The 72,089-nt window shown below is 38.1% G+C and overlaps 1 long non-coding RNA gene across 1 annotated transcript; it reads left to right on the top strand.

Annotated features, from left to right (window-relative positions):
• The first annotated feature begins 43,247 nt into the window (after positions 1–43,247).
• On the top strand, positions 43,248–48,331 carry LOC107978865. The gene is made up of 3 exons (XR_003486512.2): positions 43,248–44,309; positions 46,260–46,334; positions 47,559–48,331. It is a non-coding gene; the product is annotated as an uncharacterized LOC107978865 (long non-coding RNA).
• The last annotated feature ends 23,758 nt before the right edge of the window (positions 48,332–72,089 follow it).

Here is a 72,089-nt window from a genome sequence, read left to right as displayed (position 1 = left end):
GTGATCAAGGAGATTATTGAGCAGTGGGAGAAACAAGCACTCATAGTGAGGAAAAAGAAGGGTCTCTAAATCTGGAGTTTTTGTTAAAAAACAGATTTATTTCTTATTTTTATTTATTTTGGTAAGTGTGTGTGTGCTATGTGTGTACAGATACCTATAGAGGATGGGAAAGGGTGTGAGATCCTCTGGAGCTGGAGCTCCAGAAAGTTGTGCACTTCCTAATATGGGTGCTGAGACTCAAACTCTTGTCCTTTAGAAGAACAGCAATGGCTCTTAACCACTGAGTCATCTCTCCAGCCCCTAGACTCATTTTCAAGAGTTAAAAACAAGGAGATTTTAGACATCTGACGCCTCCTCCAGCAACTGACACATGGCATTTACTAAGTATACACATGTTGAAGGGAGAATGAAAGAGATGGTTGGAAAGTGAGTTACAACTCATAAGTTATTTCCTTCAATCAAATAAACATCCCATGAGAAAAAATTAGAAATCCATAAAAAGCAAGATAATGAAATCACATTTAATAGAAGGTCCAGATATGTGATGAGCCAGGACAAAGCTGGGAACACAAGAGTTCCTTGAATATTTTTCCAAAATTATGTGGCAGAGAGTGGGATCTGTTGAAATTCTGAGCAGGTGCACGGTATCCCTATAGCCTTGCTGTGGGAGGACTCCTGTGCCAACAGCATCTGTGATCACACAGTGGGGTTCTGCAAACCAAAGAACACATGGCAAGGGTTTCAGGCTTGCCCTTCAATAGAGTAAGGGAACCAGTGGTGCAGCTTGCTTTAGCTGCCTGTTAAACTCAGGGTAAAAAAAATCACTCATGGAATATATACCACCCATGTGTTAAATTTCTTTCATCGTCATATTTGAAAACAGACAACACGGGCAGCTTAAAAAGTTGCAATAAGAGACAAATAAATAGAATGAAGATTTGTTTTCTAAATTAAAAATGAATCAGAAGCAAAATTAGAACTGAATTTCATACCTCCCCAGAGGGCATTTAACTCCTACACAAACTCTGATGTTTCATAACCCTCCCTTGCTTCCAGTACTCCTTCTTGCTCCAAAACATAGGGCCCCTGCATTCCCTTCTGATTTTTCCCTTCCCTTTTGGAGAATATATCAAATCATCTGAAATCCTCAAGAGCAACAACCTCATTGAGTTTTTTTTTTTTCAGTAGAGGCATCACTGTCTGTCATTGGTAGTAAAGTGAATGGATTACAAATTGATTATAGATTCATCTAAAAACCTCATACTGTGGACAAATCCCATTAGTCCCAGATTCTTCAACACGAGCTTGCTTTCTGATCAAACTTTCTATGTCTAGTGGCTTCCAGCAGGGACTTTAGCTAGCAGTCAGATCTCTACTTCTCTGATTTTTATGGAGTTGACCACATCGGGGGGACATCTCCAGGAAAACCAGAGTACAGTACAAGAAGCTCGGTGGCTTAAATTAACAGAAATTTATTTTAACAAAGCTGTAGAGGTCAAATCCAAGATGTTGGCGAGGTAAAACTTCTGGTGGAGGCTTTAGTGAAGATCCTGTTGCAAGCCTCTTTCACTTGTGCTTTCAGCAGCCTCTGCTCCCAGTCACACTTCCTCTCCTGTCCTCTCCTCTCCTCTCCTCTCCTGTCCTCTCCTCTCCTCTCCTTCTCCTCTCCTCTCCTCTCCTCTCCTCTCCTCTCCTCTCCTCTCCTCTCCTCTCTCTCTCTCCTCTCCTCTCTCCTCTCCTCTCCTCTCTCCTCTCCTTCTCCTCTCCTCTCCTCCCCTCTCCTCTCCTCCCCTTCTCCTCTCCTCTCCTTCTCCTCTCCTTCTCCTCTCCTCTCCTCCCCTCTCCTCTCCTCCCCTTCTCCTCTCCTCTCCTTCTCCTCTCCTTCTCCTCTCCTCTCCTCCCCTCTCCTCTCCTCCCCTTCTCCTCTCCTCTCCTTCTCCTCTCCTTCTCCTCTCCTCTCCTCCCCTCTCCTCTCCTCCCCTTCTCCTCTCCTCTCCTTCTCCTCTCCTTCTCCTCTCCTCTCCTCCCCTCTCCTCTCCTCTCCCTCCTCTCCTCTCCTCTCCTTCTCCTCTCCTCTCCTCCTCTCCTCTCCTCCCCTCTCCTCTCCTCTCCTTCTCCTCTCCTCTCCTCTCCTCTCCTCCCCTCTCCTCTCCTCCTCTCCTCTCCTCTCCTTCTCCTCTCCTTCTCCTCTCCTCTCCTCCCCTCTCCTCTCCTCCCTTCTCCCTCTCCTCCCCTCTCCTTCTCCTCTCCTCTCCTCCCCTCTCCTTCTCCTCTCCTCTCCTCCCCTCTCCTCTCCTCTCCTCCTCTCCCTTTCCCTCTCCTTCCCTTTCCCTCCTTTCTACTCCCCTTCATTTTCCTTCCCTCCCCTCCTCTTCCTTCCCCTCTCTTCTCTCTTCTCCTCCCCTCTCCCTCCCCTTCCCTTCCCTTTCTTCCCCTCCCCTTCCCCTTCCCTCTCGTCTCCTCTTCTGTTTCTCATAAGCACAAATGCCTTTGGGTTGAGGATGATCTCATCCCAAGATCCTTAATGTAATTACATCTTCAAAGACTCCTTTTGTAAACAAGGTAACATGCACAGGTTCCAGGTTTTTATGTGAACCATATGAATGGACCATGTTCAGTTTTATGTGATGAGCATCTTGGGTTTCTAATCAACTTATCCTTAACCTTCTCAACAGCAAGAAGGAATTACTGAGTCTCAGACCATCTCACCCAGTCTAATTGCAGCCCATCCTCAGACCTCCAAATGCAAGGAAGCAATGGTTTGACTTTGTCAAGGAATAAAGAAATTAATAAAAAAAACCCTTGTAAACAGATGTATTAGAGAAAAATTATCCACTCAATTTTCTCTCTTTTAGAATGTCTGACATTCAAGAGTTGTAAGGTGTCCTTGCAGTGTCAACACATAGAAGGATGACACAGGATGGTTATGAGTTTGAATCCAGCCTTACTATGTGGAGATTTTGTCTCAAAAAAAGACAGAAAGATACATTTCTTTAGAAGATAATGGTATCCCCCCTCTCTTTCAACACACACACACACACACACACACACACACACACACACACACACACACACACACGCACCAGACAGTTATATAGAGAGGTGTGACCATGAATAAGTAATAGATTCAAAATGTTCATTCATTTTATATATTTTAATTGATTCTAATAAATATTAAATCCAGGTCCTTCTCCTTTCTGTGCTCTTCCTGTATACTTTGTTGTTCTTAATGTGTTGTATACACATTTTAGAATTAGGATTAGAGCTGAGGGTTGAGTATATGGCTAATGTTATGGCTATAATTAGATATTGCTTAGAACTAAAAGAATTATAATGAGGGTTACAGATAGTGTTGGGATCAAGAGTAGAGATGAGAGAACAGCAGAACCACATGGAATTAGGGCTCTGCTTAAGATTAACTATTGGCTTAAAGTTGGAATCCAAGTTAACTTTCAGCACAGCCCTCTTAGATGTGGGTGAAATTTAAACCTTGACTCATTGTGTAGCTTTGGATTTTACTATTAATGTTGTCTGAAACAGTTTCCTTCTGTGCAGAATTATGTTTACCTCTAGTGCATTATTGTGGAGAAAGCAGGAAGAAGGAATCTCACTTAACTACAAATTGAAGTGCAAAACTATAGTTAGTGCTCAGTTCCATGACAGGTGTAAATCAGAGCTCTATCTTTCCAGGGTAAAGCTACATTGACATGTTCTTATTAATGTTGTACTGTCATTTTTCAGATTTTCTTATTCATAACCAATCCTAATCCATTCCAAAGTCATGTTATATGAGTTGATGTCAGATATTTATGGAGGGATATTTTAATAATGCTTTTGTCAAAAGATTTTTTTCTTATTGATTCAACAGACCCACCTGCAACTGTAATGAACATTTGAAGGTAAAATAGAATCTGTGGGTACAAGTTTGACTGAGATGATTGTTTTTGAAAAGTTTAGTAGAAAAGCATATCAGTGAGTATTCTTTCATTCTAGAAGCTTTAAAGGACACAGAGGTTTTATCCGTGACTTAACAATTAACATGAAATTATAGAGGAAATGGAAAAAGACACTTTGTTGCAAGAAAATCAGAACATAGGCTATCAGGTAGAAATGGCTATTTTATGTTCATGGGTAATTAAACAAATACTGGCTATGATAAACAAAATAGTATGTGTTACAATTTCAGAGCACAAGGGTGAGGGGAATTGATTAGTGTATGGAAGCCACAAGTGAGGAGGCTGTGAAATGCAGATCAAGTTTGACAAGGTGGCAAGCAAAATACCTATCGACAGATAACTTCCCAGTAGAGAATGAACACAGTCAACATCATAAATAAACAGCAGTTTAATTGATCTGAGAAAGAAATAGAGACTTGAGTTTCAAGAAACCGATGGAGGTACCTCCAGAAAAATGTGTGTGTCAAAGGATGAATTTAGCCTAACCTGGTTGATGGGGAAAACTCTATCAAACACTTGAAATAAAAATACTCTGACTGACAGGAGTACTATAGAGCAGATGGTCTATGGGCACATAGTAGAGTTGGATGAGCAACTTCCAATTTTCTGTAGTACAGTAGGATAACTGTGGTTGACACCAACTGTTTGAGTGACTGGTGGAAATGACTTAAATATTCCAAAGACAAATAATTATTAATTTCCAACTAATTTGACAACCATGCATCACATGAATACATGTGATACATAATATTCACCACACTGTGGTAGTTAGTTCTAGTTGTCAACTTGACACAACCTAGAATTACCTACAAAGAATCTCAGTGAACCTGCCTAAATCAGGTTGGGCTGTAAGTATGTCTGTATGGGATTATCTTGATTACTTTAGTTGATATGAGGACATAAATTGAAAGTGAATAGCAATCTTCCCTGGCTTTGATTCCTGAATTGTTTAATGGTGGTGGAAGGGCTGAGCTTGACTATGCATGAATGCATCCATTTCTGTCAGCTCTCGACTGGGTTTGATGGGACTAGCTGTTTGAAGTTCCTGCCTTGACTTCCCTGCAGTAACAGACTATAAGCCATTACTGTAAACCAAATAAACCCTTTTTCTCTTAAGTAGCTAGCTCTTACATATAAATTAACCCATTTCTATTAGTCTGTGTATCACACATGGCCCTGGCTTACTAGTAATTCTCTGGCTTCTTACCCCTTAGGGGCTGCTGGCATCTCTCTACACTTTGCCTTCTTTCTCTATGTATTGAGTTTGACTTTCCCCCTAGCTATATTCTGCCCTGCCATAAGCCAAAGCAGCTTTAGCCATCAACCAATAAAAGCAACACATATTTACAGTGTACAGAAGGACATTCCACATCACTTTATATATGCAGTGGACAGCAACAAGCTTGCCTATGCCTCTGTTATTGCACCACGGTTGTCATAGACTCTCCAAAAATCTCAGCATCCATTTGCCCGTGTGATATATACTTCGTGTCACGTGAACAGGCCATGTACCCTCCAGTGAAGAGCAGACAATCAGCTGAAACAAAGAGTAGTTATGGGGAGTGACCACACCTTTATTCTGAATTAATTTGGAAGATATGTGAGCTTCTTTCCTCATGCCCTAATGCTGAACCTCCTCCGATCCTGCCCTCCTGGTCCAGTGGACCACCACTATTGAACACACTTCCCCTCACTCTCAAATATCTTAGTTCAGGAAAACACTCAAGTGGAAACAATCTTGTAAAGTTCACACCCACTTGTCCCTGGGGAGAAGGAAAGGGCCCAAGGATCCCTCTGGCTCTTTATGACAGTTAAGTATTTTCTTTTCTTTCTCACAGATTTGTCCTGGGGGCTGTTCTTTTTTCTGACTCTCTTGACACACTCATTTCAAAGAGAGCATGGCTCTGGTCAGAACTGCTTTGACTTGCTGCAAGCACATTGCTACATCTCTTTTAGAGCCTGCCAAATATGGGGCAATGAGCATGCCTAAGTGGCATCCCTTGTTCTTCCAACATGTAGCATTGCTTTGTATGGCAACCTGCTCAGCAGACAGTAGCTGTGATGGGAAGTCCAGATCAGCATGTCTCATATTAAGCACAGGCTCCAAATCACAGGAAGGAACATTTAACTGCACGACTATAGGAAATGGGATACAGGCACACAACCTGTATAAGCTACATAAAGCCCTCCTCATATTTCCACTAAAGACTTATGTTGCAAGTCATTATGTCATTATTTAATGTAACTAAGATAAACAACATTGATTCTGCTATAGAAATGATAATTTAGTAGGAAAGAAACCTCATAATGCTGTTGTTCACTGCACAATTGAAAAAATAATATTGATTTAGTATATTTAGCACCATTCAATGTTATATATATTTGTTTACCATATAAGATAGATAGATATGTAGATAGATAGATATGTAGATAGATAGATAGATAGATAGATACATACATACATACATACATACATACATAGATACATAGATACATAGATAGATACATAGATACATAGATAGGTAGATAGGAATCCATTTAATGCTGCTTGTCAAGCTATTAACACTACCCTACTGGGCAGTGGTAGTGCACACCTTTAGTCTCATAATTAGGAGGCAAAAGCAAGCAGATCTCTGACTTCAAGGCTATCTTGGTCCACATAAAGAATTCCAGGACTACAGAGAGACTGTCTTGATAAACAAACAAGAAAAGAAAAAAGCACCAAAAATGGAAAGAAAAAAAGACTACCCATAACTTTAACTTTAGAGTTTAAAACAACATAATCAGTGCATCAATACGGAACAGAATCCAACCTTGAATTGGAAAAATAATTTCAAGAAGAAATCAAGTACTTTGGAAAATAAATAAAATTATCACACTAAAAATAATTCATGATAAAAAAGAAGATGTGATGAAAGATAATTCTAAAGATATATGTCATTTTCATTTGTGTAGTCTTCAGTACATTGAAACAGCATCACCTTGTTCCTTCCAGCAAACTCAGCAGGATTCCACACTGAGACATTTCTTATCACACACAGTCAGGCCCAAGGTCGTACCCCATAGCCATTCTTCTCTGTTTCTAAAGTATTTTTCCCAACTGGGTGTAGTCTGCTGTAGGCTGTTCTTCATTATTCTCTATCTCAAAAGGTCACTGCATAATATGGAAACTCCTGAACTTAAAGAGACACTCAGCCTAGCTATCCAGCTCTGCCCATATTAAACATCCCAAAATATCACTTATTCTTCCAACATCCAGGGCTGATATTAAGCCCAGGGGAGTCAGAATGTCCTTTAAAAAGACTAACATGCTGTAACGTAAGTCACTCAAAATCTGCCAACCCTTGTAAGATTTTTGCAGAACAAAAAAGTGAAATGAATGTTTGTTCTATAATATCATTGTCTGCAGTGAGATAAATCTTTCTACCCAAGCCTAACCCTTCTGAGAGTTTCCTGGTATTTAACAAAACAGAATAGTGGGCCAAAGAGCTGGGCTCTGCTTCCTCGAAAGTGAGGATCATTTTGAGAGTAAGAAGTTGCTCAACTCCTGAGATAACATGGCTACACAGAACAAGCTGAGAAAGTTAGAAAACACCATTAATTACAAATTAATATGACATTAATTCATTTTTAAAAACAAAGGTTTGCTGCTTTGTAGAAAATTAACAGATTTATGTGCTGGCTAGTTTTGGGCAACTTGATACAAACTGGAGTCACTAGAGAAGATGGAATCTCAACTTAGAACATGCCTTCATCAAATGGCCTACACAAGAGCATTCTCCTGATTCATGATGGGAGGAAGCAGTGTCAACTGTGGAATGGTGGTCCTGGGTACTATAAGAAAGCAGGATGAGCAAGCCATAGGGAGAAAGCCAGTAAGAAGCTCCCCTCCATGGCCTCAGCTTTATTCTGGTCTTCAGGTTCCTGACTTTTAGTTCCTGCATTAACTTCCCTCAGTGATGGAGTATGACCCGAAAGTGTAATATGAAATAAATTGTTTCCTTCTAGAGTTGTTTTGGGTCAGTGTTTTATCACAGTGACAGAAACCCTAACTGGGACACCTAGTATCCATGCTACTGCACAAGATTGAGAGATTGCAGTTCAGAGACCACAACTTGAGACTCCAAAGTTAGATAAAGAACATGAAGGAAGACCTGAAAATTTGGCAGAGTGGTAGATTCCTTGCTTACATTAGTCCTTGCTCTGGATTAGACACCATGACTACGGGAAAAAAAAGAGGTGAATGAAGTAACATGAATCAAGTCCTTCTAAAGCTTTGTCTGATTCTTGCATAAATTTCCTTATGATAACAATAACAATGTGAGTTTTATTAAGATGGCTCTACTAACAGTATTATCCAAACAAAATACATGGGTTTAAAAACTTCTGTCTAATTACAGAAGTTATCTTAAAATCTGTTACCCACTAGACTATTCAAAGTTTGATAGGTTTTGACCATGGTTTTATTTTTATACATGTGTGTACACACACACACACACACACACACACACACACACACAATAATTCTCCTCTTTCAACAAGACTTTTGATTTGAATACAGAAAGAACGTAATAGCTTCCATCAGTAGCAGGGAACAAAATTCACAAATAGCAGGCAATTTGCAGTGTAAAAAAACACTTGGTCTAGCATCTACCCCTACATAAGAACATGAGTCTGTGAAAAGTCAGGCATCTTGTCTGTCTTCCACATGCAGTTGAGTGTCCAACACACATCAAACCTTAATAACTGCTGAACTGTGTGCTCCGTGAAAATAAGTTCATTTGTGATCATGCCTATCATAGCAGATAATGGAATATATTAAACATATGAGATACAAATGGATTATTGGGTGACCAAATAAACCAACAGGTTTCAATTTATCTTTTAAATTTTATTTATTTGTGTGATTGTTCATGTATGTGTGTGTGCACTCATATGTTTATATGGGCACCTGAGTCTGTAAAGGCCAGACACTGATAGTAGGTGTCTGTCTCATTTGCACTCAATCTCACTTTTTTAAAAAACAAATATGATAATTTTATTATACATATTATCTGTAACTTTTTTACTTTTCTTTTATTAAAAGTATATTTTCTTCACACAATATATACTGATTACTGTTCTCTTCCCAAGTCCTCCCTACTTCCCTTCCCATCTGAATCCACACTCTTTTCTCATTTGAATGAAAAAAGCAGCATTTAAAGTATAATAATAAAGTAGTATAAAACAAAATTAAACAAACCATAGCAGGACAACAAAAATGAACAAACAGAAGAAAAAGAGCCAAAGAAAAAGCACATGAGACACATTCAGGTGCCAAAACACACACATTTGAACACATAAAAAAGAGACATTGGAAACCATCCTATACATAAAAAGGATCTGTAGAGTGAGGGGGAAGAAAGTGGTAGAACTGATATCTGAGAAATATCCTGGCACCTTTTGTGTGATGAATTGGAGATGGGGTGACTCACTACAGAAAGGGCGAGACGTAGTCATGCTTTTAGCATAGGTGAAATAGGTACAGAATGCCACTCTCCAAGTGATTCTCATCTCCTTTAGATATTCCATAAAATGATTTGTATGCCCTCTTAGCATTCTTTCTATCCTTTCTCCACCATACTTTACAGCTAGATTTATCGCCCTACATGCCATCATTTCTCTATAGCTTGCATAACCAGAAACATTGACCTGGTCCTCATTTGCTAATTCGTCATGTTAAAATCTTATCTCTAACGTCAATGATGACGACTTCCTAACATGGCACAATAGAATGTGCACTTGTGTTAGAAGATCCCACAGCTCACCACCTCTAACCACTGAATCTACTTTTCTCATCAAAGTGGTAAGCTAGGTGAATATCTGTAGAGCCTACCTCAATTACAATTTTGCATTCTCTGCATCATCTCTGGTGATGCTATATGTGCTCCTAAACCAGTGCATCTCCAAAATTAATGTACGTGTCACCTCACAATCCAATGATTAGCTAAACAGAAGTGGAATGAGCTGCAGAGTCTACATTCCCAAAGCTCTAACAAAGTGTTGATGCTTCTGTATCAACATGCTTTCAGAAGAAATTCCTTGAACTGTAGCCATGTGGTTAAGGAACATGTTGGTAAAACAGTATCTGTTTTTTTCTAACTCTGATGATTCTATTAATCAACTAGGCATGCCCTCTTGTTCATATTGCCCTACCTGATATGGTCTTATCTTTTCTGGAACCCTGCTCATTATAGCGGAAACACTGGAATGTTAATCTGTTCTCGGGCCACAGGTAGTCTGCATAGTTCTGTCACCTCTTACAAAATCAGGGACACCTAGTATTATAGCTACTTTCTGGGTGGTGTATATGTTGCCTTCCTTTGGTTTTAAGTCTCTTTATAAAACAGATGGCAGTGACTACTTTTAACTACAGAAAAAAAAGGAAGAACATTCCAGGAGAGGGAGGGAGGGGTACAGACATCCTAGTAAGTGTTACAGAAACCAAACTGAGTACATCTGACCTCCACACATTTCCTTTTATTACACCTGGCAAGAATTATAACAATGCATGGCTATATCATCAGAATATAACACCTGACACATTGCTAGATTTCCATCTTTGTTTACATTTGGCAATGTACACACAGCATGCTTAACATTAAGGTTTTGGAAGAATGCCCAGATAAAATATTCTCTCTTCATGCAGAGTTTAGGCAGTTAGAGGATATCCAAAGAAGGAGAGAGAGTGGTCTGTTTGGGAAAATAAGCATTTTCATTTAGCCTGCAGAACTGAAAATTTATCTTATTAATTCTCATGGACCCAGAACAGTTTTATTTCTTGACACTTAAGTCCAGTAGCGTACATTTTCAAATGCCCCTTTAAATAACTGGGCCCTGATCTCTTTTGATCTGGCACATTTTATAAAGACAAGACATCATGTCATTTATTTTTAACATGATTCCAGTCATATCTAAGACACTAAAATATTAATTGTATTGCTCAAGTCAACCTATGTTTTTCAAACCATGGAAAATATATTGTATTTGGTTCTTATCTTTACTCTATAAGCTGTATCTTTAGTAATGCACTTGATTTCTTAGGATTATAGAGGCAGTCCATTGCATGGCTTATATAATAACACACATCAGTGTGTCTAACTTCAATCACCAAAGGTCAAAAATTTCATGCTGCATCTCACTCATTCACCAAGATCACTGTGGTTGTGAAATTCCTTGTAGCTTAGGTTCTTCCAACTCCCAGGCTAGTCTATGTTTTACCATTATATGCATCGCCCCATATTCCAATTATTTTCTTCTGACTTACAGAATCAGAAATATTCATCTCCGTTCAGCTTCTTAATGCACAATGCTAAAACTTCAAAGCTGACATTGACAGCGACAAACTTAGAAAGCCTACAGGTTTTACTCAGCTTGTACAGAGACTAATATAAAGTATGTAAGATTCATTTGTAAGCAAACTTGTGATCTTTAATGTCCACCTATACCTTTACTAAGTTCTTAAATCAACATATCATCTACTCCTGTGACAAAGAGATCTCCCAAGTTGGAGAGCTGTTACTCCAACATCTCCCATGCATTGATGGCTATGCCAGCTCTAATGCACTACGTGTTTTTGTACATGTTGCTCTTTAGCTTAAGATTTTGCTTATGGATCTGAGATAGTGCTACTATGGACACCTTTGAGTGAAGTAAATTTGCTCTTTGGTGGAACTTAATGTCTCCTTGTCTGTGTATCCCACACTGAATAAACACAGGGTTTGAGAGAGTAAAGGCTCTGGGAGCCTGCCTAGGACTGCCTGTAAAGGAAAACAACTGTGCTGCATACTCCTTTGCACTTTCCCCAAATCATGTTCTTTTAAATACATTAATTTCATTCTGACACTGAGGTCAACAGTGTAGGAGACCCTTTGTCCAATCACCTCATGTGTACCTGAATCCCTATGCTTTGCTCAATTTAAACACAGCAGAGCAGAAAGAATGCTAATTTTCCATGTGCTAAACTTGAGGCTTTCCTACTATCTCAAACTTTAGGATACAAACAGGATAGGAAGAAACTAATGACATGCAAGTAATGACACAAAATAGCAATATTTCTGAAATAACTAAATGCTGGGGGAAGAAATATAGTTATCTTAGCTTATGAAATAATTGCAGAAATTAATTCAGGTAGTCATTTGAATGAGAACTGTTCTCCAATAGGCTCACATATTTGAACACTTGGTCTCTCATTGGTCCTGTTTTGCAGGTTTAGGGAGGTATGGCTTTGCTGGAGGAAGTAGATCATTTGAGGTGGGATTTGAGAGCACAATAGGCTCACCCTATTTCCATCTTGCTTTCTGCTTCCTGTATATTGGCTGAAGATGTGGTCTCTCAACTTCCTGCCCTGGTCTCCAACCACCATCTCTCCCACAACATTAGGGACTCTTCTTCTAAACCATAAACCCAATTAAAAAAAAAAAAAACTTTTCCTCTCATAAGCTGCCTTTTTCACAGTATTTTATCACAACAACAGAAAGGTAATTAGTATAGACTAAGCATTTACTGAGAACATACTTAAGACAAAGAAATCAACAGGATCATGGAATCCTTCATTGTCTTGAAACTTCAGTATTCAGTGTCTCAAAAACTTTAACATCATGTATAAAACAGTATCTGAGAACTAACAGTTAATAAAACACATTCAGATTGTATTGTTTCAAGTAAATTATTCTTAACTGTTTCCTGAAGTTTTGATCACTCTGCTACCTCAATAAAACAATGAAAAATACATGGGAAGTAGTATATCAAAGAATTTAGGAGAGTAAACTTATACAAACGTTTCCTAAAAATATATTGAAACATTCTTAGTCTAGTATTTCTAACTCATGCAACGAGGCTAGTATTAGTTTATAACAAGTTGATGAACACAAACTCTTATGTTTGAATGATAATATATCTAATATATGATATATATTCTCTTTTTACTTTTTCTTGCTTTGTAAAAACACTCACAGAAGTGGAGTTGGTGAAGGAAAGGACTTATTCAGCTTACAGGTTACAGTATATCATTACGGGGACAAAGGCAAGAATTTAAGACCAGAACCGGAAGATATGAAGGCAGGAACCAAAGCAGAGGTTGTGGAGAATACCACTCCCTACCTTGTTTTCTCTGGCTTGCCTAGCTCTCTCCTTCTCCTTCTCCTTCTCCTTCTCCTTCTCCTTCTCCTTCTCCTTCTCCTTCTCCTTCTCCTTCTCCTTCTCCTTCTTCTCCTTCTTCTTCCTTTTCCTCTTCCTCCTCCTCCTTCTTTCTTCTTCCTCCTTCTTCTTCCCCATTTTATTGAAAATAGATTTTCTCATACAATATATCCTGATTATAGTTTCTCCTCTGTCTACTTCTCTCAGTTCTTTTCCACCTCTATTACCCACTGGATCTAGATCCACTCCTTTCTGTCTCTCATTAGAAAAGAACAGGATTCTAAGAGATGGCAAATGAACATGACAAAATAAAATACCATGAAATAGAGCAAAAGCCATCATATTAGAATTTCACAAGGCAATCCAAAAGAAGGATTTTTTTCAACTGCAACTGGGCTACATCTCTTGGCCTCTCTCCAAGTTCACTCCAACTTTGATGGCCACCATCAAGCCTCAACTGCTCTCCATACCTTCGAAACCATTATCATGTCAGTAATTCTTACACATTACCAAGTTCGTTGCAAACTTGATGTGAAGCCTTGGCTCCTGATCACCACAGCTTCAGTGTGCTGATTCTGAGGAAATACTTCCCAGATTACACTTCAATGATGTTGGTCACATATTAATTACAGCTGGTTTTTCTTCAGGTCTGTATAATGATCTTTGGTTGTCTTAGTAAAGCACAGAAGCCTTCATTTTCAGATTCACACAAATACTCACAATAGAGTCTTTGCTCCCCTTTTGAAACTTCGTAAGACCTCCATTGTCTTATTTACTTCAACATTCTTGTCTTCCAAACTCCAACCTAAAGGCAAGAACTAAAGCAAAGACCACAGAGGAGCACTGCTTACTGGCTTGCATTGTCTGGTTTTCTCAGCTACATCTCTTATACAAACCAGGACTACCTGGCTCTGTCCAAAGTAATCTGGACCTTCTTACCTGAACTAGCAATTGGTCAAGTGGTCCATAGCAACGTCCACAAGTCAACCAGATGCCTTCATTTATGTTGCTTCTTCCCAGGTAGGTAAGGCTGACAACTGAAGCCAACCATCATGATACTATGCATCTATATTTAGTCTTTCCTATACCCTTGACTTCCTTCCATGAGCTTCTGGGAGTCAGCATTTTCTATTCTAGAAGAGAAAACTGGAGGAAGAAGGGCAGACGGCATGGGGACTCATCAACTCATCACTCCACTGCATAGTCAGAACTTAGATAAGGAGCACTGAGGACCAGCCAGAATCCTCTTTGTTTCTTCTCTACATGAATGCAGAAGCAAGGTCTACTCTAATCTCAAGGAGAATTAAACCTTGAATTGTGCTGAGGAATGAATGCATCTACCACACCATGGGTTATAAATAGTAGTTTCCCCCAAGGACACTTTTCAAAAGGGAAGAGGGGATGGAGAAGGGGAGGAGGGAGGAAGGAAGATCAAGCAGGTTTTGAGGAGTAGCAGGGGTGTCTTGAGAAAACATCAGTGAAACAGCTTAAATTGTAGTTATTGATGATCCTGGCAGTTTGCTCAAAGTTGTGCTGTCCAAGACCAGCTGACCTCGTTGTTAGCTACAAGAAAAACACTATAATAACAACAAAATGGTTAAAGCAAGATCTACTGCTACCAGATTTTCTAAAATGCCCCCTCTCTACCCTTTCCCTTTTGATCTTTCCCGCCATTATTCATTGATAATCATCTGCTAACTATGGTTCCTTGCAAGATGTTAGAAGGCAGAGAATTCATTTTCTGAGTTCTGGGCCCATGAGTTCTTCAGAGGTTAAGGATATTGTAAACACTACACACCTGGCAACAGAGGAAAATATATTTGAACCCTGGGCAGTCTTACATGTCACAGGATATCCTCCCCGGGGTATGATATATATGTGCCTGTAGTACCAGTATACCAGCAGTGAGAATACAAGAGGAAGGAGTCCTGTGTGAGAAAAAAAAGTAGCAACCAGTATCCTCTGTAACACCCCCTAACCTCCCCTTGGTCTCTCTCTCTCTCTCTCTCTCTCTCTCTCTCTCTCTCTCTCTCGCCACACACACAGAATCTCTCTCACATGGTCTGTCTCTCTCTCTCCCTTTCTCCCACCCCGTCACACACACACACACACACACACACACACACACACACACACACACACACAGTTCTCTCACTCACATGCAAAATCCTGGCTCCATCACTTCATTTCAAGAATTCCTTTGACATTTACCATAACAAGATCCTGCAAAGATACAGTTATATGAAAAATAAATTGTGATGATTCCCAGTGTGGGTAGAAGTGACACTAGCAGCAAAAAAGAATATCTACAGCTGAAATGAAGCAAAGCAAGTCACAAATGACTTCAACAAAGAGAAGTTCCAACAAGTTATTCTAGAGAAAAGGATATAGTGCTCATTTTGTCTGCCCTTCCACAAATGCCCCCTTCTCCTCCCTAGCCAGTTCCCAAAGCCTTTATCCGTATCATGAGTCCCATCCAGCATCTTGTGCTGCCTGCAACTTGAAGCGTCTAGTGAACTTTGCAGTCATCTACCCCTGTGCACCTTCTCTAACTGCAGTAGTAGTACCTCAAATGATAGCTTTATTCTCCAATTCTTAAAACATGGCATATGCTTGATAAATATTTATAGACAATAGAAATCCGAGGCCTGTGCTCAGTGGTCTTCTAGCTAATTGAGTAACTCATCCCATATTTCCTTAAATATAAGCAAAGACAAGTCGGCAGGAACCAACCAGAACTATGTGGCCAAATCTATTTGATGGCAAAAGTTGTTCTTTCCAAACGGAAAATAGTCTTGAATTTCTGCTACTTATCTTTTCCATTCTCCATATGTGCCAATTATTTCTTCCATTCACATACATATTCTCAGTGACCTCCAAATGGATGTCAGGAAACATTCCACAGAAGAAAAAATTGCCAAGACCCTTCCAGGTGCTGCAGGAGAAAAAAAAAGAGCTATGTTAAAACACAAAGACTAGCACAGGGCTGCCTTCATATTTATTCACTGGGTTGCAAACAGACTAAAACTCTTACCAGGTAATGCCTAACACCAGGGTTAAATCCAAAGACTTTGTTGCACTGATCCTGGACATTTGCAGTTATACATGTGCAGTGAGGAACATACCCCCAGGTCCTTGTGTAGATCAACCTCTGAGACATTCTTCAGCCAAAATAGTAGCTCTTGTAAATAAATTTTAAAATGATCTTAGTGAATCCTGGTGGGGCTCTGCAGACCTAAAACCTAGAAGTCAGGCTTCAGTTGACCACAAAATAGAGAAAATGAACAAATTCCCTGAGATAGTAGCAACTGGAAATAGAATTCAGCTCCTGAAGATCTACCAGACCACAACATGATTTATTTGGCTCCCTTAAGGCCTTGGACTTAATGGTTGATCAGTCCATAGTCTGGAGCTCTTCTGCTGGCTGGATACCTCTGGCATTTGATTTTGTTCCTGTGTCTATTGATATTCTCTCTAAGTGATAAGTCTCCTTTATCAATAGTGTTTAGATTTCCTGTGCCCACTAACTCACTGGTAGTTCCCTATGCCTAAGTCCTTCTGAATATCAGGAATATTTACTGTCATATTCAAGAGTATCAAAAATAATTGCATTCATATTTTAATGCCAATTAATGACATTCACATCTGTGTCTCTTGGTATCTGCAGGGAGTCCTACAACCATTTTCCCATAGACACCAAGGCCTGACAACCATTTCCCCCATTGGCATAGACACCATGATGATTCTCTCTCTCTTTCTCTTTCTCTCTCTCTCTCTCTCTCTCTCTCTCTCTTTCTCTCTCATTCTCTCTCTCTCTCTCTCTCTCTCTCTCTCTCTCTCTCTCTCTCTGCCTCCCTCTCCCCCTCTTTGTGTGTGTGTTGTGCATATGTATATGTGTGTAGATAATCACTTTAATTTGAGCATAAACTTTAGCATTACCATTTTCAATATGGATGCTTAGACCACCTTTTTTTTTTTTGTCACAGTAGTCGGGTTTTTTTTTTTTCCATGATCTATACTAAACTAGAAAAAAGACGGCAACTTATTTGTGTAGAAGAGATGAAGTGTGGAAGGGTCAACTGTGTGTGAAGAAGTCACACCTGTTTGTGCTGGCATCACAGCACCCTGGAAATTTTCCCAACTACTTTTTGGACACATTCTAATGCAAAGCATTCTCCTGGTTTTCACATACTTAGCTAACCACCTGTGTATGCAATTGCCTTGGTTTTAACTTTGAGTTTCATCCCTGAACCAGACCTGGCACCTGCAAAAGAAAATACCAGGGGCTAAAATAGTGCAAACAGGGCTCAAAATGGTGTAATATCCTCCCACTGTGGTTCATAAGTGATGCTGTTTCAGGGTATACATTTCATCTCACGAGACTCCAGACAACAGAAGAGCTAGACAAAGGAAAACATGTGATGGAGTAGTATTTATATTGCGATCCTTCCAGCATTTCAGGAGGGAATGGTTTGCAGATGTATACCCTCCAATGACATTTACACATCTATTGTTTTCTTAACCTCTTTCCCCATCTTATTACAAGATTCTTTTCATGAAAAAGATTACAAACTGCCAGCGCTTTTCAGTGATAAAGAACACATGTCCTTCTGATTACAAGAAAGGACATGATGGGCTAGATGATAGGCCAAGTGTTAATGTCAAATTGGCTTCAGAAAAGGGAATATTTTTATGATTGCTTAAGCATTGGTATTTTTATAGCATAAATTCTCCTCTGTCTAAAACACAGCACTTAACCCGGTCTTCAGCTATCAAGCCGCTAATTTACACAGTCCTCTGACAGGAAACCATCTCCAGCAAGGAAGGCACAGTAGGGGAATTAGCAAAAGCCCAGCTGGACATGAAGCTGAAGAAGGAAATTTCTCTTTAATAAGCTGTTAAAAGAGAAATATTATAAAGACCATAATCTCCAGCAGGGCCTTTGCTTTGTTTTGTTTTTGTTTTCTTGTTTGTTTTGATTTGTTTTACAATTTTTTAAACAGATTGTCAGTGTCTTAATTTATCAACATTCCTTAAGCCTTGTTATGAGTTTGAGAGTTTTTAAAGTACTGTGGAATACAAATTCTGTGGGAAAGGAATCTGTATTTGATACATGCTCCCAATGAGTAGCCCCTCCCAATAAAGCATAGCACTTTAGCAGGTGCTAATTTTATAATTTCTTTTACTTTTTGCGTTTATAATTGTATCATTTCACCCTTCCCTTTCCTTCTTCCATATCCTTTTTTGATGTTGATATTTTCATTTTAAGGACTCTTCCTTAAGATGATCATTCTCCAGTAACCAATATTCCATAAATAAAGAGGTAATACAGTGTGATTATAAGTAACACCATGCAGGCATGTTCTCTCTGCTTCCTTAACCCCTCTAATCCCATGTTCTCTCTGCTTCCTCATTTTTTCTTCAAGTCACAGTTTTCCAGTGAAGCTTTTCTGAGGTTATAAGTGTGCCCCACCCCTACTGAAGCCGATTCCTCCTCTCACTTGATCTTCTTCTGACAGGCTGCTGTATGCTAGTTGTTTCTGGGGTGTCTTTCTTCAGCTGTTAGAAAGTAAGCTCCCTGAGAACCCCATTTCTGTGTCCCCGGAACTCAGAAGAACGCAAAGTGGACTTGTAATGAAGGATGCTCTTGTGTGGAGGACACTAGGTAGGAGGAGATAGATTGCTTGGCAAATGCATAAAATAAAACACCACAGTGAGGGCACATCTACAACTGAGCATAATACATGATCTAAGTGGTCAGTGGCTATCAAACAACACAAAGGTAGAAAATAAGCCAATGAAACAAACAAAAAAAAAAAACTAAACTAAACCAAATAGCACATGAAATAAAGTGATGGGCTGGGCATCTCACCAGTACAGTAGCAACACTTTTTGGGGGCCACTAAGATGTGATTTTAAAGCCAGTTTTATTTTCAGAGAAAGTCTGTTGAAGATAAAAAGAGCAAAACAGAAGTTTTTAAAGTCTGTAATGTTAAAATAGTGTTCTGATATTCTTAAAAACATTAACTGTGTCTCTCTAAAATGTCTATTTGTTTAAAATAACAAGGTTAAATGAGATTATTCATAGCTGCATCCTTTATATTCCAGCTCCCTGAATTCCTAGCATCAGATTGGGTTCTATCTCTACAAATATGAGCTACCCTAACATATAAGAAATTATTAATGGGAAGCATTTCAGTGGTGATAGTAATTACTTAATTGCACATAACAATTTCTTTAAAAACAGTAGGTAATATCAAATCTATTTAAATATCAACAGTGAAATGACTAAATATGCTATAGACTATTTATAAATTGCCATAGAATGTATCCATTAGAATATGAGAAATTAATGTTCATGCATGTAGTTATATATGTATTTTTTCTATTCACATATATATATATATATATATATATATATATATATATATTTCAAACCCACAGAAGACAATGGTCTAAAAGATCAGTAATTTATTGACAAGGGAAAGTATAGAAGAAAGAATATTAAGGTGTTACTTTTTTAAAAAGGAAGATTAAGATGAACACATACACATAAGTATGCATTTTCTTTTAGGGAATTCTCTGTGATTTGAAAAGGTGGTGCCTGCTAGAAAATAATGAGATAATTATCAGCCCCACTTCCACTACTTTCCCATCCAGAAAGATATTTCCCACCGTTTCTGCAGTTAGATTCCTATTGTGTGGCATGTTCTGGCCAAGAATGCTGTAACAGAAGCTAATTATGTCAGTTTCAGGTTTCAACGACTAAGAACTCAGCCTTCCTTCCCCATCCATCCAGAGAAATTTGTGTAGCTGAATGTCACAAGCCAGCCCTGGACTCTAAGGAAAGCCAGGAAAGAGCAGGAACACAGAGAAAGCCTGAACCACTGAGATAGCACAGGGACAAATGACCTCAAGGAACATACATGTTCAATATGGCGCTGTTGAGACAAAGAAACAGTGCATACTACACGAATGATGGCAACATATACAGTTGTTACTGCAAAAATCACTAAGGACTACACAAGGAATCCTTGTACATTTTATAGCATGCTGCATCAGCTAGTAAAACAAGGAAATTATGAGGGACATATGATGCACAAACCAAACCATGTGCCTTTGGCTATGAAAGCCACCAGGAGAAACTTTATTTTCTAAGCAGCATTTTGTTTAATTGTACTACAATTATAAAAAGAAAATAGGCCATAATGTGTATGCTGCAGTACAGTACACATTTCAATGTTATATATAAGACTTTACATATTTATTTTAATTTAAATATGTTTCTATTTTAAAAAGTAAAGCAGCAGCTAAATGCATCTACATGTATGCTCCAGTGGTCAGATGTGTGCATTCCCAGGTGTAAACATAAATTTCTTTACTTGATCTAAGCAGTGTGTCATTCTTCAAGTGATAATTTTAAATGGTTGATTAATGTTTGGTAATCCTATTTAACATTAATGAGATATACCAAGAATTATTTCAATTGCCATTTGATATTCTCCCCATCAAATAAAAGACCAGGCAGATAACAAACCATGTGGAAGTGTGAAAGATCACCACAGGGATGACAGTTCATGTCCTTCAGAGTCCTTAAAGAGTCCTTTTGTATGCTCTACAGAAAGCTAATCACGGAAACATGGATGCTCTAATCTCAGAGTGGACAGAAAGCCAACATAACTATAATTAGCACTTTTCAGAAATGGATTCTGTGGCTGAAAAACCTCGGCTTTAAGCCTATTCTAATATAGGAGTTTGAAAGGCAAATCATACAGTCCCATTTATTTTTCTTTGACAAATTCTGAATTCACAGATTATACAGATAATTTAGTATTCTTAGCTAAAGCATCTCCATTTATGATTTTGCCTTGGAAGTCTACTCTGTGGTTAAACCACGCTCTGTATACTTCCAATGCCAGACACATGATCTGGGCTAACTGAGGCAAAGGGCAGCCACAGGAAACATCATCCAGGCTGCAAGAAGCTGTGCCAGGAGGCTGTGAATGGCCATTTTGCAGGTCGAGAAGAAAACTGGGAGCAGGATCAGCTAACACAGCATTTAGTAAGTAGAAAAATCAGGTATGTGATGCTCATGATGAGCCAATGTAGACCTCAAAAGAGACTTATTCATAAGGACCAGTGACGATAAGTGCCTTGGTAAAGTCTTCTGTAGGAAAAAGAAAATAAGAATTAGGCAAGGATTAATTCAACTTTGGGAAAATCACACTTTTACTATGATAAATAGCTTTTGGTTTGCAAAGCTTTGTTCTGCCTCTTTTGCACGCCCCCATAGCACTAGCATGAGCCTGTAGCTCCAGCATAGTATAAATGATACGGCATTTATATTCTTCATGTATCTGAGCTGCAGATTTGCAAAGAGATCTAGTGAATGTTCTTGAGGAAATATTTGAAATTCTTTCCTAAGACAAAAAGAAAGTTATCAGCATTTCTCTAAATCCATACTAACATTTGGAAAATAGAAACACAAGAAATTATGGCCCAGTTAGCAAGTTAATCTTAGTTAACCTAGATTTGTCCAGAAAAAAAAAAAAAACATGAAAGAAGAAATCAGAACAGCATCTAGTAGTTTCATTCTTAAAGTATGTGGATTTCAAATTGTCCTACAGATGGAAATATGACTGGAGATGAGTGGCTTCCAAACATAAGACAGATGTGCAAATGAGATGCACTGCAACACACAGGTAAGTCCTCCAGCTGTGAAGGTATCAGGTATCCCTTCTACTTAAAGAGACAGACCCATTTTTTAGAGCAAAGCAATACGGATGAAGAAGCTTCACAGAGAGCTTTAGAAGTCAGCAAGCATGGAGGTTTCCTGGCGCTTGTCTCTAAACACAGAGTTGAACTCGCCTGATGCTTGCTAAATGATTAACAAGGAGGTTTAATTCCATGCTGAGAACACACTCAGGGAGGCTGAGTGCGGCGTCCACCCTTGACCAGCAAGAAAGACGCCACACCGAGGAATCTTCTTCAAACACAGTTTAATCGGGAACCTCTTTGCTTTGTACAATGTATAATGGAGGCGGCGGCGGCGGCGGCGGCCCCGGGCCGAGGGAGACGGGGCCTGATATAGTCTACATCTACCAATCACCTAACCCTACGTGGCGCGCCAGGATAGGTTGTCTCCAAGCAGAATTAAGAGGATACATGACCTTTGCCTAATTTGGAGTTGTTTACCACAGAGAGCGCTCGCTGTCAGGCTGGCAGAGGGCGGAAACCGGCGCCATCTTTTTCTGCAGCTCCCTACAGTTCCCCCTTTTTGTTTTAATATTATAGGAGTAGCAGTATCTATCTGTTGTCAGATTTCAGTCATCTCTGTCTTAGGTTCAACCCCAGTGTCCCTATCTTACCCGTCAAAGAGTCACTGTGTCGCCCTCACAGGCTCATGTCTTAGGTTGAAGGGAACACATGTATGCTTATTCGCTCAGCATGAGGGTAGGTGCCCGTCATTGAGCATGACTGATTCAGATACGCATCACTCACTCAGCAAGGGCGAGACAGACATCTATTTGTCTGTCAGCATGGATAACCATGCTTGAGGGGACTGTCCTGCTTCCACAGCAGCAAAGGCCTGTACCAACATAGCAGCTTGGGATTTTTGCGACTTCCTGATCCTGCATAGGCACCACAAGCAAACAAAAATGGCTAACAGCATCATGGAAAACATAACCCCTACTCCAGCCCATTCCTTAACTAAACTAAAGGCTTGTGCAATCATGGTATTACTTCTCTGCTGTGTGACCCTCATCCTTCAGATACACCATAACGCTATGAAACTAACTAGGATAAGCATTCCTCCCAGGGCACCCATTCCTGCCCACTCTTTCAGATGATTCATGGCTTGAGTGATCCACGCAGACAGTCCTTCCGCAACCGAGATGTCGACCCTGGTGGAATTCACATGCACCATGGAGAGTCTCAGCTCCTGCATCAGCTTGTCAAAATCCCCAGACCAGTTGCCTAGAAGATACTATGAAGGTTTAGACATGTTTGCTGCTAAGGAATAATTCTGATAGGAAACAGCTGTTACACACAAACCAGGCATTCTCCATTCACATCCCAACTGTGCCAGTTGCCGTAAAGTATCCAATTGTTCCTGCAATAGATCAATGTGTTGATTCAAAACCATAATGCCACCTTTCAATTGAGCATTAAGGGTAGATTGGATATCCAATGCAATCTCCATATGCTAAATGCAGCAATTTCAACTCCTTACTAGTTAAGAGAATGCCATCCATATAGTGAACACATCTCACAGCAGGGTATTTCTCTCTAATAGGAGCAATAGCATGACACACAAAAAGCTGACACATAGTGGGGCTATTGACCATATCCTGGGGTAAAACCACCCACTCATATAATGGTATGGAGAATAGAAGGTAAAGTAAAAGCAAACCTAACACTATCCTGCACACATCACAAATCAGGTTCTTCATGATTGGGTAGGGCTGACAGCAATGGTAAACCACGCTGCACAGGCCCCATGACTTGCATCTATTTATTTCCTTCAGCTGTTCTAACGTCTCCTGCCCCTCTTCTACAGCCTTGCGGCATCTTTGATCCTCTAGACAGCTGCAAACCATTTTCCAAATAGGCCTCGTCCCTGGCTTCAGCATTCCCTGTGCCCAGGCAAAATCTAGATCTTTTCCAAGCTTATCCCAACTAGCCACAGTGAGATTGCCCAAGGCTGCGATGTTAAAAAGCAGCCAAATCACCACTATAATAGCGGGGTCCATTAACTTACTCTCACTCTGCAAATTAAAGCAGAAGCGAGGTTTTTTACTTTCGGTTCGCTTTTGTCGCGAACAGTGTTGCTCCTTTCCGGAGACTTTACCGCCTCTTTCCCGAGGACCTTGGTGCTCCTTTACCAGAGACCTATCTCCGAATTCACCGCGGACTTTACAGTTCCACTTACCTTGGGAACTTACCCCCGACTGTGAGAAGTTCCGATTCCCTGTACGGGCCACCACTTGCGGCGTCCACCCTTGACCAGCAAGAAAGACGCCACACCGAGGAATCTTCTTCAAACACAGTTTAATCGGGAACCTCTTTGCTTTGTACAATGTATAATGGAGGCGGCGGCGGCGGCGGCGGGCCGAGGGAGACGGGGCCTGATATAGTCTACATCTACCAATCACCTAACCCTACGTGGCGCGCCAGGATAGGTTGTCTCCAAGCAGAATTAAGAGGATACATGACCTTTGCCTAATTTGGAGTTGTTTACCACAGAGAGCGCTCGCTGTCGGGCTGGCAGAGGGCGGAAACCGGCGCCATCTTTTGGGTGCGGTTTTCTGCAGCTCCCTACAGCTGAGCACATAAGTCTTAGGCAAGGGGAGTACAGCAGTCTTGCTGGGGGCAGGGAGTGTTGACCTACAGTGAGGCTACATCAGTGTACAGGTGAGGGATGTCACTATGACTCCACACATTTTAAAAGCGAGTATGGAATAAGAAAACAAAAAGAAAGCTGTTTTAGGGACAAGATGGCTACTGTACTTCTGACCAGATTTAAGAAAAAAAGATTAATTTATATGTGTTTATTTGTATGTGTGTGTGTGTGTGTGTACTGGAACACACGTGGAGGGAAGGGATGTGCACATTAGCAGAGGTCATCATATCCCCTAAGTAACAAATGAGTCATTTGATGTGGATGCCAGGATTTGAGCTCCAGCTCTCAGGAACAACAGTGAGTGCTCTTGACCACTGAGTCATTCTGTAGCCCCTTGCTTTAAAATAATTCAATGACAGACTAAGGGAATTGTTTGCTTAAAGCAAGGTCAGATCACTGTGGCCCATCTCCTAAATGTAATCCCTTTCCTGTTGGTATAAATCAAGTTTCACTGGAGCACAGCTGCATCAGGTGGTGTGTACATAGACAGTGGCAGATTTCAGACTATGTCAGTCTTTTCTAAAAACAATTTTGAAATTAAAATGTAATTACATTAACCATCACTTTCCTATTCCAGCACACTCCCTAAGTGCATTTTAAATGTTTGTCCTTATACCCACAGATAAGTGTGATACTCAGCCCTTATCAGGGAAACTTCACTTTGCCACAGAAAGAAAGCATTACAGAAAACAGCAGACAATCAAAATGCAGTCAGGGAACTTAGTCCTAAGGGATACATCAAAAACAACACAACTCCATCACCTAACACTCCCAGAACATGCCAGAAGCAGGGTTAGGAAGATTGTAAGATAGGGGAGTTTGCTGTGAGATTGTGGCTCTTAAAAATGTCCAAAAAGTCTCAACAGCATGACTTAAGCATGAGCAATGTATGTGTTAAAGTGCACAGAGAAAAGCCTATGGGGCCTCAACCCTACAACAACAAAGAGTGATAAGAACTGAAGAAAAAGAACACACCATTTGATTATTAAATATCAAATAGTGAGTCCTGAAAACATATATTCAACCAACGTAACACTGTACAAACTCAGCAGGTTTTACTCATTTATGCAGAGAGATATGTGTATATACTCACATGTATATAAGAACAATTAATGAAGAAGAGGCTATGAATTTACAAGACAGCAATTATTTCACCTTTTCCTTTATTCCCTCTAACCCATCCCATGTACCACCCCATACCTACATCCCCACTCTCAAATTCATGGCCTCTTTTTCTTTAATTGTTGTTCTAAATATTCCTTAATAATTAAGTTTTAACTGAGATTGTGCAGCCAAAATCTTTTATTACCTGGAGATTGGATAAAAGATTCCTAAAAATGAAAAACCAGTAACAATCCATTCAAATGTTTATAAGTGGATAAATACGGGTCTAATGTTCTCTTCCAGTGAGGGAACACTCCTCCACTGCTGGTGGGAGTACAGCCACTTTGGAAATCAGTATTTCCCGGTGCCTCGGGAAAATGGGAATCAGTCTACCACAAGATGAGCAATTCCACTCTTAGGCATATACCCAAAAGAAGCACATCCATACAACAAGGACATCTGTTCAATAATGTTCATAGCAGCATTATTTGTAATAGCCAGAACCTGGAAGCAACCTTGATGCCCCTCAACTGAAGAATGGATAAAAAAAAAATGTGGTACATTTACACAATGGAGTACTACTCAGCAGAAAACAAAACAAAACAAAACAAAAAAAATGGAATCTTAAAATTTTCAGGCAAATGGATGGAACTAGAAGAAACCATCCTGAGTGAGGCAATCCAGTCACAAAAAGACAAACATGGTATGTACTCACTCATATATGGATTTTAGACATAGACAAAGGATTACCAGCCTACAATCCACACCACCAGAGAAGCTAGGAAACAAGGAGGACCCTAAGAGAGACATACATGCCCCAGCGGGGAAGGGGAAGTGGACAAGATTTCCTGAGATAATTGGGAGCATGGTGGGAGGGGAGAGGGAGTTAGGAGAAAGAGAAGGGCAGAAGAGGAGGGGAGAGGAGGACATAAGGAAGCAGGAAGATCGAGTCAGGGGAAGAATAGAGGAGAGCAAGAAAAGAGATACCATAATAGAGGGAGACATTATAGGTTTAAAGAGAAATCTGGCACTAGAGAAATGTTCAGAGATCCACAAGGATGACCCCAACTAACAATCAAAGCAATAGTGGAGAGACTATCTTAAATGTCCTTCCCCAATAATGAGATTGATGACTGCCTTATATGCCATCCTAGAGTCTTCATCCAGTAGCTGATGGAAGCAGAAGCAGACACCCACGACCAAAAATGAAACTGAACGCCTGGAATCCAGTTGCAGAGAGGGAGGAGTGATGAGCACAGGGGTCAAGACCAGGCTGAGGAAACCCACAGAAACTGCTGACCTGAACAAGGGGGAGCTCATGGACCCCGGACTGATACCTGGGAAACCAGCATAGGACTAATTTAGCCCCCCTAAATGTGGGTGCCAGTTAGGAGGCCTGGGAAATGGACTTTGGGAGCCCATTTCACATAGAAGGTTAGTCTCTCAGCCTAGACACATGGGAGAGGGTCTAGGCCCTTCTCCAAATGATATGAAAGACTTTGAAGATCTTCCATGGAAGGCCTCACCCTCCCAGGGAAGCAGAAAGGGGATGGAACAGGGAGTCAGTGGGGGGGAGCAAGGGAGGAGGGAAGGGAGAGGGAACTGGGATTGACATGTAAAACAAGTTTGTTTCTAATTTAAATAAAAATAAAACAATAAGTGGATAAATAAAATGCATGATGGTTCATACGGGAAGAAACAGTGAATAAATGCTATTAATATTATCTCCAAGTTTACGGTTCCAATTGTTTGGAGTGACACTATTTGAGGGAAGCATTGTCAGCAGAGAACCAATCTGAGCTCTCTAGGACATGATGGCAAATACACCAATAACAAGCAAAAAATATCTCAAAATGACCATCGAGCTACAACCCAGCTAGATGGAGACAAAAGAGAAGCAACTCGTAGATGAACATTTAAGAGTTACTGAAAGGAGATTTGGTTGAACTGTATTAGTGTGAATTATTATAGTGAATACAAATGACCTGACACTTCCTTAAATCACGGTCTTAAAGGTACATACACAACAGCTTTACACAATATAAATACTAATAAATAAGATGTAAATACATTAAAAGCATTAAAAAACTTACTGAACAAAGACTAATCATAAGGTTCTAGGGCAGTATGTGTATCCAAAATCTATAAGGGGCATACTTGTTATGTCATGCAACAGCAATGACTTCAAGCATATACTCATAGAATGTAACAACACATTCTCCTGTAGGTAAATTGGGAGAGTCATCTTTAACATAACACAAAATGTATTTTAGGATAGCGAATATTATTAGAGATTAAATAGGATATCTATAATCATTAATGTTTAGTGTATCCAGAGCACATAAAACAACTGACATATTTATTATAAGGCTTCAAAATACAAAAGGCAGAAATTGACATCATAAAAGAAAAATAAAACTAATCATCAAATATTAATGACTTTCAGAAACAAGTGTACAAAGAATTGGGATGACTCATTTTTATGAGTTTTACAAGCAGTGTAACCCACCTGATACTTACAAAAACACTCCACCTGAGACAAAACATGCATCTTCTTCCAAATTCCTAGGACATTCGGTAGACAGCCCATGGTCTGGGTTGTAAAGACAATTTCAAAAATATCACAATAATAAAGGTAATATTTTGGCATAAGTAAGGAGTACCTGTAAAACAAATGTAATCAGTAAGAAATTATTAAAATAAGTTTATAGAATAAACATTCTACTTGATTTTTCCAAGTTAGGGATAAAGTTCTTCATAATTAACTATATACCAACCACTACCTCCAACCATTTAATGCTTATCAATTTGGTTGGGAATAATCAACTTTAAGAGTGCTGGATAGCATAAATTGATATTTAAATATTCTTTTTATATTAATCAAATAATAGACACATAATGTCAGTTTTTTCTGAAACACAAAACAAGATCATTGTCAGTTAGATGTGATACAGCCCATGGATTTTCACAAAGGCAGAGCAAGCTATTGCCACCAGCTGCAATTCAATTACTTTTACACTGTACAGACATTGTTCCAATACAGTTCAATATTGTCTATCATATTATCCTAACAGGAATTATATTTATTGTCAAATGAAAACTATCAACATGTTACTTACATCTATGCTTTTTCTCTCTCCTACCTTCTTTATAGACATATGCATATAATTATATAATTTCATGACAGTAAAATATTTAGTGGATTAGAAATTTTTTTTCCAATGAACTCTGTCTCAAATCTAAAGTAATTTAACAGACCTCAATTCAGCGATACAGAGTTTAGGAAAACAGACTGCTATTCAAAAGAGCAACGTATAGATACATATGGGAACAATTGTACACAGATAAATTTCATCAGAATAGAAACACTTTTTGAAAATATTTAGAGTAATATTAGGATTCCAGAATTTAAGACAATGTGGTATTAACGAAAGAAAGATCCAGACCAAAAATTAAACACATCATGAGAGCATCACAGGTAACTTCGAATTAATGAAGCGTCTTGTGAACTTCCCGCCTATGGGAATCAGACCAGAGCCATTTTAACCCCCAGAATGTATGCCAACGTTCATAAACATAATCATTTATAGGAAATATTCTAGTGGCATAAAATCGGGGAAATTTGAACATTTCCTATCTTTCCATATTTTCTTTTACATAGAAATCTCATAAAAGATATAACCTAACTTACTACTATATCTGGCACTCCCTCACTCTTGGAAGGTGGAGATGGTTCACCCTTTGGAAAACTGTGGTTCAACACAGATGTTCAGGTATGTTATCTGTCACCACAGGCTCCAGTAGAAAATGAAGACTGCCTGAATCAGTCCAGTCAGTTCTATTATATTTCTGGCCTTACTTTTCTTGTGATTTAAATTCAAGAATGCCATACATATAGTGTAAAAAGTAAATGATACTTTCTGTGTAAAATGTTTAAAACAGATCAGATTGGTAAAGACTCTTTTTAATTTGTTAACTTCTTTTAAAATATCATTCAAATGTATTTTTTATATTTCTCATTTAAAATGTGCAGAATTGTCTTTTACATTTTCTTCTTTTCCTTCTTTTTCATCAGTTAGCCCTATCCCACTAGTCAGCTCCCAAATAACCACACAGAGACTTAATATTAATTATAAATGCTCAGCCCATAGTTTAGGTTTGTTACTAACTAGCGCTTACAACTTTAATTAACCCATACTTCTATTTAAGTTCTACCACGTAGCTTGGTATCTTATCTCAGTATTCTGTGTTTTTCTCCTCCTTCCTCTTAATCTTGTTTGCATCTCCTGAGACTCTGCCTTTCTTCTTCCCAGTATCCTCTAAGTCTGACTCTCTCAACCAATCTCTTCTTGGCAAACTATAGGCCAGTCAGCTCTTTATTAACCAATGGGAGTAATATATATTTACAGTGTACGAAAGTTTTTCCACAGCATTTTTCTAGAGAGGAGACTATTTGAAATTGGCCTTTGAAACAGGAGCATTTCAAATCACATGTGGTGGAACCTATCTGTAGTCACAATGATGATCCTTAGTTGCAGGTTAGTTTGAGCTTTCCTTGAATTTCTGGGCCAGAAAGACCATGTCTCAAGAAATTGAGGAATGGGGCAGACTAAGAAGGGGAAGAAGAAGAAAAAGTAGAGGTAAGGAAAGGGAGGGAGAAAGGAAAGAAAAGGAGGAAATAAAAATAGGAGTTTATTATTATATTTATATATTTTATTTTATGGCACAAAATATATGAGGGGCATAAAAATGAATGTTTTATTTCTAAAGATGTATGAAATCATGAAGAGCTTCTCTGCCACCCTAACCATGAAACAGATATTGGAAATTTAACTGACAGGTTGAATCATGGTCTCCAAGATTATGTAACCACTGAAATGAAGCATTTCTACCCAAGTGCTTTATACATTGAGTGGGTTACAAAAAGTCACAGGACTCTTAAGCCACTGTGGAGGGGAAGTATATACAAACCACACTCAGAGTGAAAGCAAGAAAAGATCCTGGATACTTTCTGGGGAGCATGCCAACATTCCATACATGGAAATGAATCAATGTCACTTGGGTCACAAGAAGTGTGTAGTATAAAGGAAAAGAGTTCTTCTTCTATAACTTTATCTCCTGTATTGTAAAGTCAACATAATAGGACATTCTCTCCTTCTTTCCAAATTGTGGTCCAGGGAGGGAAAATAATTGTCTTAGTGTTCTGCCACTTGTTCATGGAGAATGTGGGATTTGAAACCAAGTTTGCTACAATTCACTATGTGTTATTAAAACACAATAGAACTTTGGGTTCTTACCTGAGAACCCTTACAGTCTACCAGCCCAATAGATGCCACAGAACCCATTCTTCTGTGAGCGCGCGCGCGCAAGTGCGCGCGCGCGCGCACACACACACACACACACACACACACACACACACACACACACACACACACACAAATTGTCCAAAGTTGATTCCAGGTATGGTGTTTTCTTTTACTGGCTTACAAAACTTTACCTCGAAGCCTGACATTCAGCTAGGACTAAAGCTCCCTCCATGAATACATTTACCAAATGAACATTTAAGACAATTTGGAAATGTCTTTTGAGATAGAAACAAAAAAATGTCTTTGAGTAAGATCAAGTATAAAGCCATATTACTGTGAGCTAAATTGTGTCGTGATAGTTTAGGTGGATGGATGAAAAGGAGCACAAACAACCCCCACACAATGCTTAGGGAGTAGAGAGGAGAAAACAGAAATAGCAAATCACTGCTCTTATGTACTAACCTCATCATATACCACCAAGAGAGGCTATCAGGTAGATTTTTTTATTTCAAAAAGTTACTAGAACTTTGTCAGATTAAAAAACACTATCAAAACCCCACTACTTTTAAATAATTTTCATGGCCATTTTGTTAGAAGAATAATAACAGTTTGTTACTTTAAACAAAAAAATTTTAAAGTCATACTGCTAAAATAAATTTTATATAAAGTAAATTTTTTATTGTAATACTCAGTCGTCCCCTTTTCCTTTCTATATGACTTTAATTTTTAGAGCAAACAACCTTACTTTGTATTTCACCACCCACAAAAAATACAATGAAGACCTTCTAAAGACCAAGTATTAGGAAATAAAAGAAATTGACAGCAAATATCAAGTATTTTCCTTAGTCAGCACTGTACTGGCTGCAATATATATATATATATATAATATATATATATATATGTGTGTGTGTGTGTGACAGTGTTATTGCAATATATATATATATATATATTAGAATAATATATATTAGAATTATATATATATATATATATATATAAATATATATATATATATATATATTGGAAAAAAATTAAAAAATGGAAAACAAAATAAAAATAAGAAATTCCATAACATCAATTCTATATCTTGTAGAGAAGGAGAATTTAAAGCAATCTGGCTTCAGAGACAGTTCTTAAACCTGAAAAAATCCTTTGCAAGACTGTCTGTGACCTACTATATACCCTGAAATTGACATTAGGGAACTATTGATGCTGAGTGCTCACTGCACGTATGAAACCATGACAGGTTACGACATTGCCATCACTATTAATGGGTCCTCTGAATGCATTATACATCCACAGCCTTGGGCTACAGCTTAGGTAGACAAAGATGGAGACCAAAGGCCACTGAAAAGTGCTTCTAAATTTTCATGGGGTTCCTGGTAATCAATGGGAGGGATTTTTTTCTTTCTCAGGAAACAAATAGAAGAAATGAATCCATTTCCTACATTAACTTAAATAAATGAATTGTTCTTTCAGATTTTATTTATACTGCTTTTATTCTTGTCATCTAAAAAATTACAATGAGACAAAAAGAATGTGAAGTTGGGTGTTCGGTGGGTAGGAAGTGGAAGGAAGATCCAAAGGAAATGAGTGGGGGAAAGAACATGATCAAACTATAGTGTATGATATTTTGGGAAAATAATAGCAATAAAAATTACAATGAATTTGAGTGGAAATGTTCTTCAATCATGTTCTTTAAAGTTAGTATGTGGCATGTATTCATTAATTCATGAGAAACAGTGGCCATGGTCTACACCCAGCACAGGGCTTCTATTTAACCTGAGTGGACACACAGTGACATCGTCCTCGGTTTGCTTTATCATTCACAATTAAATCATGTTTGGCAGCAGCTGTTATCAAGTAGGTGTGATTCCACATTCTGTTCCATTGGGTCATAGGCTTTCATCTGCATGGGGAATGATGCCTTCCTAAGAGGTAAACAACAGAGAGCACAAAATCAGGAGTTATTCTGAAGGAATTATTCAGAAAACCAAGATGGGAAGATTTGTGGATAAACCCATACTGTCATTTTATACATATGGCCTCCATGAATCAAATCTTGCATGATTCAATGGTTATATACCAAATCAATTAGAACCAGGATTACAGTGCAATTACTACTCAACAAAGTAAAAAGAAGGATGTATACTCTCGAACTTGTATATTGTCTCTAATAAATTTAAGGCAACCTTCATGTCTTAATATGCTGCAATTACTTAGAGCCCACCTTTCCTTGAACATTATATCTGTATTAACACAATTATATATGATATGGGGGTTTTTAGATATTTTACAAGCTCTAAGATTAAAGTGAAAAACAAATGAGTTCTTCTTTTAGATTTCACTCATACTGATTTTTTTTGCCATCTAAAAATTTGCAATGAGGTAGAAATAACATAAAGTTAGGTGGATAGGAGAGGGAGGGGGATCTGGGGGATGTTTGGAGAGGATAAAGAAAGAATGTAACAAAAAAATACATTGTTTAAAAAATTATAAAACAATAGTAATAAAATTGCAATGAATTAAATTAAATTATTTGACAAATATATTTAATAATGTAAGTTTTGAAAGTATCTCTATTTAAGTCAGGAAATTACAACTACATGGTATTGTCCTGGAGTCCAAGTTTATGTCAGAAATAATATAAAGATTGAAAACGTAAAAGTAAACTTTAAATTTTAAATAAAATAACAAACATTAAACTAGAAACATCCATTCAAGAACAGAGGCTCAAAAAACCTTCTTCCAAATAGAAAGAAACCCATTAAAACTTCCATCAGCTATTCTCATTTAGTCCCTCAAAATCACAACCAAGCACACATCTTGTAGCTCATGATGTTCATCAGTAGACATAAAGAAGTGTCCAGAGCAATCCCATTCTGCAAAGGAATTACCAATTTCACCCCAAAGACTTGGAATGCAGACTACTCTGCATTTAATAATACATCAACTAGTAGCTAGTGAATGTTTCCTCATTAAAAAAGAGAACAAAGTGTTGAGCCAAACCTGAGCATTTTGCCAGAAGAAAAGCACTATTGGAAACTTTTTCAAAAAAGAAAGTTGAAAGTAAAACATAGGACAATCTCTTGATTGATTGTCTTGATAACAGAAACAGGAACTGGAGCAGCGGCTCAGCGCTTAAACTTTCTACACAATCATTAGTTCAGATCCCAGCACCCAAGTCACAAGCCAGCCATCTCTCAGACTCCTGTAACTCCAGCTCTCAGGGATGCAATGCCCACCTCTGGCTTCTGTATGCAAAGGTACAGAGCTCTGTACAAAAACACATGCACATACACTCACACAGACAGGTACATCCAAATAAATAAACAAATAAATAAATCCCTTTGAGGGGAAGGGAATCTCCTAACCAGAAAGTCAGCATCGTGGTAGCAGTATCAAAAGAGGATGGTTATTCATACACCCCAGGAATAGACATCTGTTTGTAGTTGCTGTAGCCATGTCTGGCTATCCGTTACCTTCACAAAAGACACAAGTACCAAACACAGTACTTGAATGTAGAAAGTAGCTGCAGGCATATTAAATGCTGACTCTTTCCTAAAGGTCAGCCAGTCTTTTTAATATAATAGTTTGCTTGCAGATAGCTTAACTTCCACAGTAAAAGAAAAAGATAATACTTGGGTTTGTCTGTATCCTAACCTCCCGACCATTAAGGTTTCACTGAAATTATCTTCAAGTCATTTAGAAAACATAGTTTGGGGAAGTTGGAATCTGGCATTCTACTGTTGCATTAACCAAACTCTCAAGCACTCAGTGCTGCTAAACTGCAAAGTCTGCCTCACACTTTCAGAAACATGTGGTGCTTGTGTCTTGTCTCATCCTCTTGTGTGCAGTCTTCAGTTGGAATGAACCTAAAAAGTAGAGGGTACTTTTTTAATGGAATCCTGGGCCTGCATTGGGGTTACTGAGAATGAAACTCTCAAGGACCAGAGTTCCTATGTGTAGCTTCTGAAACATTTTGGTTTTTGCAGTCAGACTTGGAGAAAGGTTCAGAGTTCCAGGAATGAGACTGATAGAAAGCAAACTGAGTCTCCATAGTCTTCATAAACATAGCTAGAAACAAACTGAATTTTATAACTCTGTGGGTCTGGTAAAAAGGCCTCATTGTTGCTATTCTTTATTGATTTGAAACATAACCCCATAGAAATTCAATAAAATGAGGCAGGTAGGCCACCTCCAGATAAGAATATAGAAGAATGAATGTCTTATTTTAAAACAAACTCACTAAGACACATGGAAAAATCAAGATAATAAAGCATAAAAATGTTTAAGGGAGGCTATATTGATTAAGGAGCTATTCTGGGTGATAACCCTGTGATGGACTTCAGTATGTATCTGAGTCACACAATGGAGGTAGCACAGACAATGTTTCCAAAATTTGTAGAGAACCATCATTCAGCAGAATCAAGCATGGCTCCCCCAAAAAAGCCCTTCTAGTTTTTATAATGACAACAGATAATTTAAGGGAAATTTTGAATGTTTCCCAAACTTAAAGGAATAGGTCATATGGAAGTTCAGTATGGACAGGTGAAATGTGACTCTATCTTGAAGATTTTTTTTTAACATCCACATAGCTTCATCTTCAGGAGCAGCAGTCTGCACAACAACTCAACTCCCATCTTTAATATGGTTAGGTCCTCAATGACTGGCTACTTATATTCAAACAGGGCTCTCTTGCTTCCTTCCTTCTGGCAACTGGTCCTCCCCTGTTCTCCTCACCTCTTTTCTTTCCCCTTCAATCAAGCTACACCCTGCTTTGCAGACCTTTGAGGTTTTGGCTTACTTTGTGTTCTTAGCCTCAAATTCCACTGGAACCTCTCAGCCTAAAGCAGCTATTACTGTTTCTGTAGGATGTGGTTAGTCCGGCAGTCTTCAGTTACCACTTGTAGACCTCCAGACCTTGCTGTGGCAAGGGGGGAGGACCCTGGCCATTCTCTGCCTGGGATGGATGACTAAAGCAAAGCACATGACCCAAATTAGCAAAGGAAGGAACAGGGACAGATGGAAAGAATTTCCTTCAAACAAATAAAAGTTTTTTTGGACTCCCCTTTTATGATTCAACTCTTCTGTTTCTCAACTAAAAGCTGGAGTCATAGAAAAGGGGAAAGCGCCTGATGAGTGAACAACAGAAAAAGAAATAATTCCTGAGAGTTCTCACCTATGAATGAAGAAAATAGACAATTAATGTGAAATCAACAGGCCTTCATGTAAGTTTATCATGAATGCTATTCAGTCATCAGTCCTGAGCTTTCTGTCTCACTCGGTTTCAATTTTGGTTAGCACAAAAGCAATCATGACCACAAGGCTTTTATTTTATGTGCAAACAGAAGGCCCTGGTGAGTGGCCATTTGTCTTCTGATTAACAGCCACACAGAAATGTAACAATACACTTTGAGGGAAGGAGCTTTCCACTCAATTATACACCGAGGAAAAACTAGATCAGAAAGCTGCTACTGACCACCACAGTGAACTTGGAGAGGGTGAAGGCTGGCATTTCCAGATTCCTTTAAACTCAGGGACATTTGACAGGTCTCATTGTTGGAAATAACTGTAAGTTCAGTTTTCAATTAAAGAGAAATCATTTCCAAATGACTGTGCTTGTGAAAGAGCTACTCAATGCTCACTCTATGTTCAGTTCTCAGAAACTGCACCCCGAACAAGAAAAGGCACATCCATTCTCTTTTCTTACTATTGTTTAAATATAGGGCTCCACTGGGTATCTTAAGTTGGTTTTGAACTCATGGTAACCCTCCTGCCTCAGCGTCTCTAGTGGAATGCACATGCAACAACACCTGGCTTTAATTATCATTTTTTTTCCAACCAAATTTCCGGGCCTATAAGCACAAAATTTTTCTGGCCAATTTCTAAAGCCTTTCTGTCGCTGGGGTTAAGTGACATAAAAGGAAGCCACCTTCAGCCCCTTAGGTTGACTTTGCTCTCCTTGTTAGTCTCCATTTTATTTTCTCTTGTAATTTACAATGTTTACTAAATGTGTCTTTTTCTTGACATGATGATTCCCAATCCCTTCTACTTCACCCTATGCCAGGATCACAAAGCAAGTATACATTTTTTTCCATCATATGTGAATTTATCTTGGAAAAGGTACATGGGACAAAAAGGGATAGTGATAGGTAATTGGATGATAAAAGGGATGAACAGGAGGAAGATAAGAAAGGTTAATGATGAGTGAATAAGATAAAGGATATTGCCTACAGTGCACAGTGAAACTCCTGTATAATTAACACACATTCACAAGCGTCCAGATGATGAACAATAAGAAAAACAAATGGCTGTGTCCTTTTAGTATGGCTTTCTTTTAAAAGAGTCATCTGTAGAAATTAACCCAAGAATGAATGGGATTTTATGCTTACTGATCCTTACAAGGTAGAATATCAGAAAGCTGTGTCTTGTGTCGTGGTATGTGTCCTAGTTGTGTTTCCTTCACTGAGACAAGATATCCTGACAAAAACAGCTTAGGGGACAAAGGTTTCATTTTATCTTTTAGTTAATCATATCAGAATTCCCAGCAGCAGGAGCTTGTGGGAGCTTCTCTTGTCCAGAAGAGAGTGCACACATGCCTGATGACTCTCAGCTTGTTCTCTCTATTCTTACATGTTCTATGACCCAAACAGAGGGAGTGGTGTCAGTGACTTTTAAATTTGGTCTTCCTACATAATTAACTTAATGAAGACAATTCCCACAGATTCATCCAAAGGTCCACCTAATCGAGAAAATTCCTAATAAGGACTCCTTTCTGCCGGTGATTGTAGATTGTGTCCCACTAAGAATTAAAACCAGATGGACTTGAGTTTTATGCAGGGTGATAGATATGGATCTATTTGCACCATTTGTTAAAGATACTTTCTTTTTCCATTGTATACTTTTGGCTTCTTCATTGAAAATCAGTTGTGCCTAGGTATGTGGATTTATATGTGGGTTTTTTTATTCAATTCCATCGATCCATCTGTCTGTTTTTATGCCATTTCCATGCCGTTTTTATTACTATAACTCTGCAGTAGAGCTTAAAATCAGGAATGGTGATACTTCTGTAATTTCTTTTATTGTACAGGATTATTTTAGCTACCTTGATTCCTAACAATAGTAGATACATAGCCTGAACTGGCCATCTCCTGTGACCGTGTTGGTGCCTAGCCCAATTGTCACCAGAAAGTCTTCGTCCAGCAACTGATAGAAACAGATGCAGACCCACATCCAAACATTAGGTGCAGTTTCACAGAATCCTTCAGAAGAGGGAAAGAAAAGATTATAGGAGCCAGAGGGGTCAAGGACACAAGAAAACTCACAGAATCTACTAACCTCGCTCATAGGAGCTCACAGAGACTGAACTGACAAAAAGGGAGCCTACATGAGACTGACTTAGGCATTTTGTATATATGTTACAGTTGTGTAGCTAGGTTATTTTGTGGGACTCCTAACAGTGAGAACAGCAGCTGTCTCTGACTTTTGTTGGCTTTGGGAGGCTACTCCCCATACTGGGTTGCCTTGCCCTGCCTTTGTACATGAAGAGGTGCTTAGTCTTACCAAAACTTGATATGCCATGTTTTGTTGAAACTCATGGGAGAACTATCCTTTCCTAAACAGAAAGGGAAGAGGAGTAGATAAGAGGTCGGAACATAAGGGGGTTGGGAGGAGGCACTGAGAGGAGAGGAGGGAGAGGAAGCTGTGGCAGGACCATTAAATAAATAAATAAATAAATAAATACATTTACTTTTTAAAAAAGCCAGGACAGCAAGCAGCTGAAAGAATCAAAAGCTCAAGATCTCCTTGAGCATCAGAGTAACAACAACCAAATCCACCAGCAATCATAAATGTCACAGAAAACACCATCCACATAGATGTTTTCACAGTACATGACTTTAGGCAAGTTTATCACAGCAAAGGAAATCTTTGCTTGGCTTCACTGTACTGCTCTGTGAGGACAAATCAGATTCATCAGTTCCGAGTGACCTACACAAACACTGCCCCATCTACTCATAACCCACTGTCTTCCTATAAATTTCCACAATGCATACCATGGCCTGTGGACTAACAGCAGGCATACTCAGTGGTGCCTCACTCTAAACTCATATATTCAGCAAGTTCTCCAGAAGATTCTGAAACCAAGAAGCACATTAAGGTCCTGAAAGCTCTAACCTTGAACTTCCAGTGAAGCATGAAGAGTTTCCCACCCTCTGATTAAACTCAGCCTGCTCACCTGCTCCAAGACAAGCTGCAAGCTGAAGCAGACAACATTACATAAGTCATGGACTCTTGTTAATAGTCACTTTGGAAATTCCCAAACTGCCATGAGGGTTAGTGTAGATGCTGTGGTTACCAGAAAAGCAGAGGGACCAAACCACCTCAGAAAGATTCCAAAAACACATTCTGTGTCACAGTTTCAAAACAAAGCCAGTAATATTTTAATTCCTTACCACAAGGACATGTCTAACATTGCTTGTCATAACGCCAATTACTTAGAGAAAAGAATCTGGATTTCCTGATTTTATCAGCTCATTGATGTTGAAAACATAAACTGAAATATGTACTGGGTAGGGTAACAAATGAGAACATTCTAAACAGATGTCGCTCTGCCTCCATCATTAATGATAACCCAAGACCATTGGATGGGTTTTAATGTCAGGTTTTCCAGCATGTTCACTTGATGATATCACCACATGCTCTGAAGAGCCTTTTAAATTGCCATAGCATTCATTAAAAAACAAACAAGTCTACAAAGATCCTTCTCCACTGAGTTTGAAGATTTTTAAGCTCTGCTTCAGGTTCATAAGGACCTTTTCTTTGTCTTGTCTTGGGATCAGAAGTGTCAATCCTATTCTCTGGGAAAATATCCCTTTTGTATTAAGAAGTTAATGCTTATGGCAAAGACTGATATAATGACAACTCTGGACAGAAATCACAGAGTCTAAATCAATGGTGGCAGGGAGAGCTAACAATAACTGAGGTTTCCCACAAGTGGCACCAGATGTCAGGGGTACAGCACCATTGCCTTCCCCACAGCTCCCTTGTTTGTCATTGGTCCCTGGGGCTGACTCATAGACAGGGTAAATACTTGAGCTGCTCCCTCCCATTCAGGAAGGGGGGCAGTTCTCTAACCACAGTTGGGAAGAGAACCCCTTTTCATCTTTCAATCTCCTTTTGTGGAACATGATTTGGGCTCCCATTATTAGAGAATTCACCATGAATTTTTCTTTTAAAATTAAGAAATGTTTTAGCAACCAGTGGTTTGAGTTTCTGAATCCAAGCTCCAAAACAACCAGGTTGTTGTCTGCTGCTTTAGTTTCACCCTATTAAATTTGGCACTGGAAGATTTTATTTGACCTAAAGTGACCAAGGACACTTAATGCAAAGTGTCCATATCCTGAGAATTCATGAATCCCAGGTAAATAGGGATTAGCGGTCATCCTAAATAGATCTCAATCAAATCAATAAGTACTATCTGTGTCCTTAAGTTCCACTAGCAAACCCATATACTTCCTCCTAATATCACAATGTCCATACACTTTTTCTTCTGTTCCTTGTCCTTTTCTTTATTTCACTCTCAATTTTGCTTGCTAAAATGTGTCTTTGATAAACAGTGTGATTTGGGTAAAGGGAGAGAAAGCATAAAAGCATCTAAGGATTTTTAGGCTAAATTATACTGAGTATATTAATATAGCCAGGAATAAAGTAGGACAATGCCTAGACTCCTATGATTGGCCATTAAATGTAGTCTTTCTGACTGCAGTGGCATATTTTGTATTAGGTGAAATATATTTTAAAAGTTAATAGGCCAAGAGTTGGAAGGAGAAAGCCTAAGCATAACATTTAAATATTCAAGCCTAATGTTTGTTTACAGTCTTAGTTATCTACAGAGAAGAGACAAATGTCCCAGAATAAGTGTTCATATACAAGTCAGAAGTGGAGACACCAAACTGCAAATGAGGGGACTGAAAATTTGCTAATGGCCATCAAGTTAGTAAGTGGCTGAATCGGGATTCAGAAATCTCTCTTAAAGAGTCACAGCTTCTGTTCAGAAGAGAGCAGATACACACAGTCCTGCCTTTGCATGCAAAGTACTCAGATATTGCTTAACAGATGAATCTGTTGCTCAGAGTGAACACTGATGGGGAATGTACTGTGTATGTTTATCTTATTGATTGTTAAATAAAATACTGTTTGGCCAATGAAACGGCAAGTTAGGCAGGACTAGGAGTCAAAGAGAATTCTGGGAAATGTAGTAGAGAAGTGCTGATCCAGGCAGGAAGTGACACAGCAAGGAGACTCATATTTAAGAGAAGGAGAAATAGGAAGGCCCCCTTTTCCTCTGGCTCCTCCAGCAGCACAATGTGATCCACGGGCAAGGAGGGTCGCCAATAAGGCGTCTGATAAGATAAGTCTTATAAAATATATAGATTTATGATAGTTAAGACTGAGTTAGCAGATGGGAATCCTAGTCATTGGCCAAGCAGCTTTGAACCTAATACAAGTTTCTGTGTATTCATTTGGGCCTAACTCGGGCGGGCAGCTGGTGTGTCAGTGGGGCTCGGTTGCTTTGGTGGGAAAGATTTATCGGAACAGAACACTGCAGGTGCAGGGAAACTTAGCATGCAGACAAGAAGGCAAAGTAAAATCTGGGTGTAGTGAGCAGGTAGACTGTGAAACAGGGGCACACTCAGAAGTACAGACACTTCTGTGACATGGCTGGTGATTCTGGGAATTGAATAGAAAGAATCGTAGTAACTTAAAGAAAACTTTACACCTTAAATACTGCTGGAATTACTTGGAAGTGTTGTTTCAACCATCATATAGCAGTAATAATAAAGATAATAAAACAAATACTGATATTTTATTATCTGTCAGTTAATGTGCCCTGTGTTTTAAATGTTTTGTTTAATTTACTGTTCTCAGGAGATACCAAATAAAGTTTCAATACAGCCCTGCCTTGAAACAGAAGATTGAAGAACAGATGAATTAATAATAAAGAAATAATGACTAGCTTGTCCATAGCTGACTCCTACAACCCAGCCTATCAGAAAGGAAACTTACTTTTGCAGTAGTCTGTGTGAACACTAAGAAGGCCAATGCTTAATTTAAGCCCATTCATGCTGGGTAATAACATAGATTGACCTCCAGCTCTTCTGCCTTCATACCCACCAGAGCTAGTTGTCCACTGTGTCTCTGGAACCCAAAGGGAAGGATGCTCTGGGAGTTGGTATCTGTCAGGCTGAATGTTAATAAGAAAGAAAGCATACAGAAAAAAAATTGCCTGTCAATCAGGAGGAAACAAGCTGGGCCCAGGCCTAAAAAAAAATAGTGTGTATGAAGATGAAGACAGTAGAGACAAAATTCATGGAACCAGGAGGAGAGGAAAATCATGGAGGCTGGTATTTTAATTAAGACAGACAGCAGGGGACCAGTCATGTAAGTTTCAATGTAATGACAAGGAACTCAAATTTCAACCTAAGACACCAAGTGGTAAAGCAAAGTTCCAAAGCAATTATTTTTAATGTTTAAATTAGCTCAGAAGGTAAGAGGTTTCCATAAGACATTTATGCCTATTTCATTTGGGTTCATTCTCCCTTCCTGACATGGGCTTCCCTGTGGTAACCCTTTGCCCTCTCATGCTACTTACAGGTACTTATCCTGACTAGAACCCAAATCAATTTTTGAAATTTAGTTATTCCCCTAATGTTTTCTAAAAGACATTCTCAGATGGGTTTACTTGCTTGCTATTATTACTTCTGGAGATGATCCTGCTGTGTGCAGCTCAAATTTTCTTTTGGCACATGCAGGTAGGTAAGAACAATCTAGCATGTTGAATGATTTTTTTCCTATAATTGATCAAATCATTCTTATTTAGCATCATCTTCCATTTTAATTATGTGGCATGCCCTGTCTTATAAGCCTTTTAACATTCTGTCATCTGCGGAATATGACAAGGAGGCTCTTCTATTCGACGGTGATACATCATGAGTTCCTGTGTATTCATGTATAAGTGTCTGTTTGGATGGAGATGGGGAGAATGTTGTAAAAATCTATGGGGCCTCTGGTAGTGGATCAGTATTTATCCCTAGTATATGAATGAAGTTTGAGAGCCCATTCCACATAGAGGGATACTCTCTCAGCCTAGACACACCGGGGAGGGCCTAGGCCCTGCTCCAAATGTGACAGACTTTGAAGATCCCCCATGGAAGGCCTCAACCTCACTGGGGAGCAGAAAGAGGTTGGGATGGGGGTCAGTGGGAGGCAGGAGAGGAGGGGAGGGAGAGGGAACTGGGATTGACATGTAAACAAGCTTGTTTTAAATAAAATAATCACCAAAAATGTCTCTGGCTGTCTTTGAACCACTATGGCAACTAGGTCATGAATCTGCTTTCCACCACTTGCCTGCTTAGTGTCACAGTGATACTCATTGCTCCTGCCTCCATAGTTTGCTGTCTCTGTCCTTAGAGTGGGTAGCCCAGCCTATTTAGTGAGGTTCACTTAGACTGTGTATCTGTGTCTGTGCCTCTGTCTCTCATGCATCTATCCATGATGTCTGTATAATTCCAGTGAGTCACTTAGCCCTAAAACTCACAGCTACTGCGTTTCCTGAGTCTACACTGAGAATTCAGACCCTTCTAGAAGCAACAATGATTGCATCAATGGAACAAGCAGAAATTCTAGATGGCTGCATATAGCACATGGCTGCATCCCCATCGCATTACATCATATTACATGCACACACTACATTGCCAATTAATCAATGTGTTTCTTTGTGTTGAGGTATTCTGACAGGCAGTCCTCTCAAAACGTCAAACAGGAAGTGAAGTAATTACATCTGTTTTCTATCTTTTAACTGTCCTAAAATAAATAAATAAATGTAAGGAATTTTAGCCTAGAAATTTAGAAGCAGGGTTCTAACCTCCCCACTCCACTGCCTCCCTTCCCTTCATCTTCCCATAGTCCACCAGGCAGAAAAGTTAAGTCTTCTCAAACAACCCTGCTGGCTGTACTTCCCCAATCTCATGCTCAACAACCTCCTTGCAGCTCTGAACCGCAATACTTACCTGGTTTAGGAGGGCAATCCAAGGCCTCAGAAGAAGACACAGTTCTGGGTTCCTCGGAAATGCAAATAACAGAATGAAGATCCATTAGTTAACTTCCTAAAATTAATATCCAGGCATTTTTCTTGAAAACCATATCTTTCTATATGCTTTTCAGAACAGGTATAGATTGGATTTCTTCCATTCTGAGGCAGCACTGAAAGCCTTAAACAACCTTGCAACTTTCCTTGGATGTTGCCTCATCCATGAGCTGGGAGTTTGATGCTGTGATTGGGTGGAGATATAACTGAAGCAGGTAAATTGTTCTTTTTCTTAAAATACATATCTTGCCAAACCTACAGGCCATCTATGGACAGACTTTCCTTTTCCCCTCTCCTCCTCTTTCCTTTTCCTTTTTTTTTCTCCTTTCACTTCCCTTCCTTTCTTTTCCATTTAAACCTCTAGCTAGCTGCCTATTACACAGAAAACCTGGTTGCGGGGGCCTTCAATTAATATGCATTGCACATTATAATGCAGAAAAATTGTTAGAATTGTGTGCTTTCAAATATTACTCCTTCTCAGTGATTTGGAGTCCCTGTATACATCCTTCAGTCCAAATATTACTCAGATTTCTGCAAAGTTACATGCTTTCTCACCAATTATCTGAAAGTCCCTGAGAATGGTACTTACATCAAAGCCTAGCCTAATGACATAGGACACCTGGCCACAGCAAATACAAGCATCTCTCAGCTCTTTGCTCCATTTGGCAAAAAGCTATTTCCATTTCAGTCACAGCATAACAAAGGACTAATTGATGAGAGTATTTTTTTTCCATCTCTCAAAAAATAAATTGAGCCAACCCCACAAGCTCATCTAGAGGAATTAATTAGGGAATAGGAAATCTCCAAAGCCATCCTTAAATTGAGATTGAACAAAGCCCAGGGAACAGATGGCTTTTCATCTGAATTCTTTAAAAACCTTTAGCGCTCTGCTAATTCCCCTACAGGAATGAGAACAAACTGGTAAATGAATTTGAGCAAACCATGTCACCAGGTGTTCAGATCCCCTAAGGTTTCTTTTGCTCTAGGAAAAAAGAAAATAGAAAAAAAAAAAACCAACAGGTATCCTCCTTACCGATATTATTATGATTTCATTTGTGCACGTGAGTCCTTCCCCAGGGGCTCATTTGGAGTCTCTGTGCATTTCTGACTACCTAGCTAGGGAAGGACTCCCTTAATTGATGCAGTTGATCATGAACAACTGCTACGAGCTAAGGATTGTGTCAGCACACACCAAACAGCTGAGAATGAGGTCATTGTTCATGCAAAATGGGAAAATGGGCAACAATTTCATTATTTTGTCCCAGGTATCTATAGAATTCAGGAGTAAAGTTTGGGAATAGACTATGCTACTCCAATAGCTGAGTAGATGGTTTTCCCATGTAGACTTAACATGCAAAAACATAGTAAGGTAGAGGCCATGTTCCTCCTGTGGTGATACATTGTTTATGATCTAACAAATAAAGCTTGCCTGGAGATCAGAGTGTAAAGCTAGCCACACTCATCAGCCATAAAGGCCAGGCAGTGGTGGCACACACCTTTAATCCCAGCAGCCACAATCATTAGCCATAGAGCTCAGGGGTGGTGATGCATGCCTTTAATCCCAGCACTAGAGAGGAATATAAATTGGGAGGAGACAGGAGTCAGTCAGTCTGCAGTCACACTGAGGTTAGAATTGCCCCTTTTGGTCTGAGACTTGGTAGAGGTAAGAACTCTCTAGTGGTTGGCTGCTTTGCTCTTCTGATCTTCAGCTTGATCCCCAATATCTGTATCTGGGTTTTTATTATTCATGCTACACCCTCCCACATGTACAGTTATCAAGAATGTATGCTTCAGGTCTCTCAAGCATGACCAGTCTGAATGTATGCGCTCCCTGTGCCTATGATACTAAAATAAAATTTGGTAGAACTTTTAAAAAGCATTCTTTTTTGTTCCCTAACCCCCTTTTGGCAGGAATAATGTATTTTTTGAATACTAATGGCTCAAAATATATGTACATTGTGTGATAGACAATGTACCTTCCTAGGGATAATTAACATGTATCTTCCTAGGGATAGGTCTGGTTCTGCAGGCTAACCCCAGTGAATCAAGTATTTGAGGCCAGTCCCAGCCAACTAGTAACTCCTGTTTCAAAAACTAAAACAGAATAATTAAGTTAGTTTTAAAACTGTGTCCAACCTAACAAAATTGTCAATTTTTTTTGGTAGGAACCTGTGTCCATTGCCTGCACTTTGAAAAATACAACAGACCTGCTGATCTTCTCCAGTCTAAAGGAAGTTTTGGTAGTTTTAGTGTTCTTTCTCTCTCTCTCTCTCTCTCTCTCTCTCTCTCTCTCTCTCTCTCTCTCTCTCTCTGTGTGTGTGTGTGTGTGTGTGTGTGTGTGTGTGTGTGTGTGTGTGTGTGTGTGTGTGTGTGTGTGCAGGCACACATATCCCATAGCACATTTGTAGAAGTCAGAGAACTGCTTTCAGGAGTCAGTACTATTCTTCACTTTGTGGAGACAGGGTCTCCTTGTTTCTGCTGTGTTGTATTCTCCTGGGTAGCTGTTGGTCCATGGGCCTCTGGGCAATTCACCTGTCACCACCTCCCATTTTGTTATGGGAGTACTGGGGTTACAGATGCATAGCACCCAACCTTTGGTTTTCATCTGGGTTCTGGGGAAGTAACTCAAGTGATCCTATTTCTCTAGCAGTTTTATGGACTGAGCCATCTCATCAGCCTGGTCTTTGTATTCATTCTTTGGTTAGCATTTCTCCTCTTTTGCCCTACCAGTGTTCCAGCTCTCAATAAATACCACTCTACTATTCTATTGTCTATTTCTGTGAGACAAACTTTTATATAATTAACATGTGACTAAGATCATTGTCATTTGGCTTTATATATAACATAATGAATGTCATCTACACTCTTCCAGGCATTTCATTTGTGCATGAGCACTTTATATATATATATATATATATATATATATATATATATATATATATATATATATCCCCTTATCCATTTAACTGTCAATGGACACTTAACTGTCTGTCAATGGACATTAATCCATACCTTAGCCTCATATATAGTGCAGAAATAAATTTGGGAGTGCAGCTTTACCACCTTAAATGGTTCCATTTTCTTTGGATATACACCCAAAGTGTTATTTCTATCTCATATGAAATTTCTAGTGCTAACTGTTGGAGAAAACCTCATATCTGGAGATATTGCCTACTATACATCTTTCTCAAACTCTTGATAACACTACATTTTGTCTTTTGGGTCATGACTGACTATTAGGTCTGAGGTTATTTCTCACTGTGCCTTTAACTGACATTTTACTAGTGCTGAGAACCTTTTCACATACCTTGCAGATTTCTTACAAAGGATACACTTTTGTCTTCATTCTGGGTGTATTAGTCTTTTAAGATTCTGACATCCATCCACCTCTTCCTGCATACTCCATGAAAAGCAACAGCAGTGACATCAGAAAACATTGTGCTTTTTGTCTCCACCTTTATTAGATTCTTCCCAGCCATCCACACTTACATATGCATGCTGCACCTTACTTTGGAGAATATGAAAAGCTTAAACAACATCCATCAGGTCCTACTGAATATGCTCTGCAATAGAGAGTGAGTATTCCAATTTCACACATTACAATGTTGGAAATGACTGAGAAAGAAAAATCATTAAGGCCAGAATCTAAGCAACAAATGCCACAAGCTGCATCAAAGGCGTCAGGAAGAAGAGTCAGTTTATTCCCACTGTACACCGTGGATACAAAGACAAGACATAGGATCACCTGCAAACCTGATTTAAAAACTTCCTAATTCAGTTTCCTCTGGATATGTAGGCTCTAACATGATAAATAAAAGACCCAGAGACTGGTATTGGGGTTCAAGCTTCAAGCTGAAGACCAGAAAAGCAAATCAGCCGGCCACTAGCTCTTACCTCAAGCTCAGGCTGAAAGGCGATGCTGGTTCCACCAAACCTCAGACTGAAATCCCAGACTGCTATGATCTCCTCAATGTGGCTGGAGGATCTATGCCTTACTATCTTCAGTGTATCTGGAGAATGAATGCCAGCTCTGAGACCCTGCTCCTGCCTTAGACACCTTTCCACGAATACTGGGATTAAAGGCCTGTGATCCCAAGTGCTGAGATCATCTTTGTGTGAGCTGTTTCTCTTTAGGACTGCATCAATTTCATATAGCTTAGTGTGGTCTTAAACTAACGGAGATCCATCTACCTTTTCATCCTGAGTCCTGGGATTAAAGTTCTGTACCACTACCTGATCTCTATAGCTTGAGGCTTTGTTTTCTGAATTTTTCAGGCAAGCTTTAATAAATCATAAATAATATATAACCACAGTAGGAGAAAAGTACACTCCATTATGACATGCATCCATTTAATTCTAAAATATAAACAAATTCATTATAAAATGTCTATAAAACACAGCACCACAATAAACATAAAAAGGTTTACCTTTCATCTTCATTCCTTAGCATTTAATAGAGTCTAGGAAACGAGGGATAATGGTTAATTATGGAAAACAGTACTTGAAAGGAGCCTGCCCATGATTCATTTCAAGACATCTGAGAGAGAAAGATGAGCCAACTTTTTTAGCATGAAGTTAAATGTCACCTTGAATGATTTTGATATTCCCTTTAAACCTAGAATTTTAGTTTGCTTCATGGTTTCTTTTCCTATTTCTATACATATGTTGTATACATGTTTATATGTGTTTGTGTGGGTATGTGGGTGTTGGGCAGGCCAGAAGTTGACAACCAATGTCTTCCGCTATTACTTTCCCACCTTATTCTTTGAGATAGTATATTTCCTTGATCCTGAAGCTCATGGATTTAGCTAGATTGGCTATTCAGGGATCTCCAGGGATCTACCTCTCTCTATCACCTGTGTTTGGAATAGAGACAGCTGCCATCAAACCTAACATTCACATGGTTACTGGGGATCTCAGCTCCTTGCACTTGCACAGACAACACTGAACATTGTACCCAATGAGCCTTCTTCACAGCCCCTTGCTTAGGCTTGACTTTTTCAGATGAAAATAATGTGGCAAAGAAAGATGACTTTGTGAAATTTTACCCATACACAAAAATGTTTCAGATACAGTTCTGCATTTGGATAGCAAAAAGCATTTTTTTCATATGCTTTTTGAGTCAGACACACTGAAGAGTCACATGTCAGAATTCAAGAAGAGGCTCTGTTTATTGACATCTGCTGTACGGTGTTTTACAAAGGAAATATTTCCACTGCACTGACCAGAGCATTGGTGAATTATGTGTTGAGTATTGAACATTGCCACATAAATCTGTAAAATGAACCACCAAGCTTTGCACTATGAAATGAGTACCTGTTCCATGGATTCCCAGCATAAAATTCGCAAGGAGAATTCTTATCAGCAAGAAAGCAGATTTTGCTGTGTGCCTACTTTTATGAACTTTCTGCTAACCTTGCAGCCCAGATCCCTCATTCCCCACACACTTGTCTCATTTTTGAGCAGGGCACCATTCCTAGGTAATTGTCATGTCCCCTCCCCACCTAAAAACCAGAAAACACTCACTGATTTGTCTCAGAATGACAAAAGATTGCTTTCCAAGGAGGCATTACCATAATAAGAATTGCTACAAGTTCTTTAAAGTATTTGGAGTTAGGTGAAGGTTCTTTTCTAAACTTTTTTTTGTATACAAGTTGAGGCAAATTTATATATCTTTCTATCTGGCAACTAAAGCCAATGTCAGTATAGGAGGGGAACCTGGTCACTTTAAGCCCCGATTCAGCTTCAGGGACAATCCATGCCAGGATTAGACACTTGAATTATTTCTTTAATAGTTTTACTCTGACTTCAAGAAAACTTGTACATATAGAGAAATAAGAACTGACAATAACATCTGAATTTCTCTGTCAAATATGAATGTTTTATACATAGATTAAGAATTTCCATTTGGGAATTTGTATAATGATTAACCTACAACCACCCTTGATGTCTTTATCTTGTCAAATATAAATTAGGTCTTTCCAATAATTTGATATCCTACCATGCCTTTGACTGTTTAATGAAGGAGTATTTATATTAACTTGTCCTGTCCTGAACCAACACTGTATTCTGACTTCTTTTCCTTTTTTTCAAAAGCAACATATAATATGTTAGGTACTATCAAGACATAATTGAAGAAAATGTGTTTTATGGTACTCATTCCCATTTTTTCTCCACCATCTTCCACCTCTTTTCCTTTTTTGGAAACCCATGCCTCTCCCATGTTTCACTTGTCCTTTTGCCTACTGTAATTCTTCCCCATCACCTAATATTACCTTCTTTTAGTCTCCTTTCTAGATTTTTAGAGTTTACCCGTACTTATACCTGTTTACATCTACAGAGGTACACATTAAAAGCTAATGATGGCCCATGGGGTGAGGGGGTATGTCTTATTTTGGTTTTATTTTTCTCTTTGCTTAATCTGTCTAGATCAATCTATTTCCATAGAAACTATATGACTTCATTTTTCTGCTCAAATGAACAATATTCTATTGTGTCTATGTACCACATTTCATTATATACTCATCTGGTGACTTCTTGGATGATTACATTTCTTTGCTATTATCAACATAGCAGCCATAGCATGGATATATAATCATCTCTATATTCAAATATGTCTGAGTCAGTTTTCCTTTGAAATGTCATCAATCATATTTTTTTAAAAAATTCTTGAAACTTTTACTACATTGGTGAGACATTTAGCAAACAAATTATTTCCAAACACTGGCATCAGTTAAGGTACAGCACCATGGACAATGATTTATTTTTAAGGGTACTGTCATTTAATTCTAATTAAATACAAATGGAGTTACAGATGTATGTGATACTTAGGATGATGCCAGCTACCTACTTAACAATTCATCTCCAGGATTACTATCTAATCATACAGTCTTGCTATACAGTTATCTAAACATTCTGTAAGGCTTTTAAAGGTCCTCATCAGTAGCCTGAGGGGGATCTACCTTCTCTTCTTCACAACCTCCTCTGTGCTGTGTGTTGTAAAAGTGATCATGGCATGGAGAAATTCATAATGCTAAGAGAACAAAGAAGCTATATGGCCCCACTCTGAAAATAAATAAGGTTTTTTTGTCTGTCATTTTTAAGTGTTCTGTTACATATTTTGTGGTAAGGTCATTAAATTAAAAAGCAATAATAGTTCTAGACATTTGTGGATACTGTGTGGCTGCATCCAAGACCAATAACCACATTTGAAAAATTCTCGAGACTTTTACTGTCACTGATTTTGGCGAGACATTTAGCAAACAAATTGTTTCAAAATGCTGACGTCAATAAAGTATGGTGCCCTGGGAGATGAGGCTACTCCAGAAGTGGACCCTGAGTGTTGCTCATGCTGTACTTGGAGCTGATAAACCCTTTTCTGTTCTTAGTAACAAATGCTGAATTAGAAATGATTTAAAAGTCAGGATTGTCAACATGATTCTAGAACTTAATAGTTCTAATTCATTGAAGACATTAAGAAAATATAAAATATTTTTTATTTCAAGAAATATAAAATATTCCTGTATAATTTTTTCAACTTATTTAAAGTAGCTATTGAAAGAAAATTAAGTCTGAAGACCCATACCATTTCTAGGATATATTTAATTTTTTTCACATTTCTTGTCAATCCTAAAGTCCACATTTTGAAGGTGTATGTTCAGACTTCTATTTTAAAAATAAAGAAACTAAATATAAAACAAAGATTTTATATGTAAGGATAGTGTTTCCATACTAACCTACTAACTGAATCATCTGAAGGGTTTAAAGAATACTGAAGGCTCTGTAACAACCTTAATTTTCTTTGTGAGTTCTATAGCCTAAGCTGGGCTTCAGAATTCTTAAGAGATATTTAGGCATTTAGTTTGGAGGCTCTTGTTACAAACAAAACCATATTCCCTTATTTGGGAATTTTTAAAGTTATTAATGTTCTGTATTTCATTAAATATAGCATTGGGTATTAATCCTAATGTCCTGAAAACTGAGCATATATAATCTCTATTCTCAGGGTCACACCTTCATAAGAAATACATTCTTATCTTTTTAGTTAAGTAATCACATTCAATTCATGCTTAAGAGTTTTCTTGTTAAATGTAATGATGAAAATATCTAAATTTAAGGAGTACTCCTATCACAAATGATTAAATTCACAAGTACTTTTACATGAGTGATTAATACCTTAAGAGAATCCATGCAGCCTGTTAGAGGTGAGAGCACAAAGACAGTGCATAATTGAAAGACTCATGGCCAGAAAAGTAGCAAAGACAAAAATCTAACCCAACTCTACTGAAACTTTGAATATATAATCTTGGTCACCATAATTCACAACATGTTTTCAATATAGGTAAATCATAAAAATGAAATATTTTCATCTAATTCTCAAAATACCTCCTTAAATTAATTGACAAAGCTAATTTGACTTAAATTCCTTGGTTGAAACCTCAGGTTTTCTTTTCATTGTCTTTTCTAACATGGTGCCTTATCCTACATTTTTCAAAATTTCTTATTATAACTTCATTTGACAGCAAAGGAAAAATAAATAGAATCCACTTCATTGAGTCTACTGCTTTTTGTAGTCCCTGTCATTTGTGGCTGAGGAAATTTTTTAAGTGATGCACAGAAGGTAGATTTGAATATAGATGAAGTTCGACCACTTCAAGACACAAATCTTCCTGACCAAATTTGGGAACTAGACACACAGATAGCCAGAGTGGATGAATAGAAAGCTAGTTTTCTGTGAGTTTCATCACAGCACAGATCTGATATGTAATCCCCTGTGCATGAAAAAAAATGATTGACAAAATACACCAATCCAACAAAAGGACCCATCAAATGTATCCACATATGCATTCTCTTAAAAATGATTTTCCCCTAAAATGTCTGCACTCCTTATTCCCATCTAATCTGCAAGAATCAAGCATCTATGAAAAAGAAAAGATGCTATTAGCAAAGCCTTCTGTATGTGGAAATTATCACCAGTAATTTTTCAACCAGTAGTTAACCAGACTACAGTTCACAGGAAGCTGAAGGAGGTATGGAATAAAAATTATAAAACTTTGTCTTAAAAGCAAAGATAAAAAATATGAGGTGAGAGACAACAGTGAAACGTGACAATGTTATAGGACATAAGGTGCCTGAATATGTGGAAAGCAGAAGTATAAATGCAGAAATTCAACAACCAAGTGAATTTTAATAAGTACTGAGATGAATAAGCATTAAGCAATGATGAAATTTCAACCATAATAATTTACTTTGATTACAATGATAATATCCTAAGAAATCTTAGTTTAAGTGGAAGCTATGAAAATATTCAGAACATTTTTCTTCCATAGAACTGCTTGAACACAGCATAAAGAAATGCCAGACTGTTTTTGAGCCAAAATTCTCCCCTGAGCCAGCTCCACACTCACTACTGAGGGTGGGAAGATCTGAGACACAATGACTCAGGGGATATGTGATCCATTTATTTGTCTTGAAAGAAATTACTCAAAGAAGTGCTTCATCCAACCAATAAATGAATCAAAACCAAGAGACTAACTCAATTTGAGGGCATGTGTGTTTCAGGAGAAAAGGTGATGAGTAATGACCTCAGTGTAAATGGCATCTGAGTAATTGTCATAAGCACTACTATAAAATTTGACAAAAAGTTATTCTCAGATAGGAAAAAAATTAAAAACCTTGTATTGCTTAAAAATAAATGAATGGTTCTGGGTGGCAGCACACACCTGTGATCCCTGGTCTCAAGAGGTTTGAATGAAAAGATCGGGAGTTTGGGTCCAGCCTGGACTATAAACTGAGAATCTGCCTCAAAAGGAAATGTATCCACTAACAATATTATTCAGGTTTTGTTAATGTGTAAAGCATAGTGTCAGGACTGTGGAAAATGGGAAATTTGAAAGTATTCTGATCTTCTCATTCAGAAATAGTAAATCAACTCCATTTTATCAGTAATGTTTAGTAATTTATTTATTCACTTAAAATACTTGTATGTCTTTTTCATGATATAAAAATCTAGATCATAGTTGATGTAACAATCCCTATATCACAGTGTGTACAGTCCAATGACAGCACAGTTACTTAATGAACAACTAATCAAAGAAAGCAAACCATGTACACTTATTCATGGCTCGATGTTGCCTTGGTCAGGGATAGACAACAGATGTGAAGGTGGTCCCATTTATTTGTGAGGAACAGTCTTTCCAGTCCCTTGTAGCCTTTTCCACAGACACCTCACTGGAAGCAACATTTGAGTTTCCTAGCTAACTCCATACCCTCCCTAGCCTTGCCAATGGTGATAGTTTTGTGAAATTTGACACTCAGTTGGTAAGAGGACTTTCAATTAAGACAATTGAAAAAAAAAAAAAAGAAACCATAAGATTTGCCTGTAGGTGCATCGATAAAATGGTTTCTTGATTAATGACTGATAGGGGAAGATCCAGTTCTCTCAGGGTGGTACCACCCCTGGGCCACAGTCCTGAATAGTATAAGAAAGCAGTCTGAGCAAGTCATTGGTAACAAATTAGTAGACAGCATACTTCCATGGCTTCTGTTTCAGTTCCTTCCTCCATGTCCCTGCCTTGAGTTCATACTCTGAATTCCTTTGATGATGGACTGTGATGTGGAAGTAAAATGAAATAAACCTTTTCCTGCACAAGGTGCTTTTGGTAATGATGATTTATTATAGTAATAAACACCCTAACTAAGGTACCCACTTTGCCCCAACCAACTAACAGGAACCAAATCCCCAGGCTTTCTCAGGGGGTCTATCTTGTCCCTTACCTATGCTAGGTTTTACCACTCAGGCCAGGCCATAAGCTGCATCTTCATTCTTTTTTAGTGAGTCTTCTAAGTCGTGCATCCCTTGCACACTACGGGAAATTCTTGGATTTCTCCCAAACAATCCCATAGCAAAGCTAATATCCCTGGGATACAGTAGTGACAACTGCTAACAACTAAATCAGAATCACTTCAGAATCTCCAATCAAAAATCAATACCAAGCATCTGAAGAACTGAAATGTAAACTCTGCCCACCTAATCTGAAATCAACCTACTATGAGTAATAGCATAGTCTGGGTGGCTGAGAAACTCACATCAGACACATGACCAAAGAACTAACTTCAAATGACCAAGTCTTCTCTCCAAAATGAAACACTAAAATACCAAGAAAATGTGTCTGATCCAAATACCACCAGTCCTCTACAAATTTTGTTCATTGGGAATTGATTAGATGTACCTCAGGACAGTGAAAAAACACTAATTACAGCACTAAGAACGGATATTATAAGCTGCAAGAGAAAAGTCACATGTCATATATAAAGGCAAACTCAAAAAGCTAAAATAGCTTAGTACAGTGTGTCCATGTTCTGAAAGAACACAGATGAAACCAATACTACTTCACCCAGCAAAACTACCAGGCATAGTTGAACGAGAAATTTTTAAAAGCCCACAATATAAACTGTAACAAGTATTTTTCTGTACTGCCATCTCCAAACTAATGACTTGGTGATTTCGTATTAATTTTGAAAGCTTGGCCTTTAGCTTAGGCTTGTCTCAACTAGCTCTTATAAGTTAAGTTCACCCATTTGTATTAATCTATGTTATGACCTGTGGTGTTACCTCTCTTCCATCTTGTACCTCTTCTTTCCACTCCATGTCTCCTTGTTTTTCCTGTGTGCCTAGATTCTCCTCTTCCTTTTTTTTCCCCAAGAAATCCCACCTATACCTCTTGTCAAGCTATTGGTCATATTTTTTGTTCCCTGCAAGAAACATGTTTTACATTTAAAGACAAATATCACTGTAAAATGAAAGGATGGAAAAATTTTCTCTAGACAAATGGGACCAAGAAATGAGCAGACATACTATCTTAATATCTGACAAAATAGACTTTAAACTAAAATTAGTCAGAGGAGATAAAGGAAGATACATCATTTCAATCATAGGACCCATTAGTCAGGAGACATTATAACCTTAAACTAAACTCTTGTCCGCCAGGTTACTAAAAAGAAAAATACAAATGGACTTAAAGCTACAGATTAAGCCCAAGTAAGTAGTAGTAGGTCATTTGCAATACCCTGTTAAGATAAATCTTCCCTCTGCCACGTGTGAGCTTTACGCCAGCCGCCCGCCTGGGTTAGGGCACTTAAATATGAGTCTCCTTGCTATGTCACTTCCTGCCTGGATCACTACTTCTCTACTACATTTCCCAGAATCCTCTTTGACTCCTAGTCCTGTCTAACTTGCTGTCTCATTGGCCAAACAGTATTTTTTTAACAATCAATAAGATAAACATACACAGTACATTCCCCATCAATACCCCACCTTCTTCAGCAGTCATGTGAAATTGAACAGAGCATCAGAATTAAATGACATAATATATCAAATGAACCTAATAGATTTACAAAGTATCCCCCCCCAAACACCATAGGATACACATTCTTCTTAGGAGCACATGAAAGTTTCTTTAAAATAGATAATATATTGTGTGGCACAAAGTAAATCTCAGCAAATATAGAAAAATTGAAATAACTCCACGTAGTCTGTCTGACCACAATACAAAATAGCTCAAAATCAACAGCAAAAGAATTTCTGGAAACTACACAAACACATGGAAATTAAACAGCACACTACTGAATCATGAGTGGATCAAAGAATAAATCAAGGATGACATTTGAAATTTTCTGAAACCAAGTGAAAATGTAAACAAACCACCAAAATCTCTGAGACACATTGAAGCAGTCTTAAGAGAGAAATTTATAACAATAAGTGATCACATTAAAAATCAGAAAGAGGACCAATAATAAACATGCACCTCAACAGTTTAGAAGAACAAGAACAAATCAAACTCAAAACTAGTAGACAGAAAGAAATAATAAAAATCAGGGAAGAAATCAATACGATAGAAACAAAGAAGCAATGCAAAGATTCAGAGCCTCTAAAGTCTGGTTCTTTGAAAAGATTGGCAAGCTGTTAGTTGTATATTAGTTGGATATTCATGATGAACTTCTCCCTTTATTAATAAACAGTGGCCTTCTTTAACTGTCCAAAGTAAGTTTACTTTGGCAGATAACTTTATTCTTTATCAGAGTAGCTACAAAACCTTGTTTTCAACTTACATGCACTTGATAGATTAGTTTTTGTTGTTGTTGACACTCAGTTTTTGGATGTCTTTGCCAGTAAGATGTATTTCTTGGAAACAACAGACAGATGGATTTAGTTTCTGAATTTATTTTTAATTAAATATAATTATATCATTTCTTTCTTCCTCTACTTCTTCTAATTATTCCCATGTTTGACACAAGATCCTTTAAAATGTGTGACCTCTCTTTCTTTAATTAATAAATGTTACATATAAGTAACATGTGTGTATGAATAAATCCATACATACAAAATGCTGAATCCTATTGGTCTTGCTTTAAGTATATGTTTTTTAGTGTTGACTGCTTGCGATCGAATAAGCACTTAGGGAGCTCATCTCTAGGGAATATTTTTTCCCTCACATAACAGTTGTTAATTTTCTATAGCTCTTCATATAGAGGTGGGGTATCATGAGATTTTCTCCATTCATGATAATATGTCAACTAGTGTTGTCATTGTTTAGGTCTTGTTTTGTTTAGGCAACCATATTGTTTAGATTTCATTTGTGTAATATCCCTATTAGATCTAGAGGTCACAATCTCAGAGAAGACATCCTGGCTTTCTGGCTCTTGCAATCACTCTTCCCCTTCTTTCTCTGTGCTTCAGAACCTTAGGAATAAGAGTTGTAGATGTGTCTATTCAGGTTGGGCAATCCATGATCAGTTGTTCCCTGCATATTGACTAGTTGTGACTTTCTGTAATAGTCTGTGTTTCTTTGATGAGGGATGAGAGCTACATATATCTGTGTACACATGGATACATATTTAGAATGCAATTAGGAATACACAGATTTATGAATATGGCGGTAGTAGGTTCTCCACTGCAATCCATAAACTCACTAGACCCAGATAGTTGGCTAGTCTTCCAATTTCAGGCATGATTTCTTTCCCATTGAGCAGGCCTTAAGTCCAATCAGACCGCAATTATTTTTACAGATAATACGTAAGTGCTGCTATTTCACTGTTAAGGAAATCTTACCATGTTGGTCATTATTGTGGTTCATAGGCATCACAGCTAGGTAGGACTGCTGATTGCTTTCCTCTCCTGTCAACTTTCATATAAGTCACCAGTACTGTGAAATATACAGTATTGAAATATACAGTATTTTCTCAAGGAAAAGGCTTTCTGGTTATAGTCTTTTCAGATTCTCTAGGTCCTGTACCCAAAGAGCATGGTGTCTTCACCAATAAGGACTTACCTTAAACTTCTAGGTGGTAACCAAGGCCAACACAATAGCCCATATTGTTTTGAGGGTTTTGGAGGCTCCCTTGATCAATAACTCAAAATAAGGTTTCTCAAGGTTAAGACTTGGGGATTTTTTGGACTGCCTGTAGCTCTTGGTATGGAACATCATACCAACACCATGGTATGATTCCCTTCAGCTTATCTATATTTATTTATATAGAGAGTTAAAACTAGAGATAAATGATGTAATTGTAGGTAAATATAAAATAATATGATTCACTATACATTTTCTAAACATTCTTAGTTGGGATTTTATTGCTGTGAAGAGATGCCATGACCATGACAGCTCTTATAAGGAAAAACACTTAATTTGGGCTGGCTTACAGTTCAGAGGCTTAGTCCATTATAATCTTGGTGGGAAGTATGACAGCACAGAGGAAGCATGTTTCTGGAGAGGTAGCTGAGAGTTCTACACCTGGACCACAGGCAGGAGGAAGAGTCTGTGAAACAAGCTGGACCTACTTGAGCATCTGAAACATCAAAGCCCACCCCCAGTGACATTACCCCTACAAGGCAACACCTCCTAATAGTGCCACTCCCTATGGACCTATGGAGCCATTTTCTTTCAAATCAGCACACATAGAATTATTTATCCCTCTCCCAAGGTTTTCAATTGAGTTATCCATTCTGATCTCTTTAGAGGTAAGTTGAGGCCACTTAAATTTAAGGTTAATATAAAGAAATATTTATTAATTTTATGATTTTATTGATTCTTTCTCTAGTTGATTCTAGTATGTTCCTTTCTTTATCCCTGCTATTACTAGGGATCTGATACATTACTCTCTCTAACATACTATCTCTTACATTCATGAATTCATCTCATGAAGTTCACTCTTCCCTGTATTTTTATAATCGTGATTTTCTTTTTCTATTATGTATGACAATTCATTTAAGTATCTTCTGAAATGTTGGTTTGGTGGTCATGAACTTTATTATGTGCTTTTTTTTTGCTTGTCCTTATTCCTCTATTGGTTAAAAATGATAGGCTCACATACATACACAAGATTAAAATGAAAACAATAAAAACATATGAAAAATGACTTTGCTGCCTATAATAATCTTGAATGACCATTATTATTTATTTTCAGAGTTTAGACTTTATCATTCTATACTTTCTTGATTTTTAGAGTTGTTGATACTGTTCTTATAGGTTTGTCTTTATAAGAGAGTTTGTGCTTTTTTATTGTTTCATGATGTTTCTTTGCTTTTTGTTTTGACATTTTGACTATGATATGCTTTAAAGAAATCTTCCTCTGATCATGTTTATTTGGAAACACAAATGATACTTGAATTCGGTGTTTTATTATTTCCTTGTTTGAGTTTAGTTTTTCCTTGATCTGATCCTCTACCCCTAATATTTTTTTCTTCTTCTGGGCCAGGTCTATGGTGATGTTTTTACTGTGGTTTTGTTAGTTTGTTTGTTTCATTGATTTTTCTCTTCCAACATTTCTTTATTTTTCTTCATTGTGCTTTAATTTTTCACTCTCATTGCTGATTTTCTCATTTGTTTTGTTGACCTTTTTCTTGAATTCCTTCCTCCAGTGCCTGAACTGGTCCATCTTTTTGTGTCCTCTTTGTGATCATCGATCATTTTTACTAGTAACCTCTCAAAATATTCATCTGACACTTCACATATATCAATATCTTCTGATTTAGTAGTTTTAGGATTATGGTCTTTGGAGGGGTCATGTTGCTTTGCTTTTCCATTTCTTCTATTTCATTGATAAGATTTATATCAGGTTAGTTTAGATACATATTCTGATATTACTTAGTGATAATTCCTATTGAGGGCTCAATCCCATATGTCAAACAGTAAAGATAAATAAATCATCAATCACATCAAGCCATGCTAGACACAGAAATACAATAAAACCAATTAAAGTTCACAAATATAGCACCAATGTCTGTAAACCAGAAATGGTAAAAATCTAATGTAAAATGAGCATGAAGTTAAAAATTACTTATGATAAAGGTAGAAATAGCAAATTAATTAAAAAAAGAGACAAGGAAAGAAGACAAATGGGGGACAAGATTAAATCAATAAAAGAAATACAAAGAATAAATTTAAAGAAAATATAAGATATATAAATAAATTAATGAAATATATAAATAAATAATTATTAAATTTTATGGTTTTATAGATTGTTTTCATAGATGGATGAGAAAAGAGAATAGTGAGAAATAAGAAAAAATTACGAACAGAAAAAAATGCTGGGTGGTAGTAGCACACACCTTTAATCCCAGCACTAGGGAGGCAGAAGCAGGTGGGTCTCTGTGAATTCGAGGCCAACCTGATCTACAGAGTAAGTTCCAGGAAAGGCTCCAAAGATACACAGAGAAACCCTATCTCGAAAAAATAAAAAACAAAGAACACAAAAAGGAGATTTAGAGATGGCTCAGCCACTAAGAGCATTGGATGTTCTTCTAGAGAACCTATGTTGGGTTCCCAGCACCCTCATGGTGGTTCATAATAATCTGTAACTAAGTTTCAAGGTATCTGATGTTTTCTTCTGACCACCTTGAGCACCTGATGGGTATAAGATCATACATACATACAGGCAAACATTCACACACCTAAAATAAAAATAAAACAAAACTTTAAAAATGAACAGGTGAAAAAATTCTTCCTCATTAACCCAATCACAAAAAGACAAACCGGGTATGTACTCACTCATATGTGAATTTTAGACATAGAGTAAAGGATTACCAGCCTACAATCCACGCTGCCAGAGAAACTAGTAAACAAGGAGAACCCTAAGAGAGACATACATGGTCCCCTGGAGACTGGGAAAGGGACAAGATCTCCTGAGCAAATTGGGAGCAAGAGAGGTAGGGGGAGGGAACTAGGAGAATGAAAAGGGGAGAAGAGGAGAGGTGAGGAGGACATGAGGGAGCAGAAAGGTTGAATAGAAGAAAACAAGAAAGGAGATACCATAATAGAGGGACACATTTTAGGTTTACAGTGAAATCAGGCACTAGGGAAAGGTCTGGAGATCTACAAAGATGACACCAACTAACAATCTAAGCAACAGAGGAGAGACTACCTTAAATGCCCTCCCCTGATAACGAGATTGATGACTGACTTATATGCCATCCTAGCCTTCATCCAGCAGCTGGTGGAATTAGAAGCAGACACCCACAACTAATCACTGAACTGAATTGGAATCCAGTTGCAGAGAAAAATGAGTGATGGGCAATGGGGTCCAGACCAGGCTGGTGAAACCCACAGAAACAGCTGAACTGAACAATGGGGAGCTCTTGGTCCCCAGACTGATAGCTGGGATACCAGCATGAAACTGATACAGACCCCAGGAACGTGGGTTTCAGTGAGGAGACCTCGGAAATCTACAGAACCTCCTGTAGTAGTTCAGTACTTATCCCTAGCATAGGTGTGGACTTTGGGAACCCAATCCACATACAGGGATACTCCCTGAGCCAAGACACACAGAAGTGGGCCTAGGCCCTATCCCAAAGGTTATGATAGACTCTGATGACACCCTATGGAAGGCCTCACCCTCCCTGGGAGCAGAAAGGATATGTGATAGGTAGGGTATTAGTTGAGAGGGGAGGTTGTAGAGGAGGAGGAGAGGGAGTGGGAACTGGGATTGGCAAGTAAAACAATCTTGTTTCTAATTCAAATAAAAAAAAATCTTCCTCATAATGACAAAATTCAACAAAAATAAATGTTACAAGGAGAATTAAATTAAAACATGGAGTAGTTTTTTTAATAACAACAATACAATAAGAATAGGGAGTTGAGAAAACAATACAAAGGAACATATGTAAGTACTAACTCTATGGAAGGTAAGGAAAACTATTCTCACTATATTCTAAGTGTAGAATTTGTGCCACACACTTTAATCACATTGAAAAAAACCTAGAATCTAGTAACAAAGGACTGACATTTAACGCTCAAAATTCTTAGAAAGTTACAAAGAAATTTACACAATTATTTAATGAAATAAAAAGAAAATCACAGCAAGTTTCCATAGTTTCAGAAAATACCATGCCAGTGACATGGGAGGGAAGCAATTAAACATTTCTATGCGGCTGCAACACCTATGAACCATGACAAATAAAGTATAACTACCAAACCATATCAGAAAAGCCTCTCTTTCTAGTAAATGGAGATCCTCACAGAATTGTGGAGGATCCAACTCCAACAGATCCATCTACATCACAGATCCTATATCTGGGATCAGAAAAAAAGGAGGTAGCAGATTGTAAGATCCAGGAAGTCTACCTTGAAACAGTCTCCCCTAGAAATGGCTGCATAAGTAAGACTGGAACAACGTCAATACTAATGTGAACATGGAAGGCGGGGGGTTTCAAGGATTCCCACGCCTAGACAAAGAACTACAGGCAGCTAACGTCTGATGGGAGAATGAGAACTAGCCTTTCAAAGGAATGAGCCTTTTTACTTACTTTCCAATGCAGAATAGTTAGCCTGTAAAAAGTAACAACGATCAGGAATGAAAGGATGTGGGTAAAATGTTCAGAAAATTTTGTAAGCATATATATAATAGGTGGAAAATAATTAAAAGATAATTGCTATTAAAATATATAAGCATTAGATTCAAGAAGTGAAAAATAAAAATTTAATGCAGAGAAACACAATTTTAACTTTGAACAAATATCAGACTACATATATGGAGATAGAAAGATAAGTTAAAAACATGACTAACCTTTGTAGATCCTCAGCCAAAGAATTCACCTTTCCCATGTAGCTTTTTCAATTCAATTGCAAAGAGATTTTTTTCCCTCAAATCTATTGTGACTCTTAACCTTTATTCATCTTTAAATATCATTTATGTGTAAGGTACTGCATGCCTATAATCCCAGCATTGTGGAGGTCGAAATAATCAAGGCCAGCCTAGTCTACATAGTTGCCTGATGGTCAGAGCTATATAGTAAAGTCCAGTCTCAAAAACTTAAACAGATCAACAAGCTTAATTTCCTATTTCCTCTAGTGTAATCATTGTTATCCCCCAGCTTGCCACTATTTTACAATGTGCTTAATTTTTAAACCAATTGCAAGAGACTGTGGCCTGGTATCGTTGTGCTGCAAAATGTGAAATCAGCTCACCATGTAGGGAGACAGGGAGGTGGGACTTGGAGTACAGATGCTGAGCGAAGGAAAGACACACCAAATCCTGTTAGCTGGAATGAGCTAGCACAAGCCCATCTCTGAAGATGCTCTTAGTAGATATGTGAGCACTTAGTCATCAGTGGATGAATGCAAGAAGTTAATGAAACAGTTCACTGGTAGCATCTCAAACTAATTCCCCAGTACACACTGGCAACTTCTGTTTGATTCCTTATTTTTGTTTCTAAGAAACCTTCCTGTCCATCTATTAACACACATGACTCAGACACACATGGGCATGCACACATGTGCACTCACATGCATACACATATTCACAAATAATAAGTGAATAAATGAAATAAGACGTTTACTAAGCACAGCTACAGTGTTGAAATTGGTTTAGAAACTTGCTTTAGCTAATCAAGAATCTGTTTCTTCCTTAGCAATAGCAATTTACACAGTTCACATTTCTTGACCAATATGTGACATGCAACACTAAAAGATTAGCTTCAGCTGATATGGATGCTCAAAGTTCTAAAATATTCTCATTCTGAGATTTTATTACTCTATATTTTAGGTTTGTTAACATTGGGTCTATATATAAAACATATAAAAGCCTTGTCATGGTTCAATCATTATAGGATATGGCATTATCCAGTAGTGCTTGGAATATTAAAATAATAAATTATAATAAAGCACAAATGCAAGTAAGATGATAAAATGCTCCTTGAATATAATCATATCCTAGTGGAAAACAATATTAGTCATGTGATGTGACTCCTGTTATATATATTTGTACTTCTTGGATTTTTTTCTTCACATTTCTAACACTCTTAAACTTTGTCTTCAAATGTAAAAAGAAATCCTTTTATGATCCAAAAAGAAAATCTGAAAAATGGCAACATTCACTGTATCTTAAATATTTCTAATTAAGCTGGGCATTGGTGGGGTACGCCTTTAATCCGAGCACTCGGGAGGCAGAGGCAGGCAGATGTCTGTGAGTTCCAAGCCATCCTGGTCTACAGAGTGAGTGCCAGGACAGGCTCCAAAGCTACACAGAGAAACAACATGGAGCTGGGTGGTGATGGGACACACCCAGCACTTAGGAGGCAGAGGCAGGCAGATCTGCATGAGTTCAAGGCCAGCCTTATCTACAGAGCAATTTCCAGGACCCGCAAGCCTACACAGAGGAAATCCTGTTTGGAAAAACAAAATAAAGGAAGGAAGAAAGGAAGGAAGGAAGGAAGGAAGGAAGGAAGGAAGGAAGGAAGGAAGGGACCTAGAGGATATTACTAAGGAAATAAGCCAGCCACAGATTAACATATTTACACAGAAGACTTAAAGTAGTCAACCACTGTGGAATGGCAATTGCCAGGGAAATAGGAAAGGGAAAGAAGTAACTGCCTGGTGGACAGTTTCAATTGTGCAAAGAATGATAAGGCCGTGAACCACCTCGTAGCTCTGTGGCTGCAGGAATACAGTACTGCAATGTGTACTTTAAATTCATCAGGGACAGAAAAGGATAAGGCTCTTATAAAAATGCTCTTATGAAAATAAAAATAAACTAGAAACACTAAAACAACATTGGCAGCTATAAAAAAATGCTGTGAAAAATACTGTGGTCTTTGTATATTTAAAAGGGTTTCCATGAATCCAGGATATATATAATGATTATTCTATCATTTTATGTGCTCTCTCGCTCTAGAAAGCCTAAGAAACTTGTCACTAAATGAAAGCGTAGTTTGAACACTGGATACCATGCTCTATTCTGCAAAGAAAAGATAAAAGGTTTACTAGATGTGCAGACCTTACAGATTTCCACATATAGTTAAATGAAACTTTATATTGCTAGTAAAATAAAGTGACAGAAAATAAAAATAAACATGAGAGTAAAGATAAATATTGTGGGAGTAATCAGATAGAATGTTCATAACAGGAAAACAGGAAAATTTTCTGAATAACAGCTTCCAAAGTTCTTAGAATTTCTGGAAGAATACTTCTATTAATTTATATTATATATTTACATGTATGTGTTTGCATTTTTGTATTGTGTAAAACTTTACATAATAGAAACCTTATACATTACAAACTTTAAATAATACAAAGTCATATTATGTTGTATGTTGTCTCAAACTGCACTCAATGACATACACCAACAGAATAAAATATTGAAAATTATTGAAGAAAAATAGCTTAGAACAGAAAGAGAAATGTAATGTATCTGAATACTGGTTGGACATGAGGCCTGAATATGGTAATAACGTTAATCATACTAACAAGTGTCAGGCCACAGCTCTGATGTAAGCTATGTTACAGCAGTTCATTCACAGCACCTTGGAGGACATTGCAAAATTTCCCTGAGAAGACTAGCAGTCCTCAGAGTTTGAAGTGTAAGTGAATGTTTTGGTTAAGTACAAGGTGTGGGCTGCAGATGTTCTGCTTAGTGGCAGAAGGTGTGCCATTGCATAAGCACCCAGTGAGTGGGATTAATTACTTTACCCTTTACTGTTTTTAAAAAAAAAGAGAGAAAACAACTTATGGAAGGGTTGATGTTTGTCTCACAGTCTGAGTATACAATCACTCGTGACCCGCATTGTAGAGGCAGGAACTTGAGGGTGATCACATTTCATCCACAGTCAGAAAACAGAGGGTTAGATACTTTCTTCGTTAATTCACTCCAGGATCCCAGCCTGTGAGATAGTGCCACACAGTAGGTCTTCTTCATCGGTTAAAGCTTTCTGACAACCCTCCCATCGGCAAGTGAGATCAACCATCATACTGGACAATGTTGTAACCGTAAGGACTGACTGCTTTTTTCGTTCAGGAGATTTACCCAAATAGTCAGAGTATTTTCATTTCGAAATAGGGACAGCAAGAAGCATTAGGCATGAAAAAGCCTGAAAACTTGAGGAAAATCGTGAAATAAATTTAGAAATAGAAGAGATTAAAGTCCTCCCAGGCATTCCTGACTTGTTCTATGGAAAGCGTGTGTTTCCTTAAAGAGGAATTTAAATCCAACATGTCATCCTTAATTTCGTCAGACCCCAATCTACATGGCAATGGGCTTAAAAGATAACTCAGTGCTCGATAATAAAAGTCTTCGACTTTCTTCTTTTAATTTTCTGCCACATCCCCTTATCAAGCACACCCACCTCACCTTGGAAAACAGAAAATTAGGCAATTGAAAAGCTGCAGTCCAAATAAATGCGTAGCTGTTAGGATTGCAGTCTTTCTCCTCTTCACATATTGATGCATTTTAAGCACTTGGATTTAGAAAAGTGAAGACAATGATCTTCCTCCCCTGACCCCTCTTCCTTCCATTTCCTTTCCCAATAGTTTGCTCATCCTCACAGCAATATCACAGGTGTAAATGGAATGGTAACATTTAAAAAAAATTAAGACATTTTTACTCTAAATTGACACAGAGCAATGCACGTATAGATGGGTTCTATGTGACATATTACAATATATATGAAGGATTCTTGTTGTAAGACCAGAGGAATTGTGTATCTATTCCTTCAGACTGTACTATTCTGTTTTGTTTGGAAACTGCTTAACATTCTCTCCATAGCTATTTAGAAGTATTTAACTAATTGCTGTCAATCATAATTATCCTTTTTCTGGAGACATTAGACATCATTTTTAGTATTCAACTGAAACCTGTACCTAGAATGATTCTGTTTTGAGGGTTGATAGAGACAGTTCATTGCTGATTTGAAGTCTACTTTGAGGAACTCCCTTGAAGTCTGTTCTTAATTTAAGCACAGTGTACATTTGAAACTTCTCAAGCAACTCAAGTCAATACAATCTAAACACATAAGTACTTTGACATGTCAGTTACGGTTTTCCAGCAGTCTTCCCTTCCTTACAAGAGTCACATTGAATTGGAAAAGTTTTGATCTGAGTATATTCTTGTATGCCTGTGACCTTCAGACATTGGCCTAATGATGCCCCTAAATATAACAAGACTCCCAACCCCAGAAAAAGATCAACATTTTTATATGGCATAGCATGGCATTTGTTTTCTCAGGAGATTAGTCTTCTTAATGAAATGCTTTTCATCCTTTGTCTTAAAAATTGGAAAACACAATTGAAGTACCTCAAAGCACATAGTATTCAAAGCATGCCTAGGAAATGGAAACTAAAAGAAATAAAATGATACTGTAACTATTATGAGATAATTTTCAAAGATATACTTTGAGAACACAAAAAAATAGTTTGAAAGACCATAGAATGTGTCAGTTCTTTTACACAGACACAATTGTGCCCCACTTCCTAGGAATGATATAATCATACATATCTACTGACAAAAATAGATGGGTGGACTCTCAATGTATTTTTACTAAAAGGGTAGTCAGACCTGATCTAATGTGGGTTGCCCTGACCACTGGTCTCAGTCACTCCCATCTCTTTCATCCCACCCATGCCCAACCTAAGAACTTTGCCAAAGGAAGCACTATCAGTTACTCCCAGTGTCCTGGAATTCCTCAGAAGTATTACAGGGCTGGATCTACACATCTAAGAGCTGTATTTTCTGGAGAGTAATTAGCAAGCTACTTTCTGAGTGATAGCAGTCTAGCCAAGATTAAGCTTGAAATCAAACTGAAAGCCTTTCACAATTAAATACTGATAAGTTATTTAAGTATTTATAGACTTAGAATTTATAACTTATTTACTGCCTGAGTTATGTTTAGCTGAATTAATGTGGTTAAAATATAAGATTTTTGACCCCTGAAATACCCCTTTGAGAAATACTTTACTACTTTAAAATCCAAATAAAATTATTACATAAGAGTGTGGAGAAAGGAGAGTGAAATTTAAGGAGTAGAATATCAAAGAGCTGTCTTCCAGTGTTGGCTAGAAAAGGCCACACAGTCTGTTGATTTCTTACTAGGACATGCTCCCTGTTTGTTTACCCCAAAGTGAGTCCAAATGTATCAGGCATAGGGTGAAGGGTCCTATTTTTATATTTTAATGCCCTATGTTTACACCAGCTACACTTCACTTGTAACTTTAATGTAGAACTCAGAGGTCAATTTAATGACCAGGTACTTTTATTAAAATCTTCCCCAACAAATGCCATGCAGTATAACAATTAAGAAAATAATCTCTAGACTCCAACTGCCTGACTGACAAATTGCTTAACACCAGAAATTCCCTCCAGTATCTTCATCTGGAAAGCTGAAAATAATAAACAGTGGTTAAATGTTTCAACTCTGATAAAATCATCCTAATGCTAGTGTTTCTTTGTTTATATTCTGCATGCCCGAAGACAAATTACATAATTTCTCTAGGCCTGAATTCTCTCATTTATGAAATGGTAATTATAACAGAGCTCTGCCAAGCCATTCCTGAGTGAAGTGGAATCTAAATTATATACTATGCCAAATTGCCTTCCCAAAAGATTATGGACTTTTTCCACTATCCCTGGGTATTAGCAGTTTACTTTTAAACAAATTATGGGATAGCATTTGGGAATTTTCTTAAACAACCATAACATTTTCATAGGTTCAATAATCATTTTTTAACTATAACTCTAATGTTTTAGAGTTATTGCTTCTTAACATTGTATGTTATGGATTCAAGGAGTTTCCCCTATTCAAATGCCCATTCATTCTCCAGGTATTTACTGAGGGTTCACCGTGGAATAGGAACTACCACAGGCACTGTGCAGAAAACTGGAAACCACATAAATAAAAGTATTTGCCTCAATGGAGCTCATGTTATTGTGTTGATATTAATGGTAAACTAATTGATAAATACTTAACTGTGGAGAAGAGTAAGACAAGAAAGGAATACAATACTCTGTTGTGTTGAGAGAAAGTGTTTTTGACAAGGTTAGTCAGTTACAGGACTGAAAAGTACTTAATGCTTGATACTTGAGCAAAAGCTTAGAGAAAATAAGGGGAAGTTGTGTGCATATTACCTGGGAAAAATACCAGATGCAGTAACAAGCAAACACAAGCAAGACAAGGGTATGATTGAGGAAATTAGAGGCAATCAGCAGTTTGATGCTACAAGTGAGGTAAGGTGGAGTCAAGAAAAAATAAAAGTCCCTGAAAAACTAAAAGGAAAAATAAAATAAATAACAAAAGTTCCCAAATGGCATTGCAACGCTTTTTACTTCAATTTTGGCTAAGATTGAGGGAAAGCAGACATGTGGTAGGCCATTTTCATGATCTGACTTACTTTCTAGTATGATGACCATGTGATTTATGATGAGCATAGATCCCTTGGTCAAGGACAGAAACAAGTAGATGAAGAAAATATGAAGAATAATTCAGAAAATATAACTGTTTTACAGTGGTGACAGTGCAAACATTTTGTTGCCATCGTTAAGATAGAGCCAACAAAAATGATTGACAGATTATATATAGTGAGAGAAAATAAATGAATCAAGAAAAACTGCATAGATTTCGGTGGGCTTGCACATTTAAGGAGACAGAGTTTACAGTTGATTTGGTGGTAGAGATTCTGAGAAGTAAAGATTTTAGAGAGATTATGAAGAGTTCAGCTAGGGGCACTTTAAGGGTTAGAATTATTTTAGACATTCAAATAGAAACACAATTTGAAGTATTGTATATAAGAGGTCAGATTTTAAGGAATGGGTCTAGGCTAGAAGCACCCATGCAGCAGACAGTGCATAAATGGTGCTTAGGCCACGTGACTGGAGGGCTGCAAGGCAGCAGGTACTGATAAAGAAGAAATCTTGAGCATTAAATCTTGGAGCAACACAGAGTAGAGAGTTCAAGAAAGTGAGTGAAAACAAACAATGGTAATTGAGAAGGAAAAGTTAATGAGATAGAATGAAACCCAGCAGAGAGCACAGACCTGGTGCCAGTTCAGAAGTGTTTCAATAAGGGATGCTGGTGTTGTTGATCTATAAACTCAACTGATTTCTGTGTAAGGTTGGAGTGAGTGTTATAGGACCTATACAAGAACAGTTTCAGTGGAACATAAAACTCAAAGCTTGGGGGGAAATATTTCAAGACAGGAAGAGGGAGAAAAGAGACACAGTAGACAACTCTACCCAGAGTCAGTGCTCTCATGAAGAGCAGTTACGTTACTCCAGCTGGAGGGCATTTGGAACAAGTAGGGGATTTCTTAATAGGGGGAAATTAAAGCTTATTTGTTTATTATGGACATGATCCAATAGAGAGGAAAACTGTTGATGAAGGAGACAGATATTGTCTGGGGGTTTTTCTTTCAGAAGTTAAAAGGGGCTATGGAAAAGTTGAAATGCTTACATTGGATTTTCAGACAAAAAAAATACTAGAATAAGGCAGTAAGAGGCATATATGTTGATAGGTATGTATTTGTGAAAGTAGCATGATTTGTTTTGGATATTTCAATTCTTGAAAGAGAATAGGAAGCAAATTCTGTTATTCAAATATGAGCTCAGAGCTAGCAAATGAAAACTCCTGGTATAGAACCAGGATGGGTGAGAGAACAAGTGGCCTAGGAAAACATAAATGATAGCTTTGCACAGAATTTGAAATTGGTGGTCATGAATGGAACTTGTTATGAAACCTATTAGTCCAGCCTGAGTGTTTTCCCCCATTTCCATAGGTGCAGGTGTATACTATGAGGAGAAAGGGAATAAACACCAATCAGTGTTTTGGAAAGCAAAAGAGAACAGACAAGTGTTTGCAAACTTGTGGTGTCAGGAGTAAATTTATCTTGTAATAAAAAGGGGCCTATAAGATATTTTTAAATAGTAGGGGTGATCAGTTATAGTGTTTTGCAGTAGACAAGGAATAATTAAATTTGGGGCATTTTGCAGTTGCTAACTGAAGAAACAGGAAGAGATTTGAGAGTAATATGAATGTACCAGTTATTAATTTTTACCAAACAACTGTAAAATATACTTATGTAAAGCAACCATTTTATATTATATCTCATGAAATTGTAACTCAGAGATTTGGTCATCAGTGGATACTCCTCCATATAGCTTCATGCCTACTTCCTGCCTTATAGCCTCTAGTTTATCTTCGGTGGACTCTGGGAATGGGGCTTGACTTCCTTATGTGAGGATCAGACAGGAAATGGAAATTGCCACTTCCTTGCAAGCAGGTCCCTTACAGTGGTACAACTTCATTTCTGCCATGTTCTATTGATCAAAGGTGTCACAGCACCTGCCGAGAGTCAAGGGGAGAGCATCATATTTTCATGAGATGACCAAAACTGATGGCCATCCTTTGTTACCTACTACTGTGACATGGACTCCTTATTGCCACTGACAAAAATGACATAAATCTGAGGTCAATTAATTGGTCTTCTCAAGACAAGAAGTGGAGGCAACACTGCATTCCCAGAGCATGTAAGAATGAGAGGCATGACAACAGCAAATGGAGTCCATGCTCTCTTTGTCTCTTGCTAGGACTGGTGTGCTCTGAACCTCCAGGCCACATGCCAGGTGTCCTCCATGCTCATGAGTTCAGCATCCAGTTTCCATATCCTTAAGCTGACATAAATGCTCTTTGAAAAATAAATTCACCTGATTTGAACCCATACTCACATTTTCTCTTGTTG

The sequence above is a fragment of the Cricetulus griseus genome, chromosome 6, assembly GCF_003668045.3.
Source record: "Cricetulus griseus strain 17A/GY chromosome 6, alternate assembly CriGri-PICRH-1.0, whole genome shotgun sequence".
Taxonomy (NCBI): domain Eukaryota; kingdom Metazoa; phylum Chordata; class Mammalia; order Rodentia; family Cricetidae; genus Cricetulus; species Cricetulus griseus.
This window is presented reverse-complemented; position numbering and strand designations above follow the sequence as displayed.